The 57,823-nt window shown below is 34.2% G+C and overlaps 4 protein-coding genes across 5 annotated transcripts; all 4 read left to right on the top strand.

The window, feature by feature from the left end:
* Positions 1 to 15,786: 15,786 nt before the first annotated feature.
* Positions 15,787 to 20,848, top strand: LOC108195937 (telomere repeat-binding protein 4). 2 transcript variants are annotated; one of them, XM_064081401.1, is made up of 11 exons: positions 15,787 to 16,016; positions 16,342 to 16,400; positions 16,766 to 16,905; positions 16,987 to 17,839; positions 17,932 to 18,156; positions 18,238 to 18,300; positions 18,387 to 18,466; positions 19,005 to 19,246; positions 19,377 to 19,685; positions 19,907 to 19,970; positions 20,293 to 20,848. In XM_064081401.1, the coding sequence occupies exons 3-11, from the start codon at positions 16,825 to 16,827 to the stop codon at positions 20,476 to 20,478; spliced, it is 2,103 nt and encodes a 700-aa protein (XP_063937471.1). In that variant the 5' UTR covers positions 15,787 to 16,016; positions 16,342 to 16,400; positions 16,766 to 16,824; the 3' UTR covers positions 20,479 to 20,848. The 2 variants fall into 2 exon arrangements, with proteins under 2 accessions (XP_063937471.1, XP_017218447.1); XM_017362958.2 differs by lacking the exon at positions 16,342 to 16,400 and having other exon boundaries at positions 15,788 to 16,016.
* Positions 20,849 to 22,281: 1,433 nt separating this feature from the next.
* On the top strand, positions 22,282 to 26,852 carry LOC108195938 (uncharacterized). The gene is made up of 2 exons (XM_017362959.2): positions 22,282 to 23,270; positions 26,204 to 26,852. Exons 1-2 carry the CDS (start codon positions 22,443 to 22,445, stop codon positions 26,615 to 26,617), a joined length of 1,242 nt encoding a protein of 413 aa, XP_017218448.1. The 5' UTR covers positions 22,282 to 22,442; the 3' UTR covers positions 26,618 to 26,852.
* Positions 26,853 to 27,123: 271 nt separating this feature from the next.
* Positions 27,124 to 28,404, top strand: LOC108195939 (glucan endo-1,3-beta-glucosidase 1-like). The gene is made up of 3 exons (XM_017362960.2): positions 27,124 to 27,247; positions 27,988 to 28,055; positions 28,156 to 28,404. Exons 1-3 carry the CDS (start codon positions 27,124 to 27,126, stop codon positions 28,402 to 28,404), a joined length of 441 nt encoding a protein of 146 aa, XP_017218449.2.
* A 20,366-nt stretch (positions 28,405 to 48,770) lies between these two features.
* Positions 48,771 to 51,369, top strand: LOC108194907 (uncharacterized). Its single transcript, XM_064082054.1, has 6 exons — positions 48,771 to 48,795; positions 49,579 to 49,646; positions 49,830 to 49,921; positions 50,673 to 50,748; positions 51,025 to 51,087; positions 51,187 to 51,369. The coding sequence occupies exons 1-6, from the start codon at positions 48,771 to 48,773 to the stop codon at positions 51,367 to 51,369; spliced, it is 507 nt and encodes a 168-aa protein (XP_063938124.1).
* The last annotated feature ends 6,454 nt before the right edge of the window (positions 51,370 to 57,823 follow it).

Genomic DNA, 57,823 nt, shown 5'->3' on the forward strand with positions numbered 1-57,823 from the left:
ACTTAGCGGTATAAAACAACCGAATGATCAAAGCACAGAAAACTGTGGATTTAACGAATAGCAAGTTTAGCACAACTTGAAAGCTTTACAATACTTTGAACACTTTGAAATAAAGAAAGTGAAGGCCTATTTATAGGCAAATCACTTGGATCTAGGTATGACAAAAAAAGGAATGACTTTCTAGCTTAGATATGACATTTCAAAGCAAAGCCATGCCAAACACTAAGAAGGAATGACATTAAAACACAAAGTCATGCTAAACCAAGGGAGGGAATGACATTCTTTGATAATGTCATGCTGAGAGTGGAAGGTATGACATTATTGAGCTTGGCCTCCAAGTTAAGCATGGCATGACATTCCCTGGAAATGTCATGAAGAAACACATGGTATGACATATGGAAAAGTCATGCAGAGGCACATGGTATGACATTTTCTAAGAATGTCATGCCCACTTCAATTCGGCAGTACGCACGCTGCTTCAGTAATTCCATCCGGGGTTCCAGCTTTAAGATTATATCACTTTCCATTGTGCTGGTGATAATTCTTTTCCCTCATAGTCAGACATGACTAAGATTCGGTCTCCTGTGGGTCTAGAACCGGATCCCTTTTGCTTTGAAAATTATAAATCAATTCCAACCAGGTTTCCAGCATTAAGAATATATCACACTCAATTGCGTTGGTGATAATTCTTTTTCCCATAGCTAGACAGGTCTGAGCGGCGGTCTCCTTGTCCTTCCTTTTAGCCTTCTTTCTTTTGCTCTCTTTTTGTAAATTAATTCTAAATCAATTAACTTATTAATAAACTTAATTATCAAATTAATTCTAATTGAATTAATTTAACAACTAAATAAATTAATAGAGATTAATTATTTAACAAAGAATTAATTAAAAAGTTTATATTCCAGAAAGCAAATGTCTTGAACCTTCGTCTTGATCATCACTCGGCTTGAACGACCACCTTCCTTTGATGTTAAATATTCAATATAAATAGCTGACACACAAATGTACTGTCTGGTTCATCTGTGCCTAACTAAATTGAATATTCTCCATCAATTAAACATTTGAGCTGTGGTCGGGTCTTCGAATCTTCGTCTTCTAGTTCAACTTCATTTTAGTACACATATGGAATCTCTGATGAAATAAATACTTGAATCTTCGTACCTTCTGAACTCCTTGAACTGCTACACAATTTATTTAGCACCGAGGCTTGATCATACGAAATGAACTTCTTCCAGTGGCTTGTAGCGGATATCTTGGAATTCTTCTGACATTCTGATTCTTGTATCCACTTTACTTTCTTGATCTGATTCCAGCTAAACTATCTACTATCACAACTTATCAGAGACTAATCCAGGTTGAGTTACAAGTTGAGTTACAAGTTGTCAGGTCATCAAACACAAGTTGAGTTATCACCGGTTGTACAAATAGGCTTAGACATGTACCTTGCAATAAGGCCTTTCAATCTCCCCTATTTGTTTGTTAAACACTAACACACAAATTCAGATGAGGATAACTCAACTAACAACAACTAACAACTTTCTATGACTCAATAAACATTAATACCAACTCAACCATTTAGGAAACAATCCCAATTGATAAGAGAAACATAAAACATTAAAATGTACATAGTAGATGGTTTCTGGTAATACATATAACATTGTACCAGTCTTCATTTTTCTTCGGATATTCTCCCTTAATCTTCTCCCTCATAGATTCCTCCTTAGATGATAGATTAGGACATGAATATTCTCCACCTAAGTGAGGCATTAAACATTCTCCCCTTAAGATCATGGATCATAGAATATTTTCTCCCCCTTAGTTGAGGAATCCTCAATTGTTATCAATAATGATACCAACTGATTAGATAAGACATTGAATGACTGAATCCAATAATGAAGAAGACAGGGCTTCGTAGAAGGTGCATCCAGTAGAAAAGTAACCATAGTAAGCATCCACTTAGATAAAACATTTTAGATACCAATTTTGAATAATACGGTTTAAATGTGGTAAACAGTGGGTGTCTCACTAAAACATTCTGCAGGTGTATCACTCGACACTCAAAATATCTCTCAGTTTATGAGTAAAGGTTTCACTCACAAGTTCTGTAAGTGTTTCACTCCACACAAATCCTGAGCTTCCAAAGTGTGATGTACCTGCAATTTAAGATCACCTTTGCCTCCTCATGGAAGGTCATTGGTGGTGCAATGGGAGTTCGTAATTCCCAGTCCTCGTAGACTCGTCGGATAAATCCAAGTCATAGTCCACAAGTTGCCTACTACTTTCAGAGAGTAGTAAATCCTTTAAAGGATCCAGAGTTTGATTGTGGGAGGGTAGACAATAGGCCTTTTAATGGCATGAAACCTATGTTTCCCTCAGATACCTGTTAAGGCACTTGATCCTTAGAAGAATCCTCTACCATAGTAGATTGCCTTTCACCTTCAAGGGTGAAAGATCCCTTTGGGGATCCGGAAATGTTCCTTCCGGGAGGGTAGACAAGGACATTTTAGATGGCAACGTGTCCAAGTTTCCCTCGGATGCCTATGAAGGCACTTGGTTCAATAAAGAACCAACAATTCCAATGTCTATCCCTGATATGGACGACAAAGTTATTGCAACCGTCAATTACTTGAATATTTACCAACCACATAAATATTAGTATTCACAACATAGATACCAATAAGAAATACTTTACAAGCATGCAACAAAATTAAAATAAAAATAAAACTATTTACAAGAGCTCATGTCATGTTTAACATTCCAAGTTCACAAACCAATCTTGAGAAAGTGGATTCATCAAGTGGTTTAGTGATGATGTCAGCAATCTGATCAGCCGATAGTACAAACAGTAGCACCACAGTTTCATTCATGACATGTTCTCTAATAAAATGATACCTGATATAGATGTGCTTGGTTCTCGAATGTTGTACATGATTGATGGAAATGACTATTGCACTTGTATTACCACAAAATATAGGAATTTTGTTTAATACAAGTCCATAGTCATTAAGCTGATTCCTAATCCACAAGATCTAAGAACAACATCTACCTGCCACCATATATTCTGTTTTCGCTGTCGAGGTAGATACTAAGTGTTGTTTCTTGTTGTACTAGGAAACCAACCATCGTCCTAAGAACTGACAGCTTCCAGAAGTGCTTTTCCTGTATATCCTGCATCATGCATAATCAGAATCTGTATATCCTCACTACACCATAGATTGGCTATTGCAACCAGATTTCTAAAATTTTATCAAAAAACATTGCTATTGAGAGATGAGTTCATCTAAATTGCAAGGGTTTTTAATGGCATTGCAATATAGTTTAAAAACATTGCAACAGAAGTGAAAAAAATTGGTGGGAGTTTAAAGCATTCTATTGCAATGCAGAATATAAACATTGCAATACCTTACAGATTTTGGGCCCAAAATTAAGCGGGCTTGCTGATAAAGAAAGAAAAAAGAAGCGGGCTTTTTTACAATTGCTTTCCCCGCTATCAAATAATAATAAAAAAGCATCCAAAATAAACAAATAACAAACAAAACAGAAAACACTCAAATTCGGCTACAGACAAACTAAAAGAACACACAAAGCTGTGTTTGAAGATTAGATGTGGGGAGATAAGATTAGCTTTGTGGAGAGAAGATTGAAGCTGTAGAGATTGTTAACAAGCTGTGCGAATGGGTATGTATTTTCCCCCAAATCTTGTTTTCCCGATATGTTGGATTCTTGCTTGCTGAAATTTGTTCGATTTTTGCTTGTTTTTCTTGCAATCTTGCTTAATTTGTCTTTTTTCTTGCTTTTATGTGTATGTTTTCACTAAACTGAGTTTTATGGAATTTGTTTTTGTTAGGATTTATTTGGGTTTTCGTTTTTACATATATGCGTTAATTAGGGTTTATGTGTATGTAATGTTTTCTTATTTTTTATGTTAATTTGTGTTTATGTGTCTCTCCTTTATTTTGTGTTTGTAATTAGTCCTGGAAAAAGATGAAGATAGAGAATTTATTAATTTAAGTGCCCTGTTTTTATATGTATTTGCATTCCCTGTTTTTCAGTTTTTAGACTTTGTGTTTGGGTTTTATATTCTCTTGTACTACCTTGCTTGGTCTCGAAAATTTGACAATGCTTTAGTGGGATCCTCAGCTGTCCAGGGTATACTCTTCTCTGCTATTGCAGTACCACAATTTACCATTAATGAATTTCTATCGCAGAGATTCACAAAGTTTCTAATTATTTATGTGTTTTGCACCAATATATTGTCTTTTATTTACAAAGTAGAACATTGATTCTCTTTGAGGATGTGGATGCTGATCTCTGTGAAGACCGTGGTTTAATTAGTACAATACAACAGCTTGAGGAAACAGCAAAGTGTCCTATGATATTGACTAGCAATAGTAAGATTATTATTTATTAAAGTACTTGTATCCTTCATCGAATTTGTAATCCTACTTTACCAACATTTGATTTATCACTTATAAGCAATGATCCAGTGCTTCCAAACAATTTGGACAGGCTAGAGTGGAGCTTTAGTAAACCGTCAGTTAAGGAGCTTCTCTGCCTTGTATCTATGGTATGAGTATATGCACTTTAGTTACTTCTCAAACTTCCTCCAGTAGATCTATTCTCTAGTGTAGCTTTATGTAATTTTTTTTTTAGGTCTGCTCGGAAGAACTTACTATTCCGCCTTGCCTGGTGAAGCGGTTTATTGATTTTTGTCAAGGAGACATCCGTAAAACCATTTTGCAAATCCAGTTCTGGTGTCAGGGCCAAAGTTGCATAAGAGGCCAGTCCCAGTAACTCATCTGGCTTGTAGCTTGGCTATTTATTGTATTTGTAGAATGCTAAAGCAAAAAGGTATTTTTATGTAGTATAAATTTTCTAATTAGGCTATTTACATGGTCTCGTAATTGTTCAGATAGAAAAATATTTGACGGATATGGTCTGATGGTTTTTAATCCGGATGCTGCGCATAATATATTACCAAGGATAATCTCTAGTTCTTACACTTCTCAACTCTCTGAGATGGTGGATAAGGAGATCACCAAGTCACTATTAGAGATGGAAGAAGCCTCTCGCTTGACTGAAATAGATGAAGAAGATCTCTGAAGATTAATGATGAAGAAAGAAGCGACCAGTTAGCTTCTCACAATGCAACTCCCAAAGAATGTACTGCTCCAGTTCAATTTCTACTTTTCGAAAAAGAAAGATTAATCAGGAGCCTTCTAAGGAGATGCAATTTCTTGATCGCAAGCCCAAAAAGGTTCGAGCCTCCAAGGGAGATGCTATTACAACAATTGCACAAATACATAACTCTGGATTAGAATCTGATGGAGAAGACAAAATCTGTAGAAGTACTCATGTGCAAACTTTAGCATTATTTTGCTTGAACTTTTAGACTTAGTTATGTGCTCATGTTTGAACAATAGTTTAGGACTATAGTACTGCTTATTGACTTTTGGATTGGTGAATGTTGGTTTGTATTTTGATATACCAATTAAATTTGGTGGCTGTTAATGAAATGTGAAGGTCATGCCAATTTTTTTTTTTTAAATTAGCGTTACAGTAGAAGGTAAATGGTTGCCATATAATTCAAATTGGTTAATAAAAGTTGCTGCAATCTTAGGTATTGCAATGCTATTATATGGGTTGCTATATTATTAAATATGTTGCCATAAGCTGATTTTGCAACTACAAAACTGTGTTGCGATATGGCCCCAAATTAGTTGCCATAAGGCCCTATGGCAACCAGACCAAACATAACGCCTAATTTTTGCATATTCGTTGCCATATACCTTATTGCAATGGATTTGGGCCATATAGCAATGTATTTTTAGAGTTGCAATAACCAATCTATGGTGTAGTGTCCTGTTAGGTCAAAATCAGTATTCTTAGGGTACTTAAATTTGGTGTACCCTTAAGATATCTAAAAATCCTTTTAACAGCTATAAGATGTGACTCTTTAGGATCACTCTGGAACCTTGCACATAAATATGTTACAAACATTATATTAAGTCTACTTGCAGTGAGATAGAGTAGTGAGCCAATCATACCTCTAAAGCTTGAAATATCAACTTTCTTACCAGATTTGTCCTGGTCAAGCTTAGTGGGAGTGGCCATGGGTGTCTTTGCCGGTGAAGAGTCTTCTAGAAGAGCTTTGACATATTTTGATTGGCAAATGAAGATCCCATCATCTTTCAGACTTACTTGAAGATCATGAAAGAATGACAGTTCACCCATCATACTCATCTCGTAGTTATTCTGCATCAACTTAGCAAATTTCTTGCACAAGTTTTCATTAGTAGAACCAAATATAATATCATCAACATATACTTGAACAAATATCATATTATTTTCATGCAATTTGTAAAAGAGAGTTTTGTCTATGACACCTCTAGTGAAACCATTTTCAAGTAAAAATTCAGATAGAGTGTCATACCAGGTTCTTGGGGACTGCTTGAGGCCATAAAAAGCTTTAAACAAGAAGTATCCAAAATCAGCAAACTTCAGATTTTCAAAGCCAGGGGCTGTTCAAGTATACTTCCTCTTCAAGCTTTCCATTTAGAAATACACTTTTCACATCCATTTGATAGACTTTAAAGTTGGAGTGTGCAACAAATGCAAGAAAGATTCTGATGGCCTCAAGACGTGCAACTGGTGCGTAGGTTTCATCAGACTCAATTCCCTCTTCCGGGGAGTAACCTTTAGCAACCAGTCTGGCTTTGTTTCGTACAACAATGCCATCACCATCAAGCTTATACTGGTAGACCCATCTAGTTCCAATTATAGCAGACTTGTTCTTTGGTCTTGGAACTAGGGCCCAGACATCTTGTCTCTCGAATTGATTAAGTTCTTCTTGCATGGAAAGAACCCAATCCGGATCAGCTAGTGCATCTTCAATTTTCTTCGGTTCTTCTTGAGATAGAACACCCGAATATAGACATTCATTTTGAATTGCACTCCTAGTCCGAACACTAACATCTGGATCACCAAAAATTAGATCAAAGAGATGATCTCTACTCCAGATCCTCTCCCTTGGAAGATTTAATCTTGATGATTCGCCAGGATTATCATTGTGATGTTGACTCTGACTAGTTGATCCACCATCTCCCCCTAAGTTGCTGCCAGGTTGACTAGATGATCCACCACTGGTACTAGTAGAGGCTTCATTGTTTCCATTGTCTCCTCCACCATTACCTGGATCATAATCACCATTGTTAGTCTCATTACCTGTTGCAGCATCAGGTTATTCATCGTCATCATCCGAGTCTGAGTTCGGATAATCATCAAACTTTACTGACTCAGATGGATCTTCAATTTGGATACTTGGGAGTTTAGTGTCGTCAAAAGTAACATTGACACTTTCCTTGACTTGTAATTGATCAATGATAAACATCATATATGCTCGAAGAGAATAACCAACAAAAAAATTGCTTTAAGTGCTTTGGGTTCAGAATTGCCACGATGTTCATCTCCAACCTTAAGCACAAAGCATTTAGCTTAAATACATGAAAGTACTTGACCATTGGTTTCTTTACGTTCATACGCTCATAAGGAATTTTCATGTGTTCCTTGTTGATCAGAGTTCGATTCTGGGTGTAACAAGAAGTATTCACAGCTTCAGCCCAAAAGTAGATGGGCAACCTTGATTTTCTTAGCATTGTCCTTGCAGCTTCAATCAAGGTACGATTCTTCCTTTCTACTACTCCATTCTGTTGCGGAGTCCTTGGCGCTGAATATTGTCTTGTTATGCCATTGTCGGAGCAAAATCTGTTGAGAGTTTCATTCTTAAACTCTGTTCCATTATCGGATCTTATTGCTCTAACACGAAGTTTATCATTAGAATCCAACTCGATCTTCTTGATAAGATCAATTAACAATTGTGAAGTTTCATCCTTAGAATGTAGGAATAAAACCCATGTGAACTTAGAGAAGTCATCAACAATCACCAAGGCATATCTCTTTCTTGATAAAGACATCACAATGACTAGACCAAATAAATCCATATGTAATAGTTGCAGTGGTTCAGTAATGTTACTGGTGTCTGTGCCTTTGTATGATGCTATCTTAGCCTTCCCTTTCTGACATGCCTCACAAAGTCCTTGTTGAGTGAATTCCAAAGGAGGCAGTCCTCTCACCAAATCCCTCTTGACCAAAGAGTTTACAATTTTAAAATTAAGGCGAGACAACTTCTTATGCCATAGCCAACTATCTTCAGGTGAAGCCTTTGAATAGAAACAATTATCTTCATCATTGGATCCTGAATTGAGATCAGCTACGTATAAGTTAGCTTTTCTTACTCCACAGAGAGCAAGACGGTCATCTTTAGTGTGAGATATCAAATACTTCTTCTTGACAAAGTTTACTTGGAATCCCTTGTCACAAAAGATTGTGCTTGAGTCCTTCAACCAAAGAAACTTTTTCGATGATAACATTTCCAGCATGTAAATTGCCATATCCCGTAGTACGACCTTTGCTGTTATCTCCAAAGGTGACAATCGGACCAGCTCTCTCAATCACATTTGATAGCAGGGCTCTATCACCGATCATATGTCTAGAAGATCCACTATCGAGGATCCATACAACCTTTTCAACCTTGTTTGGCTCCCTGCACATATCAAACGAATTAAACCTTCTTCGGAACCCAAACTTGGTTGGGCCCGGCATACTTAAAGAATTGACCTTTGTCAGCTTTGACAACAGATCATGTTCGAATAACATCAGCATCCACCTTGACTGTACTTACTTTCCTACAAACAGCCTTGAACACTTTAGGTTTAGGCTTAGGAACATAAGTATCCTTCTTAATAGGAGAAGGACCAGCAGTCTTGGTTTTTGCACACTTACTATTCATGTGCTTCCTAGGTGTTGTGTTTTCTTTGTTAGCATGCATACTTTTGAAATAAGCAGACATTACATTAAACGCACACAACATGCAATTATCAACACCACAAGGTTTATGGCACATATCAACTAAAGGAACAGTAGGCATGTTATTCAGAACAACAGGGGGTTTAACAGTTTCTACATTAACATTTTCAGAAGTTCTAGTGTTATTAGTAGAAGAGCATGTATTGTTATCAATCCTGCATTTAACAAACTTATTAGGCTTGTTAAAATTATTCTTTAAGCCATTGGCACCTATGCCAGCTTTGGGCGAAGTAAATGTGCCCTCAACTTGCATTGGCTCTACAGATGCCAAAATCTCCCTCTCATTCTCAATATCCTCTAAATTCATTTCATATTGAATAATCACGGGAATATCAAGTAATGGTTCTGCGACAGGGGTTTTGAATAAAGGTTTGGGTGCATCCTTTAAAACATGTGGGATACCCCTCTCTTCAGCACTCTTAACAAAAGGAGTTATATTACTAGCCTTACCTACCGACTTGTTGTAATCGAAACCTATACCAACTTTCCTTTTAATCACTTGTTGGTCAACTAGGTTCTTAACAATATTAGTCGACTCCTTATAAGCAAGGCACCTTACCTTCTCTTCAGCTAGTTGCTCATTCAGTTTGTTCTCCCTATACTCTAACACTTCGACTTTATTAGTCTGAGTCAATAACTGACTAGTTAGTTGTTCAATTTTAGGGGTGAGCACTAGTTTTTCTTTTAACTTTAACTCATGAACCTCCTGCTTTAAAGCTTTGTGTTCTAGAGTTAAAGCTTTGAGCTTATTAAGAGCATCATCACGTTCAAGTCCTAATTGCATAAATAGTTTAGGGCAAGTAGGATCTACCAGAAATCCGCCAGTGCGATGTGGAGATGTAGAAGGTTTCATGAAAGCCATTAGAGCAACATTCCCCCGCTCTTCCTCCTCATCACTATCTGTGTCATCCCAGCTTTTTCCTTTTGCCACATAGGACTTCCCTTGGCTGCTTTGGCCTTGATGCTTCTTTAGCAGAGCCTCATACTTCTGCTTTAGCTCGTCATAAGATTCTTTCTTCTTTGCCAGCTGATTGGGCTTCTTGCACTCCGATGCAAAGTGACCAGGCTCATCACAGTTGAAACATTTAAACTTGCTTCGATCAACCATCCCAGTCTTGTAAGCCCCTTTTGATGTTGTGGACGAAGATCCCCCTTTCTGGAATTTATTACCAGAAGATTTAAATTTGTATGAGGGATTCCTTCTGAATCTCATGTTGCCAAACTTCCTGGCAAACATAGCAAGAGATTCGTCCTCAAGCTGATCCAACTCTTCCATAGAGTAGAATTCTTTATCACCTGTATTTGTTGACGTATGTCCTATTTCAGGAACCACATACTCCTGGGTGCATTTAGAAGGTACAACAATCTTCCGCTCTTTCACAACAGGTGATTCTATTACGAGGGCAGTAGAATTACTGACAGATGTAGATGCGTTGATCGTCTTTCCCCATCCATATCTCTGTTTCATCTGGACCTGTTCCAACTCATAGGTTTTCAGAACGCCATAGAGTTTTTCTAGTGAAATCTCTGACAGATCTCTGCTTTCCCTGATGGCAGTTATCCTATGCTCCAGATGCTCAGGAAGCGTCATCAAAAACTTTAGGTTCACCTCTTTGTTGTCGTAGTATTTCCCGTTCAGATTCAGATTGTTTATCAAATTGTTTAATCTGATGAATACTTCAGAAATCCCTTCTCCGGGATTAGAACCAAATTGCTCGTATTGAGCCACAAGAATTTCCTTTTTGTTTTCCCGGACTTCCTCAGATCCCTCATTGATTATTTGCAAAGTATCCCATATCTGCTTTGCACTTGTACAATTAACAACATTATTGTACATGACACGATCCAAAGAATCAATCAGAATGAGCTGTAGATTCATGTCCAGTTGAATCAGCTCATTATCCTCATCAGAAAACTCAGACGGAGTTTTTAGATAGGTTCTGTGAGGAATCGTAACTCCATCTTCAATATGTTCTAAGATAATATTCATTGGGGGCGAAAGACCCTTTGTCAAAATATTTATGTATTTTTTATTCGCCGCCCGGAGGAACAAAAGCATGTGTCTCGTCCAGAGACCAAAATTAGCCTTGTCAAAAGGTGGAATTTTAATGCTGCTAATTTTTGTGGTAGACATGGTAGAAGATTGAGTGTTTGAGTGTTTGTGAAAAGATTTGGATTTTGAAAGGAAAATAATTTTCAATCAAAAATAATTTTTGGAATAAAATTATCTCGAATTAAAAATTATTTGAAAAAAGATTTGAAAGAAAAATAATTTTTGATCACAAATAATTTTTGGAATAAAATTATTTCGAATTAAAAATTATTTGGAAAAAGATTTGAAAGAAAAATAATTTTTGATCAGAAATAATTTTTGGAATAAAATTATTTCGAACTAAAAATTATTTGGAAAAAGATTTGAAAGAAAAATAATTTTTGATCAAAAATAATTTTTTATTCGAAATAATTTTATTCCAAAAATTATTTCTGATCGAAAATTATTTTTATTTCAAATCTTTTCGCAAATAATTTTTGGAATAAAATTATTTCGAATAAAAAATTATTTGCGAAAAGATTTGAAATAAAAATAATTTTCGATCAGAAATAATTTTTGGAATAAAATTATTTCGAATAAAAAATTATTTGGGAAAAGATTGAATTTTTGAAGGAAAAATAATTTTTTGGTCAGAAATAATTTTTTAAATAAAATTATTTCGAATAAAAAATTATTTGGAATTTTTAGAATTTTTCAGAGTGAGAATAGGATCTGATAAGGTAGATTATATCAACCGCTCTGATGCCAATTGTTAGGTCCCGATACGATTGTAGAAGGGGGGGTTGAATACAATCGTCACAAAAATTCGCGCGGAATAAATCTGATTTGGATAAAACAGGATAATCAGATTTTAATTAATTAAATAAACAAGGTTCAAGTAAAAAGTTATTTAAACTTGAAAGTCGTTATTAAATTAATATGGTTCAGTTTTAAAGTCCACTAGTTCAAAGAATAAATTTGACAAGAAGTATTCTAACTTAGCGGTATAAAACAACCGAATGATCAAAGCACAGAAAACTGTGGATTTAACGAATAGCAAGTTTAGCACAACTTGAAAGCTTTACAATACTTTGAACACTTTGAAATGAAGAAAGTGAAGGCCTATTTATAGGCAAATCACTTGGATCTAGGTATGACAAAGAAAGGAATGACTTTCTAGCTTAGATATGACATTTCAAAGTAAAGCCATGCCAAACACTAAGAAGGAATGACATTAAAACACAAAGTCATGCTAAACCAAGGGAAGGAATGACATTCTTTGATAATGTCATGCTGAGAGTGGAAGGTATGACATTATTGAGCTTGGCCTCCAAGTTAAGCATGGCATGACATTCCCTGGAAATGTCACGAAGAAACACATGGTATGACATATGGAAAAGTCATGCAGAGGCACATGGTATGACATTTTCTAAGAATGTCATGCCCACTTTAATTCGGCAGTACGCACGCTGCTTCAGTAATACGAAAGTTTATAAACTTTCGTCGTTTAGCCAGCTTCTTAGAAATGCTTTTAGTCCCGCACAGCTTATAATCTTTAATTAATAAATATTTAATTTAATCCAGAAATTATAAAAATAAATATCTAATATTATTAGACATTTATAAATATAATTTTCTAATTAATTAAAATATTTATTAATATAAATAAATCCTTACGGTCCATGCTGCGGTCTCTAGGGGGTCGGGAACCGGACTCCTTTTGCCTTGCAAATAATAAATCAATTCCATCCGGGGTTCCAGCTTTAAGATTATATCACTTTCCATTGTGCTGGTGATAATTCTTTTCCCTCATAGTCAGACAGGACTAAGATTCGGTCTCTTGTGGGTCTAGAACCGGATCCCTTTTGCTTTGAAAATTATAAATCAATTCCAACCAGGTTTCCAGCATTAAGAATATATCACACTCAATTGCGTTGGTGATAATTCTTTTTCCCATAGCTAGACAGGTCTAAGCGGCGGTCTCCTTGTCCTTCCTTTTAGCCTTCTTTCTTTTGCTCTCTTTTTGTAAATTAATTCTAAATCAATTAACTTCTTAATAAACTTAATTATCAAATTAATTCTAATTGAATTAATTTAACAACTAAATAAATTAATAGAGATTAATTATTTAACAAAGAATTAATTAAAAAGTTTATATTCCAGAAAGCAAATGTCTTGAACCTTCGTCTTGATCATCACTCGGCTTGAACGACCACCTTCCTTTGATGTTAAATATTCAATATAAATAGCTGACACACAAATGTACTGTCTGGTTCATCTGTGCCTAACTAAATTGAATATTCTCCATCAATTAAACATTTGAGCTGTGGTCGGGTCTTCGAATCTTCGTCTTCTAGTTCAACTTCATTTTAGTACACATATGGAATCTCTGATGAAATAAATACTTGAATCTTCGTACCTTCTGAACTCCTTGAACTGCTACACAATTTATTTAGCACCGAGGCTTGATCATACGAAATGAACTTCTTCCAGTGGCTTGTAGCGGATATCTTGGAATTCTTCTGACATTCTGATTCTTGTATCCACTTTACTTTCTTGATCTGATTCCAGCTAAACTATCTACTATCACAACTTATCAGAGACTAATCCAGGTTGAGTTACAAGTTGAGTTACAAGTTGTCAGGTCATCAAACACAAGTTGAGTTATCACCGGTTGTACAAATAGGCTTAGACATGTACCTTGCAATAAGGCCTTTCATTATTCTTTTAAGGTTCTAATTTTTTTGCTATTAGTTTTATTAATGATTATTATCTTTACAATCCTTTATTTTCTATTCGAAATTTAAGAAAATTATAAAACTAAATCGAACATAAAAATTGTACGTATTACCTTACAAATCTTAAATATAAATTATATTTTATCTATGATTGTTAGTTTAAATAAATATAATCCTATTCCTTTTAGCATTCCTAAATAAGAAAAAATATTGTATTACTTTTAGAATCTAAAAAAAATTGTATTAACTTTTGAAATCTTTGAACTTGATTTTTTAAATTTATAATTATATTTTCTATCCGAAATTTAAGAAAATTATAAGAAAAGAATTTTATTGTTTTTAGAATCTAATTAAAAAAAAAGGAATTGCATTACCTTTAATATCCTTGAACTTGATTTTTTGAATTAAAATTTTATTTTCTATTTGATATTCAAGAAAATTAAAAGACTGTATTGAACTATTATCGAAATCGGTTGTAAGGTCATTCATGCATACTATTTGAATGAGGTTGCGAAAATCTCAAAGATGTTTTTATTCATAGAGTTGCTATCTTCTTGATCTTTATGGAACGACGTGAGTTTACAGCTACGAATATGTTTAGACAATTTGATATTCCGAAAGATGTTGGTTTTTATTTTTTAAATATATGATTTGAGAAAAACTAATAAAATAAGATTATAAATTATATAACTTTTGAAAATAAAAATTTTATTTTATTTTTTTTATCTTTACGATAATTTAACTCCGTTCGATTCTATTTTGGATAAAACGCGAGGATAATTCATTCGATTTCATCAGTTTTTTTTGCACAAGTAAAGTGAGTCGATATTTGAACTGTTTGTTCATGCAACCTTGCTTAAGGGGAAAAAAGAGAACTCTGCACACGGCTTTTGATACAAACTCCATAACAGCTCTTTAAAGTTGCTACTGACCAATTGTATTATTGTAGTGCAGGGGCCGCTGATAGATCACAACTATTCATAAATTTCGAGTTATCGTGAACAAAAATAACATGTTGATACAAATTTATGTGATATAATTGTTTATATATATATTTTATAGATTCTAGAGTATTATTAGCTTTAGAATCCGATAAGGAAAAAGAGTTATATTACCTAAACAAATATATTTTGTAGATTCTAGAGTATTATTAGTTTTAGAATCCGATAAGGAAAAAGAGTTATATTACCTTTAGAATTCTTAAACCTCATTTTTTGAATTATAATTATATTTTTCTCTCCAAAATTTAAGAAAAATCAGAAGACTGAATCGAACAAATTTAGGAAAAATCAGAAGACTGAATCGAACAATTCTAGAGACGCCCACGTTCTCCTTTATATATATATATATTGATGATTGATGGGGATACATCCAATCCGCGTGGATGTAGATAAGATATTATCAATTTCATATGACTTAAATAAATTTTAATTGGACCATGATTTAAAACTGTGATAAAACTTCTTTTAGAATATTATTATCAGTCCAGATCGAAAATACAAAATTTTAATTAAAATTTAAAATCTTTTTTTTGTCAGGATTAAAATTTAAAATCTTAATTAAATAAACTTAAATTAGAATTACTTAAATAAAACTGTCATACCCTGATGATAAAAAATAATAACATCCAGCACAGTAGATAAATTATTCCCAAGTAAGTTTCCTCCTATACAACGTAATTAATATTCTTATCCGAAGAGAATGGATTTTATATATCAATCTTTCTATCCTCACAAGATACTATCACTGTGGATGCAATAAAGAGAACTTAAAAAAGGAAAATAATAGCAAAAACAATACCAAACAAAAATAACAAGAAAAGGAAAAAAAAAAAAAAGAGGAGGGAATATGATGACGTGGCAAAAAGTTATCTATAGGGAGAGAAAGAGAGAGAGGGGAGTGGTGGAGAGAGAAAGAAGGGAGGGGGCGTGGTCCAAGCGTAAGCATGTCCTCAACTCCCAACAGATTACATCTACACACATTCCACCTTTTAACTCTTATCTTCATCCACATTCAACTCCCCATTTTTACCGCGGTTATTTCTACCCCCTCTCTCTCTTACCAGCACACGTGTAGACATCATTCTAAGCATTTCTTACACACACACAGACAATCATTTTTGTGAGGGGTTTAAGCACTTGAATTATATGTTCATGTTTTAAATCCAAAACTCTCTCTTCTTGTCCACAACTACCATTCTCTCTCTCTCTCTCTCTCTCTCTCAACTTCAGATTACACATTTCAACTACAAATTTACCAGCTCTGCATCAAATCACTTGTTCAGGCCAAGGAATAATTCAGATCATCTTCGTGTTCTTTTGGTACGGATCAATTGGCTAGTTGTTTTTTATTATTTTATTTTGGTTGCATAATTTGAATTTTTGGTTTGATCTTGTTGTGTGAATTCATTTCGTGTTGCTGAATTATGCTTGATCGGATCAGATTTCGTGTGATCGCGGTGTGTGTGTTTGTGTTGAAAATTTGTGGTTAAATTTGTTGTGATCTGCCATGTTAAATTCGAAACTGATCGGTGTGTGTTTAATTTAGTACTTGCTGTACGTGTTGAATTTAATGAATAAGATTTGATCATTCTGTCATTGTGGTCAAAGTGGAAACAATTTAAAGCCTAAGCATTGAATTATGCAGGATCACACTGTTTCGTTAATGTTCCGATGACTTTACAATTACCTTGTTGAAGACTACTCGTGAGTCTAGTTTTGTTATTTGTTATTATCTTTGCATGATTTAAATGTAGAATCTCAGTTTTTTGTTGAGATCTATGGCCTCTGAAGAAGAGTGATTAGTCTTATTGTGTAGATACAGAAAGTAAATTGGCTGATGCTTTAAATTGTTTCGATTTCATAAGAACGGAAATCGTAAGGATGAAGAATCTGTGTTGTTGTTCTAAAGTCATCAGATGTATTGAGCTGTTGAGTATTTTTAAAATCATACCTCCTTGTAAAGAATCATGTTCCTGGATATGTATTTTTAAGTGATTTCTATGTTAGACAGAATGCAACTTTTTCAATTTTGTTGTATGTTACTGATTGGTGGATTGATATTTTTGTAGTTTGGGATACTGCAACACTGTCTACATTTGAATATCTTATTAGCATGCGGGCTTAAGATATGGTTTTGAAGAAGAGGCAAGAATATGGGTTTCATGGAAACCAAATTCCAGTTGTGCCCACAGGTCCAAGATCTTTAAGGGTGAGTATATACCTTCGTAAAACCACTGGATTATCAAGTAATTGTAATTGTCCATTGACCTATTCTATGTGTTGTTTGTAGAGGAGGAGGAGTTTTAAAAAGGAATCACTGGACGATGACCAACTTTGTGCATTTGAATTGCTGGCAGCTGTAGCTGGCAAGTTGTTGCGGGAGAGTGAAAGCTCTGCTTCTAGTAATGTTGCAGAAGGAAAAGTGCAACTTGGTATGCACAAGGATGGTATAAAAAAGGAACAAGTTGAAGAAACAGTTGCAAGACCAGAGTGCCTTGATCAGGAAAGCTGTATAGAGAGTGTAATAGTCCCTAAATCAGCAGTTCTAGAGCGCAGTACTAAATCTACTACAAAGGAACTTCCGCTTGTTGGGAACATTTCTGTTTCTGAACATATATCTGTTGTCACAAATTCTAATTTCTTGGACAAAGTTGGTGGTGATGCGAAACATAAGAAATGTACAAGTAAAGCTGCAGCTAGAAGCTTCCTCAGTAAATCAGAAGAGAGCTTCCTTGGTATTGGAAAATTATGTGATGTCAATATAGGTGATAATGCTCAAAGAATGCAGGAGGGTGTAGGGAAACAGAACGGACACTTTAATATGGTCAACTGCGGTGGTTTGGAGGATCCACAGGACTATTATGTGCATAGTACTCATAAACCGATAAATTTCGAGGGTAGCATAAAGTTTCCTTTGTACAGGGATAATGTTCCAGTTGCTTCTTTTCACAAGCATGGGAACAATGTCAAAATAGCTGATAAAGATGATGATGAAAATTACTTTAGGAGTTCTTACCTTAACACCAGGATAAAGGCCTCAAGGCCACAATCACGCTTCGGATATCGAAGAATGAAGAAGTTGATGACATCTAGAAATTGGAGAACAGCACCAAAGTTGATTGATTACGAATTTAATAGCACTGGTAAGTATAGGCTATATTGAGTCGAGATGTATGTTTTATTTAGGAAAATTCGACTGCCTATAGCTGTTAATTTGCAATTTTTTTTATTCAAGGTAGGGGAGATAGGCCTATCTATCACAAAAGAAAAACTGGAAATGCATATGGAGGATATCAACGTGAGCTACATTCTAAACGGAGGCGGTTGCATGACCGTCGGAAAATGTGTCATTATAGATCAGCAACTGCATATGATCAGCAGGCAAGTAGTGAAAGTATTTCAAACTTTCCTGAGAAAGCCATGAAGGGAGACAATAGTGGGACACCTGCTTTGCATAGAGGTATGTAGTCAAGTTTCTTTTAATTAGATTCGGGGTATGTGATTAGTAAATTTTTTAACTAAATATGTGTAATTTGTGCAGAAAATGTAGTCTCGTCTTCAGATATTGGTCATAAAGCATCTTTCCATGCCAAAGATACTCGTGGTAGTTATATATCTCCATCAAACCACTCTTAAGTTTTTATGTTTTACTATGAATGGATTCTTATGCTGATTGTTTTTCTATCACAGTGAAGTTTAGCATCAAATCCTTTAAAGTACCGGAGCTTTATATTGAAGTTCCGGAAACTGCTACTGTAGGTTCACTGAAGGTAAGTCTTATATTCTTCTCTAGTTTTTTTTTTTTGAATTCTCAGCATGAGCATATGCATTGATGTTCTTGTACGAAAAATCCTTGCAGATTGTTGTTTTAACTACTGACTATTAGTTTTGATCTGATTGATCTTGAAATTGCCTTACAGTTTATTCGTTAGCTTGTTTTGTTTCTTTTGTACTTGAAGAGTATTATAATATTCACAAGCACTCCTTTTCGTCAATTGCTGAGCCAGAAATACTGTGAAGTAGTTTTTATCTGGATATATCAACCTTCAGAGTAATATTTCTTACTATTATATTATATTATAATATTATAATTGTGGCCATCTGCTTTTTTTTCTTTATAGTGCATCATCAAAACAGATAAATTTGTTTGTTTGAGTTGTTGCTGAAGACCATGATATGAATAATTTACACCTTTTAAGGACTGGCATAACATGTGGGAGGTGTATTCCGGATTTTATCTAGGAGAAAGGTCTGAAAAGTTTTGCAAGGATGAAGCTTAATGGAGTCTTATGTACTTTTTTTTTGCAGATGACTGTCATGAAGGCTGTCAATGCTATACTTGAAGGTGGTTTACACGTCGGAGTAGTTCTTCAAGGGCAGAGAGTTGAAAATGACAACATAACCCTTCGGCAGATTGGTATCTCTCATGATGAGGACCTTGACACTCTAGGTTTCACATTGGAGCCTAATTTGTTACAAGCTACTTCACCTATATCTCGTAAAGATCCCCCAGTTCTGCTACCATGCAACAAACAACAAGATTTATCCAGGTTAGGCAGGTTTGCTGTAGCCAAACTCGTTTTTGCTTCTTTATATTTTTTTTGGGAGTTGCTAGCTTTGGGAACTTGCAACAATGCAGCAGTTGAATTGGCAGCACTAATGATTACTCTCCACTTCCAGGTTGCCAGTTCCTGCTCTGGATTCAGGATTCCTTAAGTCCTCGTATGACCCAGTTCCGGTCACTAAATTGGATAATCATGTAGAAAATAATCAGGAAATTGTTCCATATTTTACTGATGTTTTAACAGATGTATCAGTGTCTAAAGCACTGGTTCCTGTTCCCCCAATGAATGTGAACACACTGGCAATTGTCCCGCTAAACCAGAAAGCTAAGAGAACAGACCTTTCGCAGCGCAGAACTAGGAGACCTTTCTCTGTTTCAGAAGTAGAAGCACTAGTTGAAGCAGTTGAGAAACTTGGCACTGGAAGGTGTGCAGTTTTAGTCTTTTCATTGTTCTTAATCATGATGTTCTAGGAGTTGTTGAAATTTTCTGTGATACAATATGCCCAAAACGCTCCACGATATTGAACAATGGTTCTTAAAGTCAAGTGGACCTGTGAGAAGCATTTTTAATAAAAATTCTCAGTAGTTCATCAGTTGTGCAACTTGCTTCAGGGAATTTATATATCTTATTTGTCTGATTATGCAGGTGGCGTGATGTTAAAATGCGTTCCTTTGATGATGTAAATCATCGAACTTATGTGGATTTGAAGGTACATAGCATCGATTTATATTTAACTTTTTGTACATAAAGATTTAAATGCAGTTTTCATGTCAATGCTAGTGACTCTCAAATGTTACTACCATATGGGCAGAAATGTGATTGAGAAACATGTTTTGGTATTATGGAAAGCTTGAGTGTGTTCGTAAATTTTCACTTGCCAGGAAATAACTGATTTGTAAGATGGATAATTGAATCTTAAATTATTTCTAGAATATTATGTAAAATATTATAGATTCGCTAGAGAGCTTTAACTTCATTTCGTCTGGATATAACATAGATGAGGTGTAAATGATGAAGTTTGATTAATACAGGATAAATGGAAGACGCTAGTCCATACAGCAAGTATCGCCCCCCAGCAGCGTCGGGGACAGCCTGTACCCCAGGAGCTTTTGGACAGGGTCTTAGCTGCGCATGCTTACTGGTCTCAGCATCAATCCAAGCAACACGGTAAACATCAAATTCAGCCTCTTAAATTTGCTGGAGAGGTTGGAGTCTGAAAAGTCGATTGCTAACATTATGGTTGTACAAAAATTCGTGGTTTAGGAATGGAGATAGACCGAAAACTGTGCAAATATTATTCAGTTCCATTGTACTATTAACATCTGGTTCCGATTCATTGCCAGGCTTCTCCCTATCGGGAGAGGGTGGCACTTGTAAATGAATTGATTGAATAAGCAGCACTCGACATTCGATTGTAATTGAGGATTAGCTGATTTAATTGTTGCAAGTAGTTTAAAACTGTAAAGTTAGTTCCTTTGTTTTCGCAGGTGTACTATGTAATTTACTTGGACCTTCTCGGTGAATAGTAATGAGAACATTTGGTCTACAGATTTAATAAGACTCGTGTTGTGATAGAAATTTGTGGAATTTGCTGAGTATTGTTACCTGCCGTGCATAATTTGAAATCACTGCTACTTTTGTACTCTAGTAGTTCATCTTTCTTGCCGTGACCAAATTGCAATGTCAACCAAACCACCTTATAGAATGCTCTTACTTGAAAAGGTCAAATGGTGGGAAATTCAGTACTTGATGTTTCATTAAAAATATTGTATTGAGCTTGTTAATGTTATATATAACCCACCTCAAAATCATTAATCCTTTTAATTGGTTTTTAATTAAATTGTTATTATTACTGTTATAATTATAATTATCCATTAGCCAAAAAAAGACAAATATTCAAATATTGATGCATTTAACTAGTTTTTGCGTGCGTGTACATTACAACTTAATGTGCTTGTACATCCAACTCGAAGACACGAGATTAAGTGAACTTATGCACGGCAAATAAACTTACCTTCTTATGAAGTCTATTTGACATCAAGTCTAACTCGAAGATACAGGATCAACTACCAAGTGAACTCATACAGAGGGATGCACTGACTTTTGTAGAAAAAAAATAATTACAGACTCGTTTGGTTGCATGTAACCTAGCGCCTACATATATTCTTGACTTTAGAGCAACTCCAAGGCATTAGACCTCTTAGCTAAAAGTGTTTATGTGGCACCTACATGGCATCTATGTGGCACATTTTAGATAATAGGTAAAAATTTTACACTCCAACCATGACCCCTTAGCAAAAAAATATAGATAACTAAAATTGGGGTTGCTACATTTGTAAAACATCTAAAGTTATTATGTATAATTTTAGATAATATAATTATACATAATACCATTGGAGTGAAACTAGAACCTTTTAGCTATAATTTTAGATGATTATTTATATATCATATTATAGCTAACAAATATAAATAAGACCCTTGGAGATGCTCTTAAGAGTTTTAGAGGTAAATTTTATAAGTTTATATATTTTTATTTTATATAAAATCAGTTCAATTTATATCGAATAATTTCCACCAATTCTTTGATTTTAGTTAGTTCCAAATTAATTTTCTAGATCAGTATTAGTTATCGGAGTTGTTTAGGTTCTTTGAGAATAAATATGTATACTTATCATTTTCATTAACTTTTACCCTATTACATCCATTAAACGCATGATACTTTCTTTGTATTAAAATAATAAATATTTTAATTATTTTGCATACAATTTGAGGCTAAAAATAATATATTCTCTACATATTTTTCAGTTATGCTTTGAATAAATCATAATTTTATTACAAATATTTGAAGATATTATATAAATATATATAAATATATATTTCTTTCATTTTCGAATTTTGTAACATACATTTCAAAAAAATATTAATGTAATATTTTAATTCAGAAAAATAATTTTTTAAAACAATATTTACAACTATATACTCTACGTCTCTACCTGAAAAAGTCAAAATCATAATTATTTTTTGGACATGAAATCACAAACGAGATTTGGAAAAAACAGCAGAGAAATCACAGAAAGGAGTCGTTGATATAGGATTTTAACAGTGAATCTATAAAAGTGCGAAACCCTAGAGAGATAGGGAGGAGAGAGACTCGGAGAGGGGGAGAGAGAGATCAGAATCAATGGACATCTTAAAGGAAGAGTTACAAAGGCAGAGAAAGGCCTTAGCGGAGCAGACCGGAGGCAGACGGATCTTCAAACGCTCCGAACTCGAACAAAAAAAGATCCAACAGCTCCGTCAAGAAGAACGTCGCGACGCTGAGCAAAAACAACTCCGTCAGAACCCCCTAAATCCTAATTCCAACCCTAATTCGTCTTCCTCTAACCCTAATTCCCTTTCCGACCCGCCCAAAACCCGACCCGACTCCTCCTCCTCTTCCAAGCCACTAACCGATGAGGAAAAAATCGACATTCTTAATTTACCGAAGCAGGAGGTGATTCGTCGATTACGCTTTCTAAAACAGCCGATCACGTTGTTTGGAGAAGACGATGAGGCGAGGCTGAGCCGGATGAAGTATGTGTTGAAGGCGGGGTTGTTTGAGGTGGATGATGATATGACGGAGGGGCAGACGAATGATTTTTTACGAGATATTGTTGAGTTGAAGAAGCGGCAGAAGATGGGGAATATGGGGGATAGGAAGAGGAAAGTGTCGAGGGAGGAGCGGAGTGAGGATAATGACGGTGGAGGCGGGGATGATGAGGAGGATTTGAGTGGTGGTGATGATGAGGAGAATGATCGGGATTTGAAGAGGATGAGGAGTGATTTTGAGGAGCTGTGTGATGAGGATAAGATTCTTGTGTTTTTTAAGAGGTTGTTGATTGAGTGGAAACAGGAGTTGCAGGCAATGACGGATATGGAGAAGAGGACGGCTAAAGGGAAGAGTACGGTTGCTACGTTTCAGCAGTGTGCGCGGTATTTGAATCCGTTGTTTAAGTTCTGTAGGAAGAAGGTGAGTTTGTTTTTTAACTGTATATATGAAATGTTAATTTTTGTCATGCTATATGATTTTTGTTTTATGTGTGAATGACTTGCTAAAGGTGTACTGTAATGCTACTGAATAATGTCATAAGGATCATAGTTCTAAAATATTAGCAAGGAAAACTTGGATAACAGCTAGTTTGGGTAGCTATAAGTATAGGAGGAAGGGTCTGTACTTTGACTAGATTAAGCTAAGCTAAATGTGCTTTGTTATATAGTTTGTTTGTCCTTTATTCATATCACATTCTACTGTATGGAGTCATCTTGTAAAGAGGAAGTGAGGCTATAATGTATAAGTGAGGCTATAATGTAGTCCTATCCTATATGTTATAACAAAAGCTAGTTTGAATTAATTATCTCACCAAATAGAAGCAAAAGTTATTTTAGCTTGAAGTATCAAGTTTAAAAGATCAATGCAAATCAGGTAATGATGTCTATTAGTAGATTATAGAAGAGGCAGATCTGTGCAGGGCTTACCTTTTGGAGGGTGGGGGGTGTTTCAAATTTGGCTCGACAATAGTCTAGCCAAGCTCAAGCAAAAAGTTGAGAGGTCACGTGCCTAATCGTTCTTTTTTAAATGTATATATATAGAATTACAATTGTATATTCATATTCTAAATGAACATATAAGCAGAGTTCGTTTAAGCTTTCAAGCCAAGTTTGGAAGTTATACTTTAGTCGAGCACAGGGTCTGAACTTGTCAGTAGTATCTGTAGAATTGAGTTTTGCATTTTAAGTTGGTATGAAAAATTTAAAATATGTGGATGTATATATACTTGAGAATTATATATATTTATATCTATATTTAGAAGTGATTTTTGATTTGCACTCTTTTTATTCTTTACTATCACCTAGATCCAATTTCTAAAGCTGATACTGAAACATCATCTTGTTCTATACTGAGATATGACAGCCAATATTCTTTTAATTGTCAGTATTTAATGCTTTGAGACTTGTACAGCATTTCATGGACTTGTATCAAGAGTCAAGACTAGTGCTGATGGGGAAAGGAACTTCTGTAATTGTGGTATTTTATATAAAAAGCAATAGATCCCATGAATTAGCATACTTGGCTAAATAATTACTACTGCAGTTGGCTAGTGAAGACTCTTCTCTCAATTTCCCCTTTGGACGAGTATTATGAAATAAGAAGATTTAGTGCTTATTCACTTATTCTAGATTGCTTCTTTAGTTCTATAAAACTAGCTATTTAAGAGAAGTCACCATTGGCTTCCACTAGATTACTCTATTGATATAAGGCACTTTTATGAAGAAATGGATCATCTTTTATTTCAAAATGCAAGAACGATATCTGTAGAAGTGTTGACAGCTGACGACATGGATTATCACTATTACTTATACGGTTGCTCCTAGTTAACAGGTTGTGTCAGGAAACTGCACTGCAACTGCAGTAGCATTAGTAGAATATATAGTAGTAGTAATAGAAGTAAGGGTACTATAGTCATTCTGTGCTGTATGAGTATGCAAGTCTGTTATGTTAGTAGCTATAAGTACTGGTGTAATGTTCATTTGCAGATATGATATGAAAATTGGCTTTTGCCTCCAAAACCTCTCTCTCTCTGCTTCTCTCTCTATAACTGCTTTCTCTCTCTAGAATTCTCTTCTCTTCTCATCTAAACTCTGCTTCTCACCTCTATTTCTCTCTATTCTCCTCTCAATTCTCTGCTGTTACTCTATTTCTGCATTTATATACACAGAAAACACCAAACAAAGTCTCAAACTAGGTCAGGAAAGTACCAGATCCTGACAGGTTGTTAAAAATTAAACATACAAGATTCAGTCAAAAGCTCTAATATATAATTATCTGTACGCGGTTGTATATACCAGATGTGAGCTTCATTTTGAGGTGCCCCGCAGCGTGAGCCTTGGTTTTGCGAGGCATTGAAGTCTAAGAGTTCCAGTTTTGTATATTTCACAGTTAAATTTGCTATTTCAAAGACATTATTTATTTATGCATCTATGTAGTATATAAGTACACATCACAGTAATTATTGAATATACTTTTTTTATGGTTGGGATCCTTAAAGTTAAAATATGAAATGAAGCACTGTGGGAATACATCAGTCAAAAAGCTATAATAAATTATTAGAATAAGGGTAAATGTAATCCAAAGTTTAAAAAATAGCTTTTATAATGTGTGAAAAAGTCAAAACCAGCTTAAAAAGAGATTTGAGATGGAGAAAAAAGGATTTCAAATCTGCAGTGGTGTAATTGATGAGGAGTGGGTATGGAGGTATAGGAGAGGAAGCTGATATTCTGAGGGACATTCAGGATTAGGATGAAGATTAATTTTGGTTGGACCTTAGGTGCTCTAGAATCTATGGATGTTAAAGAACAATGTATATGTTCTGCCTCCTGTTATTTTTTAGTGTTTACCTATCGGTGCTGTTAAAATCATTTTTTATATATGTGAAGCCATATGTACTTTATTTAAAAGCATTTAATGTGAATAATCAAAAGCATTTTATGCTGAACTTTATATAAAACATCTTGACAGGTTTGCTAGCTTTCAATTCATTGCTTCAGGCCCTGGCTTTTAGTAGCTCCAATAACTCATCACCTCCTCATGCCTTCTAGACTAAGAGTTGTATAATTGAATAAGCTTAAGTAGGCTCTTGTTACTTTAAAAAAAATTCTCCTCTATTAAGTATGGCATCCTCCATTTCAATTCAGGATGGGTAAATATAATATATATATTATATCAAGGTCTGCAGGTGATTTTAGTCAACTACACTAACAAATAAGACACCTAGGTCACGACCTCTAGGACTGTGCCCATACACTTGTATTCCACTACTTGTTATTTGTTCTGGTGCTTCCTAAATTCGCGTCTAGGAATCAGTTGTTCAATACGTGACAATCTTTGTTTTTTGGCTTTTGTAGATTCTTCAGGATGATATTCGGCAAGCATTGATGTTGATGGTTAACTGCTGCAAAAAGCGGGACTACCTAGCTGCAATGGATCATTATATCAGAATGGCCATTGGTAATGCACCTTGGCCTATTGGTGTTACTATGGTTGGTATTCACGAGCGTTCAGCTCGTGAGAAGATTCACACCAACAGTGTAGCACACATTATGAACGATGAGACAACACGAAAATATCTGCAGTCGGTAAAAAGATTGATGACATTCTGTCAGAGGCGATATCCTACAATGCCTTCTAAAGCAGTTGAGTTTAACAGCTTGGCAAATGGCAGTGATCTGCAATCGCTGTTGGCTGAGGAGAGAGGCGACATGGGCAGTGAACCTGATGAGGAAAGGCTTCGGCTGATGGCTCCTCCAAGTGAAAAATAAATAACTTCAGGCCGTGCTTTGTTGCTCATTTGATTTTGAGTCATTGTAATGCAATTTTATGATATAATTGCACAACTCTATAACTGGACACAGGAAGAATGCGGATATCTTATGTATTATGTACATTTAAAGTGCATGTATTTACCTGTCCGTTCTTGTTCTATGGTTTGTGTTGTATTCTAGAAATGGCTCGATTGACAAATGAATCAGCATATTTATACATTTTTTTTTTTCATTTGATAGGCAAGACAATAATATGATAAGACTCGTGCTTGTTTTATCTTTTTTCCAAATATTACATATTTTCCGTTTTATGCAAGAACCTGGCGTCGACTTAATTTTGTATATGTGAATCAGGTAACCAACTCTAGAAAATAGTTGTAGAACATGTGTATTAATAACTGCAAGACGAAAATGAAATGGAACACATTACAATCAGAAAAGCTAGAAACTCTAACAACACAGCAGAGTATAATACACAACATATCCTAGAGTCCACCTCAGGCATGGAAATTTTGGTAAATTCTTTTGGCCAGGAACACAACATATTCAGCTCCGCAGTGCATAATAACTTGTTTTTCATGGTGGAGTGCTCAAAGATTTCCGAGTACTTGAGCATAATGAGATCAAGTTAGCATACATGCGCGGATCAACCTCATGGCCCTGCCATAACCCCAAATCTCTGAACCCCTCGGTAGAGTTCACCCTATCATTGCCTGTCCCTTCAACCGGGAGAATCGATTTTATTGACACTATTGGCATTTACTGCAGAATTCTTGACCACATGCTGTTCATGAACCCCCATGTCCACAGTCTGAATGCTCAGAGTTCTGTTCATATATTGAAAACCAACCAACTCCTCAACACCCGAGGCTCCTGTAGCACCGCCATTTGAGCCGTCGCAGAAACGGCTGTTGTTTGAGAAATCATGTTGTTCTGAAAGGAACCGAAAACTTCAGTTATATATCTGTCACTGACATAAAAGTTGGGGATCTTCATATGATAAATCTAGTTTTATTGTTTTAACAAAAAAGAAGAAGCTTGGACTAACTATTAGTGCATATCACATTTCACAGTAACCATATTGTAAAATCAATTTAATTTTGTAAAACAAAAAACTTAAATCAACCATTAGTGCATTTCACATTTCACATTAACCATATGGTATTATGTTACTGAAATTAATGACCACAACTAATTAATTCTGTACTGTAACCAATATATTAATTGTTCAGTTAAATGCAGAGTATTACAGTAGTATTTAAGCTCAATGAGACAAAGCGAACTTGCATATCTGAATACTCATCAAAGTAATTCACTACTTGGGAACAACTCTCCAGTCATGGCTAACTCTTCCTTTTATTTTCTAGGTTTCCTCGTGTGCCTGTTTGTTTGCTCTTCCTGTCAGGCCTCTGTTTCCAATGGGCGGAAACTACAGGCAAGTTCATTAGTCCTTGATTTCATCCTGGTGTTTAAGTTAATTTGTTATAATGCTATAAATACACAATGTTTGACACACTGGTTTATGCATGATGCAGGGGAAGACATGGTGCGTGGCTCAGACAGCAGCCCCGGATGATAAACTTCAAGCATTTTTGATAGCGACTTGTGAAAGGTACAATTGTAAGGCTATAATGCCAGGAGGCCCCTGCTATCAACCCGCGAATATACATAACCATGCTTCTTATGCTCTTGACATCGCTTATAGAGGCACTGGGGTTTGCAATCCTGATGTTGGCACCCCAACCATCACCGATCCTTCTTTCGGTAGCTGCCATTACCCATGACCACTTATTCATGTATAGATCACAGCTAATTGGCCTTATCTATAAATGAAATATATTTCATTTTTTAACATTTACTACTTTGCATTTATAATGAAAAAGTGTGTTCCAATCTAGAGCTCACAACAGAACCTAATACTACTTTAATAGCCTCCCAGACACCTCTACTAAGAATGCCAACTTCTTTCTCGGAGAGACTAATGGGTCAGAGAACACATTAAGGAGAAACAATATTAGACTGAAAAGAGAATCTTACGCATCAAGTTATAGGATGATGTAAATATAAAACATGGGTTTATATTAAAAATTAGCATCCAAAAAATTAAATAATGCAATTTGACGCCACCAGTTTTAAATATCTGAAGTGTCTCTGAGAATCTTTCTCTTTGGTTTTGTGCAATTACGCCTTCTAGAGAAATTCAATGGCAATGGTTGATGGTTCCTGTAGGAAAACAGAGGCGCTGTTTTTCAACACTTGGTATCAGAGCTGATTATGTGGATGCCCATGTTTACAGCAAAGATACTGGATACAACCAAGAGAAAGGATTGAGCAAGTGCTCCATCCTTTCCCTTGTATCCATTATCTTTGTTGTAAAATCCGCTCAGGTACCAAGGGTAGAAAAACAACACCTCTGTTTATGTGTTTATATATCTAATGCTGAACACTATCTATGAGCAAAGCTAATTTTATATATTGAAACAAAGAGAAAAATGACGTTCAGAGTACTGTTAATCTAAAACGTCTTAAGATAATTTATATACTACTAGAACAATGAAGGAGATAACTAAAAACTAGGATCGTCTCCTACTTTACAGGAAACTAATTACCCAACAATCATGTACATAGAGAGATTGTAGGCAATTCTACGCTAATCAATAACTAATCATTTACAAAATATATTCTATATCTAACACTCCCCGCAGTCAAAGCAGGAGGTTTGCCGACGCTGAGACTGTTCCGAAATTCTTCAAACAAGACCCGTGGCAACCCCTTAGTAAAGATATCGGCTATTTGATACCGGGATGGAACATGTAGAACCCGAACTTGCCCACGTGCAACTAGGGATGGGCATCGGGCCCCTTCGGGTCGGGGATTGCTGTACCCGTCCCCGATCTCTGAATCCAAACTCAATCCCCATCCCCGGCCCGATCCCCATCGGGGATTATTTTTTGATCCCCATCCTCGGCCCGATTGGGATTCGGGGATACCCGCGGTGATTCGGGGATTTTTAGTTTAAGCTAAATTTTTTATTTAAATACTTAAATTCATCATTACGATTAGTTTCTAATATGTCTAATTAATACCTAATCATTTTAATAAACAGATCTTCAATGATTTAATTATGACCTTTTTAGTTTTAAGACTTATATTAATAGAAATAAATATTAAAATTTATTTCAATAAATTTAATTATATTAAAGAGGTATATAAACATGTTAATAAATGATTATAATATATATGCATATATTTATATTATATATAATATATAATATAATAATCGGGTCGGGAATCGGGGGAAATCGGGTCGGGGTTCGGGCCGGGGGAATGTGAAAAACCGTACCCGACCCGATCCCCGATTTTTTTTCAAAGTCATCCCCGTTCCCCGACCCGTACCCGAAAAAATCCCCGAATCCCCGCACCATTCGGTGCGGGGATCGGGTCGGGATCGGGCGGGTCAGGATTAATGCCCATCCCTACGTGCAACCTTTTCACGAACAAAGTGAATATCCATCTCTATATGCTTTGTACGTTGGTGTTGAACAGGATTACCCGACAAATAAACAGCACTTGCATTGTCACAATATACCAATGTTGCCTTCTGTACTGGACAATGCAACTCGAGAAGAAGATTACGCAGCCAACATGATTCTGAAACGACCTTGGCCATCCCACGGTACTCGGCCTCGGCACTAGATAAAGACAGCGTGGGCTGTCGCTTTGAGGACCAAGATAATAAGTTGTCCCCGAGAAAAACACAGTAACCAGATGTAGATCTCCTTGTATCAGGACACCCACCCCAATCCGCATCAGTGTAAGAGACCAGAGATGAGACAGATGATGGGTATAAATGCAAGCCCTGGTCTAAAGTACCTTGGACATAGCGAATAATACGTTTGAGAGCAGACATATGATCCGTCCTTGGATCATGCATGTGAAGACAAATTTGTTGGACGGCGTAAGAAATGTCCGGCCGTGTAATGGTAAGGTACTGTAAAGCCCCTGCAAGTCGCCGATAGTGAGCAGGATCATCAACTGGAGTACCAGAAGTGGCACTAACTTTGATTTTGTGTCAACTGGAGTAGCTGATGGTTTACAAGATGCCATGCCAGCACGCTCAACAATTTTCTCAGCATATTTACGTTGAGAGAGAAACAAACCACCCTTGTGGCGAGTGACTGCAATGCCCAAAAAATGATTTAAAGGACCAAGATCCTTCATAGCAAACTCAGAACTGAGACTAGCCATAATAGAATGCCGGAGAGCATGAGAAGAAGCAGTAAGTATAATGTCATCAACATATACCAAAATGTATGCCATATCTGTCCCCTGTTTGTAGATGAATAAGGAGGTGTCACATCGACTATTAGTGAAGCCGAGAGATAAGACATAGTCAATCGTAAACAATCTCAACACGGCCGAAAATTTCAGAATTGTCGTGGTGGTGGCCGAAATACCAAGGGAGGTAATGGCAGGGGCAACAAGGCTAGCCCGCCAGGACAACAACAACAGATGCCATTTTGGGGTTGGGGTCCGTATGCAAATTATGGGTGGTCTCAATGGGCTACTCCACCATGCCCTATGCCTACCCAAGGATGGGCTCGACCTCCCCCTTCTAATAACAAACCTGGTGTAGAGATGACAAACAGCTACAAAATTCAAAATATTTACCATTATATCTATAATAGATAAAAAGTACAGTGGTGGTAGTATACTAGTGCTTTATATTCACCCATGATTAATATGCAGTAGGAAAAGGAGACATATAAAAGAGTTCTAATAAAGATACCTTAGTTTTTGAAGCATATGCAGTGAAGTAATTAATATACTTTACCCATGCATGTTAGCCCTGAAAACCAACAAAATCAGAAAGTTTATCAGCTTCCAATCATTTATAAAACTAAGTCTTCTTTATTTACGGTTTAACAATAATAAAAGGCTATCCATATATAACAACTAAATCCTACTTATAATAAATTTTAATATTATACCAATAGATTATGTTGGGTGCACATCAAGGATATACTACAAGAAAACTGAACATGCTAAAAAATTACATTTTGTTCAGCAGTTTTTAAAATCCTAAATTATATCCTATATTTGAAGAAGCAGCAGTTTTTAAAATCCTAAATTATATCCTAGAGCTTATGAATCTATCAGATTAATATATGCGCGTCCAGGATGTGATTAGTTTAATATTGTGGAAATTAATTTGCTGTCCTGTAATCCTGTGAGTAGTTGAAATGAGAAAAAAACTTATGCATTAATGAAATTTAAGCTGAGTTGCATTTTTTGAGAGAACAATCTGTCCTTTGCGACTCTATATGGGTGATTTTTCATCCGTTGTTAATCAATTCATAACAGCAAAGCTCTGTTTCTATTTTGCAGCAACTGAGGTCACTTCTAGCATCCATATATGTAGCAAGATTGTATTTTTCTTTGATTTTCAGGATCCCGGGAATCACCTTGAATAAATTGTGAGATTCCACTTAGTTTCTCATTAAGATATATAAGAAATAAAATATCCCATTGATTTATGTTGGGATTCTCATTCTTTGTGTATTGTTGCATTTATATATATATATCAAGTATATCGATAGTTTTATTTACAACAATTTATAGCATATCAAACAACAGGTATCTCAAAATATTCTATAATTTTTTGAATTACTGCCTAATGGTCGAGAGAATATCACTTATGCATGTGAAAGGCAAGATAGGGACATATTTAGACTTCACATAGCCATCTCCTGTTTTTCATTTATTATAACTAAGAGGCCGTTTGGCTGAGTTTATGACTTATGGCTTAACGTCATTTATGACTTATGGCTTAACGTCATTTATGACTTAACGTGACTTATTTGATAAGCTAGAAATTTAAAATGTCTGTTTGGTAATTTTGACTTATTAATGGCTTATGGGTTATTAAAAATATAATAATAAAAAAATACCTAAAAATAAAAGTGTTTTAGGAGTAATTTATGACTTATGGGTAATTTTTATTAAAAAAAAAGTTCAAAAAATTTTAAATCACTTGAAAGAGTACCCCAAACTAACTTCTGGCTTTAAGTCAACTTCGGGATTATTTCTGACTTTAAGCCGGCTTTTGCTTAAAGGGGCCGGCTCTAACACATTTTTTCTTCCAATATAGCAATCTTAAACGACCGTTCTTTGTTCTTTGAATCCTCCATACCAGTAATCACTTATGTGGCTCTATTAGAATACACAGAATCATAAGCCGCAATAGTTTTCTTTCACATTATCAAAACTGGCAACCAAAAATTAAACCATATGAAAAGAAGATAAAGAGATAGAGAAAAAATTAATGTGAAAATAGAAGTAAGAATGTGATCCATCCATTAATTTTAATTACCGTTCTACTTCCTAGGGCAATAGTAGATTTTGATTGGATGCCATTTTTAATTTTTGCCTTAGCTTCTTGAATTTTGATTTTTGGTAGATTTTTCAATTTTTTGTGAGTTTTATTTCCCATCAATTTTGACAAGTTTTGATTCACCCTAATTTCAAATTCATTTATAGTCATTTCAAATCTTTTACTTTGGGTGGATTTTTTATATTGGTAGGTTTTGATCCGGCCACATATTTAATTTTTTCATAAATTTTTAGGAATTTTTAAAAAAATTAATCAACAAAGTCAACCAAAAAATATAATGAAATTTTTTTATTTCTTATATTTTATTAGTATCGGTTAGAAATGCCTACATGATATGTGGATTAATATATATATATATATATATATATATATATATATATATATATATATATATATATATTAACAATAAAAAAGGTAGGTGGGTCTTTGAAAACATTAGTCCCAATCATCTCTATATATTGATCATCGGAAGTAATTTTTTTTAATTCAAAATATGTAATTCCAAAATGAATAATAAATTTGATTAGCAAATCAATATCGTTTTAACATCTATATTTAAATCATATAAAAGTCCTCCTATCATAAAATCTTAAAACTTGCATGAATCATTAATAATGTAAAATGATGAATATTGACATAAATTTTAATTAATTATTAAGATACTAATTTAATATTGTGTATTTTCAGAATATTTCACAAAAATTCTAACAAAATATCTTTTATTGTTAGAATTAAAAAAAAATCAATATGAATTATTTCTTCCTATCTAATTCAACGAATCTAACTAAGAGATCATTTGTTTTGGTCAATGAGTAAAATTTTGATCTAGTGATAAATTTAAATGTCCAACAGATGATTTTGTTTGTTAAAATAATTTTTTTAAATGACACAGTTTATTGTTTTTCAAGATTAATTATTATTAGTTCAAAATATTGGGAAAAAAATATCATTACTTATTTTAACATGACACATTATTTGATTAGTTCATATGTCTTTTAGAATATCGGCGCATAATTTTTAGTTATATTAGTTCTTTTATAAATAGTAATCTCATGTTATTTTGATGTAAAATTAATAATCATTTTAATAATCATGTGTAATTTATGAAAAATGATATAGATATTATTAATAAAAAATTATTTAGTTAGTTTTAAATATAGAGTATTCTCATAATGAGGATATTCACATAAGTAAAAATGAGTATAAAAGTATGATCGTTACTACTTGTAATTCTATTACTATTCAATTCAATAATAGTAGTGTGGACAAAAAGAAGTTACCAAACACTTTTTATTCACTTCTGTGGGCTTGTTCACCATTCAACAAATGGGCCCTAAAACAATAAAAATAAAATTATATGAAAATCTCTCATCCAACTTATTCACTCCATTAGACTCGTTTACCCATAAACATATGGGCCTAAATAAAAATCAAATTATTTATAAATCCATCTTCCTGCTGTATAAATTGTCTAGTTTCTAGGGTTACACATATGGCTTTTATCACAGGTTGCGGCGCACCCATTGTTGATGAGTCTCTAGACAAGGAGTTAGAAGAGTCTGATGATAAAGAACCGGAAGACCGGAAAGGTGATATCTATAGATCTATATTCTATATATAAAATTTTGGTGTTGCTTTAAAATTTTTTTTGGGTTAATCTTTTTTTTTTGTTCCTAGAAGGCCTAGCTAAATCGCTATTATGTTTAGGATTTTCTTATCCAAATTTTTAATTAATTTTTTTAGCAAAGTCGGTATCACATTTTTCAGTATATTTATGTTTGTAACTACATGGAAAATGTAACTGTAATATGATCGTTAATTAAGTTCCATTTTTTGTTTGAAAACAATTCAACATAAATGATAGTTTTTGATTTTTGATTATAATTCATTTTACGATGAGTATTGAATTGATAATTTTCTGTTTGTGGACATTATTTCAGATTTTTGGCATGTGGGTTGTTTAGGGTGCATCAAATGGAGGCTGATTCCATCAAATGAAAGTTACGAGGATATAAATGAATACATACCGGAGCAACATATGAAATATTGTGTGTTGTGTTGTTTTTGTAAGTATAATTTAGTCTTAGTAATCTTTTTTCTAAAAAATCAATTTAATGTATTTTTAATCAATGATAAAACTTAATATTGCTACCAATTACATATTAATATAGTTGCTTGCATGATATGATTGGTTTTTGTAGTCATATATACCCCTCATTTTTGTAAATATGAAATTTTTGTGCAGTATTATTTTGAAAGTGAATAATTTAGTAGTTGTGCACCTTCATAAATGGATAGTCGATTTTGATTTCATAAATCTTCTTATTAATCCCAATTATAGTAGATGCCATGTATTTTAAGGACAAATACCATTTGATTGTAACTAGGTCACATTTCATGTACTCTTGCTTAGCTTTATTTTTTTATTGGTGGCTTGTGACTGATCTTTTTCTATTTGTGTTCGTAGGGTGGCTAGCAAGCTGGACGGAAGACGAGGATTTCGAAAAGAAAGAGGAAATCAAAATTTTAGTAATGGTAAAATCTTGAATCTACTTATTGTCATTTTCTACATATATAAAATCTAGGAAATTTTTCTTCAATGATCAGCTCACAATTTATTGTGGCACACATTGAATTTTCTCTCTAAAATTCCCACATCAAGTATATCTAATATCTTCAAATAAATTTATGATGGATATTTTTAGCATAACTCACCTATCATATTCTTTTGTGTTCAGGTAACATCTATAAATGAAATACTTGAAACAAATAATGAAGAAAATGCTCCAAAGAGGATTATTTTAAGGTAATGTTATCTTACTTTTATATAATGAAATTATTCCATGTTAATTGATATACATTGTTAGGTAAAGAACTTGAAAAATCATATAAAGAGAATTTTTTGAATATATTTTTTTACTTGCTTACATTTGATGGGGTTAGTGAGTATTAAAAAGCAAGAGGAAAATTTTATGTATGAGTAAGGCGAAAAGCTTGAAGCTAGATACCATCATATTCAGGTATTATTTGATGGTTGTTAGTGTCAAACCCAAGTACAACTAGCTAATATGATAAGTAGTCAATAAACTCTAGGAACCAATCTGAAAGATTTAAATCTCCGCCTAGACACTCTTATGACCCCAGTTTACCGAGAAAACACTCTCGAGAAGCAGAGCTGCCAAGGAAACAATCCCAAGATCCAGGGCCACGAAGGCCACCTTGCAGACCAGAGTCTGACCACGACCATCAAAAAGAACAACCCCACCATGAACCCCCCCACCATCAAGAAGACCGTGACGCCCACAAATCGGAGTCATTATCCACCACACCCCGATGCGTCAAGCTGAACCACTACTAAAACTCAGCTGTACCAGTGTCAAAGACGAGAAGAGTTGCCCTGAGCATGAGGTAGCACGCAAGAAGCTAAAAACCGTGACCTCCTCTTCTGCAGCTCTCTCAGATGATCACGAAGAAGATCATCATAAAAACCGGGCAGCAAAGGCGGCACCAAAGAATATCATTAGCAGCACCAGTGGTGATCATGTAGAAAAATGCTACCAGTACAATGCTGAGGATGATGAGTCAAGTGAAGATGAAGAAGATGATCGCCACTTCAACACGCGGCCATCAAGGTATGTCGCGGTAGAGGAGGAAAGACATTTTAGCAGACGATCAAAACGAAGAGAAAAGGGCAGTCATGGCAGCCGTAGTCACAAGAGAAGAGTTTTTATTTTGAAGTTTGAAACTCCTTGCCACGTGAAGAGTTATTACTTGCTAGAATTGATATCTTTCACTATGCGCGGGCCAAGGCCTTATTTCTAGTTGAGTGTGGAAACAACAAAGAAACACCGTAGAGTGCGCTAAAAAATGATGTGATATTGAGTATTTGAGTGTTACCTTTTCTTTTACCTTTATTACATTGCAAATTTCATCTATATTAGATTTTTAAAAAGTAGACCAAACGTAGGAGTGTTGTGGACCATGTTGTACGTTACGGGAGAATATCATATGCACAGGTACTAAGAGATTGTAATACTTCAGAATATTTTTTTCGTTTCTTTTTCTAATTGTCGGATTGGATCCTTTTTGGTATTTAATTTCAGAATGAACTATTCAAATTATTTCATTTTTGATGATGAGTAATGTTCATTTCTCTAACTTGCATCTTATTTTAGGAAATAGCTCCTACATTTATATAATTCACAGATTATATAATGTAGTGTACATTTACATAATGTAGGAGCTATTCCCTACATTTACACAGATATGAGGCGATATCAGAAGAGCACGAGAGGCTCAAAAAATATGTGTCAATATGAGAGTTTGAAACTCCTTGCCACATGAAGAGTTATTATTTGCGGGAATTAATATACTATGCAGGCCAAGGCCTTATTTCCCTAGTTGAGTGTGGAAACAACAAAGAAACACGGTAGAGTGCGCTAAAAAAAAGGTGTGATATTGAGTACTTGAGTTTTACCTTTATTACATTGCAAATTTCATCTATATTAGAGTTATGTTTCTATTGTAGCCTTACTGGTTTATTTCTTGTTGAGTCAGGAACAATGATTGGCACCGGTTACTTTGCTTGTGCATGGACTCCAAGATGGCACCAAATTGTTTTGGATGTCATACCATTAGGCAAGGGACTTTGGTCCACATTTGAAGTTCAAAGGTACTTCTTTGAACATCCATGCGAGGAATGGGAAGGAGTCGCAGAAACCAATTAGACAATTGTACAATGGTGGTTACTCATATATATGGACTTCAAGCAAGACCAAGGGAATGGTGGTTACACGTGTATGAACTTCTACAAGACCAAGGGAGAAGGACCTAGGCAAGGTTTAAAACTAGTTTATGCTTTATACCATTTGTTAGTAGTCAAGTGTGTTAGTACAACAGTTCTATCAGGCATCGCGTTGAAAAAATAAGCTAAATTTTCAGATTTGGGAACTTAAAGAATCTCATGGTTTTATCAAGAAGAGAAATTAGGGAGAATGGTGCATTCTACAATTGTAGTTGGTTTGTTGACCAGGGTAAAGAAGCTGTTGTTACTTTGGAAAAACATATTACTCAAAATGTAGGTGGACAAGTTCAATTCTAATTAAAGTATTTGTTGTTGAATAAAAAAAAAGTCTAATTATTTATCTTGGTGATATTCAGTTTGCAAGTTTTTTTCCAAATATTTTTTTACAGGTATATTCTCTTTCGGGTGCATGGTTACAAAGTCCATCTAGATTTTTACCTTTTAACTTGAAAAGGAAAACTTAGTTAGAAGATTTCATGTAATAAAACTTATAAGTTATAAAAAAAAAACGTTGTTATATTATAAACTAAAGCATAACAAGACAACGGAATTAGTCGTCTTTTTATTAATGATAAAAATCATTTACCCACTTTTGTTTTTTCTAAATTCTTCTCGAGTTCATTTGTATTTATTAAAGATCATGATATTCTTGTCCATATGACACACAAAAATAAAGAAACACACCATTTGACAAGATTATTGCATGACAATAGAGGTAGCCAAATGAAAAAAAATAATTGACTGATTATTTACTTATTTAGAAGCTAAACAATCAAAAAGTTATATGTTAAATTAGTTGTGCTATTTGTTTTGTGACACTGGAGCTTACATGTGTAAAGAAAGTAAATCAAAGTGAGAGTGTGTGGAGCAGTGTAGTAAAGTAGGAACACTCCAAGGATGGTAGCAGAAGGGTTATTGTGAGAGACGATGAAATGAAAGTAGTCGTTAGAGGCCATTCTTTAAAACATTTTGAATTTGGTTGGGCGCAGAAGTTATTAAAAATTTCACTATTCCTTATTGTTGTTGTTGAGCTATTTTTGCTTTTTTAAATATCAGTTATATATTCTTTCATGTTCAGCTAACATCTATTAGTGAAGTACTTGAAGCAAATAATGAAGAAAATGCTCCAAAAATAGACACAATATATATATATTTCAAGGTAATATTATTTTACTTTTATATAATGAAATTATTCTATATTAATTGATTATGGAATTTGTGTTAAGGGTTGATACGGTTATGTTCTTAGAAATTTGTTGGCTTATACACATTGTTAGGTACAGAACTCTCGAGAAGCAGAGCTGCCAAGGAAACAATCCCAAGATCCAGGCCACGAAGGCCACCTTGCAGACCAGAGAGTCTGACCGCGACCATAAAAAAGAACAACCCCGCCACCGCCATGAAGCCCACCACCATCAAAAAGACCGTGACGCCCACAAATCGGAGTCACTATCACGAGCAGCACCAGTGGTCCATAGTCACAAGTAGAGACGAGAGAGGAGGGTGGCGCGTGCCAAACGTAGGAGTGTCGTGGACCATGTTGTACATTACAGGAGAATATCATATGCACGGGTGCTAAGAGATCGTAATACTTCGGAATATTTTTTTTCGTTTCTTTTTCTAATTGTTGGATTGGATCCTTTTCGGCATTTAACTTCAGAATGAACTATTCAAATTATTTCATTTTTGATGATGAGTAATGTTCATTTCTCTAACTTGCATCTTATTTTATGGAATAGCTCCTACATTTATATAATTCACAAATTATATAATGTAGTGTACATTTACGAAATGTAGGAGCTATTCCCTACATTTACACAGATTTGAGGCCATATAAGAAGAGTACGAGAGGCTCAAAAAATATGTGTTAATATGAGAGTTTAAAACTCCTTGCCAGGTGAAGAGTTATTATTTGCGGGAATTGATATTTTTCCCTATGCAGGCCAAGGCCTTATTTCCTTAGTTGAGTGTGGAAACAACAAAGAAACACTGTAGGCTGCGCTAAAAAAAGGTGTGAATATTGAGTATTTGAGTGTTACCTTTTCTTTTACCTTTATTGCATTGCAAATTTCATCTATATTAGATTTTTAAAAATGTTTGTTATTAGAGTTATGTTTAGCCTTACTGGTTTATTTCTTGTTGAGTCAGGAACAATGATTGGCACCGGTTACTTTGCTTGTGCGTGGACTCCAAGATGGCACCAAATTGACTTATTGTGTTAAAGGAGAGGTTGTGTCTCATTTCAGTTACATTTTATATATGATGCTTGGATGGTTAATCATTAATTTTTGTAACTGAGTTTAGGTTGCAGGATATACTTAATGGCTACAAGCAGGGGAATGGTGTAGACTGTAGCAGCTCGCGAGTTGCGTCCTAAGCTGTCAGGTGATGTTGACCCAGATATTCGGCTGGATGGCAGCAGGTTATGGGCAATTGAAAGGCCTATCATTGCTCAAGCCCCTTTTAGGTGGGAGCCGCTTCTAAGAATTATGGGTTTTGAATGTCTGTACCATTAGGCAAGAGACTTTGGTCCATATTTGAAGTTCAAAGGTACTTCTTTGAATTAACATCCATACGAGGAGTGGGAAGGAGTGGCAGCAACCAAGTGGACAATTGTACAATGGTGGTTACTCATATATATTGACTTCTAGCAAGACAAAGGGAGAAGGACGAGCCAAGGTTTAAAACTGGTTTATGCTTTATACCATCTGTTAATAGTCAAGTGTGTTAGTACAACAGTTCTATCAGGCCTCGTGTTGAAAAACCAAGCTAATTTTTCAGATTTGTGAACTAAAAGAATCTCATGGTTTTACCAAGAAGAAAATTTAAGGAGAATGGTGCATTTTACAATTGTAGTTGGTTTGTTGACGAGGGTACAGCTGTTGTTACTTTGGAAATATATATCACTCAAAATGTAGGTGGATAAGTTCAATTCTAATTGCAGTATTTGTTGTTGAATAAGAAAAATGTCTAATTATTTATCTTTTTAGGTGGTGATATTCACTTTGCAAGTTTTTTTCCAAATATTTTTTTTACTTGTATATTCTCTTTCAGATATGTATGGTTACAAAGTCCATCTAGATTTTTACTTTTTGACTTGAAAATGAAAACTTAGTTGGAAAATTTCATGTAAGAAAACTTATAAGTTATAAAAAAATATTGTTATATAAAATAAAGCGTCTAAAAACAACGGAATTAGATGTCTTTTTATTAATGATAAAAATCATTAACCCACTTTTATTTATTCTAAATTCTTCTCATTTAATTGAGATCATTTGTATTTATTAAAAATCATGATCTTGTGGGTATGGCACAGAAAAATAGAGAAACACCCCATTTGACAAGATTATTGTATGATAATAGAGGTAGCCAAATAAAGATAAAAAAATAATCGACTGATTATTTACCTACTTAGAAGCTAAACAGTCAAAAAGTTATATGTTAAGTTGATTGTGCTATTGTTTTTGTGACACTGGTGCTTACCATGTGTAAAGAAAGTAAATCAAGTGAGACAGTGTGGAGCAGTGGAGTAGAGTGAAAACACTTCAAGGATGGTAGCAGAAGGGTTATTGTGAGAGACGATGAAAGTAGTCGCTAGAGGCCATTCTTTAAAACATTTTGAATTTTGTTGGGCAGAAGTTATTAAAAATTTCACTATTCCTGGTTGTTGTTGTTAGCTATTTTTTATTTTTTAAATATCAGTTATTGTAAAATGCCAGTGGTTGAATACTTCTCTTCATGAATAATACATAAATTTTAGTGCATTTTATTGCCATTCATGTCCACATTTAGTATTAAACAATCAATCTTTTCTACTTGAAATCTTGTTCTTTTTTATAAGATAGTTTTACTGAGGCGGGTAATTGGACTCCAAGAAAAGCAAAGAAAACGACGACTTCCATGATTTGAGGTGCATGGCTTCCATTTATTATAATCATTATATTGAATTGTGAAACACGACTAAAGCGTAACTGTGATACCACCTTCAAGGCTTACTGTGACCTACTGTAAATCAAGTAGAAGGTCTTGGTATTAGCTGAAAATTTTAAAGCTCGAACTGTCAAGGGCTTGGAAACCCTTGGACAGTCAATGCTCTCAGGGAGTGGGTGCTGGAGGGGAAGGCCAGATATAACTTCTTTGTCGAGACAATGACTAATGTATATAGATCGGAACATGTACAAATATTTGTAGTTTTGTTAAAGGGTTTGTTTAAGTAGTGCAATTTTAGTGTATTGAGATTGCATACTCTTTTTAACAACTAGTAATGTTTCAAATCCAAATCGATGAGTATCCACATAAATTTTAGTTAATTTTAAAATTTTCGTTAAATGTCATTTGATATCAAAATATTATTAAAAATCTTAACCAAATATCTTTGATTTTTAATATCCTAAAAAAATTCAATACAATCTGCACACCAAATACGATGAGTAGTCTAGCCAAGAAAAGAAAAGTATATATTTGAAAAATCTAATAGAAAAATTTGTCTACCAAATTCAATGAATCTAGCTTAGAAAACAGAAAAGACGATTAAAGATGTCATAAGACTTTACTTGAAACCCCTGAGCAAGTTCAATAAATCTATCTCAGAAAACAAAAGTATATGTTTTTAAGAAATACAATAAAACATGTTTACCAAATTTAATGGATCTTGCTAAGAAATGAAATACAAATGAAGATGCCAGTGCCACATGGTCATGATTAAAACCCCGTGGTCGCTGCTGTATATCATCCCTACATACATTCATGTATAGCTACAGCTTTATAAACATGGTGTTAGGTTGCTGCACAGCCAACGCTAATAAAAGCTCAGGACGCCGAGTTCGAAGATCACAATAAAGAACCACTAGACTGGAAAGGTGATATGTATATACATCTCTATAATATTATATCTTCTAGTTTGTTATGTAATTATTCCCTTTGACGGTTCAGTGTGCAAAATGTTTCAAATGGAGACTGATGCCGTCATAGGAAAAAATACATCCTAACTAACCATCATAAAAACTTTTCACTAAATATCATAAAAACTGGTATGTTTTATGATCGAAGGTGTACTACTACAAGTTACTGAACTTTTAACTAAATATTATTTTCTTACTTTTTTCATTTCACATTATACTAGAAATCTACTATAAAGTTCGTTAAGAAATTGAGATTGACCTTTTGGTGCCCACTTTCCAGAATATTAATTGTCCCAGCCTTGAGTGCAACAGCCAAGGTAAAAAAGTATCAAACAAGATTGTAATCAGGACTTCTCCGCTAACTAACCATCGTTTCCATAAGCACTTGAACTGTCCCATGTCGGCTGAGAATACTCTGTCACGAAATAAAGGTCTTTCGCCCCTGAAGGTGGGACTCTCAACTCCTTCACTAAAGCCTGGTTTTTCTGCTTATAAAAACAGGTATCAGTTAGACCGGGAACATGATACTGGACCCCCTCAATTCAAAACTCACACTAATTAAATTCTTGGATTACTGATCCAGGGCTGATGATCTGTAGTGCTCTGTGAAATCCATCCCCAGGTTCTGCAGAAACTGAACTCACTTCTGTTAGATGTCAAACTCTCTGGAAGGTAAATAATATCAGCAAATCTTGAAAACAGATGTAGTAGCATGAAAGGCAGAAAAATAAAAGACGCAGCAGTGAAGTCGAAGCCGGTGGACAACTCTAAAGGATTTTTATTTAGTCCATGTTATTAACTATAACAGCTTGCTTTGTGTAAACTCAAAATCAAGACTACGTGCATGCATGAACCAGCTTGGATTCCTTAAAACAAGGTAGGCTACACACGGCTTGAATAAATGGAAGGTTGAAAAATAAAGATAAGGAGAGCAGCTGCATAAATGTGTATTCAATATATATCCTAAAATTATGGTGGGCTGTAGAAATATGAAGCAGGTTTATTAATTGTAAACATACATAAGTGAATAGGTGTGCAGGTGTTAGACAGGCTTATTATGTTACTGCATGCATGCATAGTAAGATATACAAGTTTGTAAAACACAGAAGTGATGAGAAGAGCTGAAGCTCTTTGCATGCTGTAGTGTGAATTTGTTATAAATTAGAATAAGCCGTAGCTTTATCCACTAAGAAAAAGTGTGACGTTGAGTTTATTTTCTTGTTAAATCATTACTATACTATTTATATATTTAGTGGGTGAAGCTTATCACATTTCCAACAACTTCTAGCTCATGTAGCAGATTGTATTTTTCCTTTATTTTCAGGACCCAGGAATCACCTTGAATAAATTGTGAGATTCTACTTAGTTTCTCATCAAACTAACAAATAAAATATCCCATTAATTTAAAGCATATTAGACAACAGGTATCTCAAAATATTCTATAATTTGTGAGAATTGATGCCTAATGGTCCAGAGAATAACTTATGCATGTGAAAGGCAAGATAGGGACATATTTAGACTTCATATAGCCATCTCTTGTTTTTCATTTATTCCAACTAACACATTTTTTCTTTCAGTATAGTAATCTTCAATGACTGTTCTTTGTTCTTTGAAGCAATATTTTTCTTTCACCTTATGAAACGGGAAACCAAAAACTGAACCCTATGAAAAGAAGATAAAGATATAGAGAAAAAATAATGTGAAAATAGAAGTAAGAATGTGACCCATTTATAAATTTTAATTACGGTCCTATTCCTAGGGCATGACGCCTATTTTAATTTTCAGTGTAGCAGTCATTTTTGAATTTTGAATTTTTAGTGGATTTTTCAATTTTTTATGAGTTTTATTTCCTAACAATTTCGGCAAGATTTGATTCACCCTAATATTGGACTAATTTATAATCATTTCAAATCTTTTACTTTGGACGGATATTTGATATTGGTAAGTTTTGATCGGGCCACATATTTAATTTTTTCATATAATTTTAAGGAATATGTAAACAAAATATAGTCAACATAGTCAACCAAAAAATATAATGAAATTATTTGATTTCTTATATTTTATTAATATCGGTAAACTAACAATAAAAAAAAGTAGGTGGGTCTATAGAAACATTAGTCCTAATCACCTCTATATATGCTTAGATCATGAGAAATAATTTTTTTAATTCAAAATATGTAAACTCAAAATGATAATAAATTTGAGTAGCAAATCAAAATGAATTTAACACTTATATTTAAAATCATATAAAAGTTCTCGTATCGTAAAATCTTAACTTGCAAGAATTTTTAATAATGTAAAATGATGAATATTGACATAAATTTTTATTAATTATTAAGATACTAATCTGATATTGTATAATTTCGGAATATTTGATAAAAATCCCAATAAAATATCTTTTTTTTTAGAATTTTAAAAAATTCAATATGATTTATATGCTTCATATCTAATTTAATGAATTTCACTATGCAGAAGCAGACCCTGTGTTGGGCCATCTGGAGGGCTCGCAAGGATCTAGTTTGGAATCAGAAATTCTCATCTGTTAACAAGATAGTAGCAGCAGCGAAACACAGGCTTACACAATTTACAATCGCCCTGAGCAGGTCTTCTAGCATTCTTCTTGAACCACAGGCTAATAGAGATGGAGTTACTAGCTTCCTGGGTAAAGCCCCAACCAAACACAGTTAAGGTGTCCGTTGATGCAACTATTTTTGAAGATAGGTCTGAAGTTGGTTTCGGAATGGACGCTAGAGATTCAGATGGAAGATTGATAGAAACAAAAGTCTTAACGAAGTCGGAGTGCATTATGAAGAAACCAGAACAGGCTCTATATTGTATGCAGACGTGAAAGACAAAGAACAAACAAGAAGAAATGGTTAGGAGTTACCCTCGAGTCTGATTGCTTGGTTGTGGTTCAAACCATCAGGTCAGCAACTCCAATGCGGTCTCATTTTGGAGTGATTAATTAGGAATGTCGAAGTTTTATGCAGTGTCATGTTCAATTGTTATTTGTCAAGTGTTCTACAAAATATGGTTGCTCATCAGCTTGCTTAGGGAATTGTATTTATACCTAGTCGTAGTTTTGATAGGTCGTCTGTTACTATCAATATTCAAGCTTGTATTGAGATGGAGTTGAGTTAAATAAAATCTCTAGCTTTTCGTCAAAAAAAACAACAACTAAGAAGTCGTTTGTTTTGGTGAGTAAAATTTTGATGGAGTGATAAATCTAAATATTCAACCGATGATTTTGTTTGTTAAAATAATTTTTTTTAATGACACAATTTATTGTTTTTCAAGATTAATTATTATAAATTCAAAATTTTGGAAAAAAATATCATTACTTATTCTAATAACACACATTATTTGATTAGTTTATATGTATTTTGCATAATTTTTTGTTATATTAGTTCATTTTTAAATAATAATCTCATGTTATTTTGATGTAAAATTCACAATCATTTTAATTTTAATAACATGTAAATTATGAAAAATGATATAGATATTATTAACAAAAATTATCTAGTTAATCATAAATATAAATAATTCTCATAATGAGGATATTCATTTATGTAAAAAAGTGTATAAAAATATGATTGTTACTGCTTGTAATTCTATTACCATTCACTTCAAGAAAAGTAGCGTGGACAAAAAAAAATGTTACCAAACACTTTTTTATTCACCTCGCTGGGCTTGTTCACTCTTAAACATATGGGCCCTAAAAATATAAAAAACAAACTATCTCTCTTCCAACTTGTTCTTCAATGGGCTCATTTACCCTTGAACAAATGGGCCTAAATAAAAAGCAAACTATATATAAATCCCTCTTCCTGTCGTCTAGGGTTATATATATACTTATGGCTTTTATCAGAGGTTTCGGCTGCGGCGTCTCCATTATTGATGAATCTCTGGACAACGAGTTGGGAGAGTCTCAGAATAAAGAACCAGAGGACCGCAAAGGTGATACCTATATACATTTCTATAAAATTTTCTCATTGCTTTTGATTATTATTTTTTTGGTGAATCTTTTTTTGGGCTGGAAGACCTGGATTTAGTGTTACTGTTATGTTTAGGATTTCTTATGTTGATTCCAAACACTTAATTAATTTTTTAGCAAAGTTTATATTCCATTTTTCTGTATATGTTTGTATCTGAAAATGTAATTGTAATATGATTGTTAAGTTGCATTTGTGATTTGTAAATATTCACCATGAAGGACAGTAGTTTTTTGATTTTTAAGTAATTTACTTTATGATGAGTATTGAATTGATAATTTTCTCTCTGTAGACGTTATTTCAGATTTTTGGGGCGGGGGTTGTTCTTCGTGTATCAAATAGAGGCTGATTCCATCAAATAAAAATTACAAGAATATAAGTGAAAACATACCATAGCAATATATGAAATATTGTGTGTTGTGTTAGTGTTGTAAGTATAATTTAGTCTTATTCATCTTTTTCAAAAAAAGTTAGATTTATATTTTGCTAATTCAGAACTAAAAGCTTAATATGGCCTACTATGTTGGGATTTAATCTAAAACTTGTTTTTAGGTGATAATATTTGTAATATGTTTTATTTATTTGTGTTACTGCTGAATCACGTAACCCACGCTAATAGCAGGTAAAATAGGTTATTTGTTTGTTTGAGTAATATTTGGAGGAGTTTTGGATAAGTGGGAGTGTTAGAGTATTTGTAGGGAGTAGTTGCATGATTTTAGCTGACTTACTAGTTGGCTTATCCTTTAAATATTTGTATGTACTCAGTTGTAATGTACAGGAGTACGAAGAAATAATAGTACGCTTAGGCTTTGTTTTCTCTGTTTAAAAACAGACTTGTTCTTGGCTTTAAGAATATGAGTTTTTATTGTTTACACTTAGTTTGATAATCTACACTTGGTATCAGAGCTAGGTTCATCTGGTGGTGATGTAAGCTCACATGAAGGTCGTGAGGGTAACGGGTTCATGCAGCCTCAGTACGGTGGTGCCAATCATCGGTATGGCGGTCCTGCTCGGCTGGTGCTTATGGAAGTGGTCTAGCAGGTGCGTCAAGGAATGCATATGGTTCACACACATCTTCTGGTCATAAGTGATCCTGATGGGGCACCTGTTTCAGTGCCTAGAGGTCAATCTGCTAGTGGAGTTGTTGCCTGTGGGAATCAAGGTTATTACTATGGTGCACAGAGCAGAATTATACAATGTGCCAGACGGGCAAAACAAAATAGCCATACGGGCGGAAAAGATTAATTATGGGGACAAAACGTTGGTTTTGATAGAGTGTGCCAACTGTTCCATGAAATACAGGAGAGATCATCATGTGCAGTATGGGATGCATATGGAGTTCTTTCTTTAGTGTAAGTGTCATATGGGCGTGCCAGACGGGCACAGAAGTAATAGCCATACGGGCTCAGAAGAATAGCCATACGGGCTCAGTATAAAAGCCATACGGTCTTGTGAAGAATAGCCATACGGGCTCAGAAGAATAGCCATACGGGATCAGTATAAAAGCCATACGGGCTTGTGAAGAATAGTCATACGGCCTCAGAAGAATAGCCATACGGGCTCGGTTTAAAAGCCATGCGGGCGGATGAAGGAGTTGCCAGAAGGGCAAGGTAATGTTATTGATCGAGTGGGATAGTGACCACACAAGTTTCAGATTAAGGGAGAGATTGTTGGGATTTAATCTAAAACTTGTTTTTAGGTGATAATATTTGTAATATGTTTTATTTATTTGTGTTACTGCTGAATCACGTAACCCACGCTAATAGCAGGTAAAATAGGTTATTTGTTTGTTTGAGTAATATTTGGAGGAGTTTTGGATAAGTGGGAGTGTTAGAGTATGGGCGTGCCAGACGGGCACAGAAGTAATAGCCATACGGGCTCAGAAGAATAGCCATACGGGCTCAGTATAAAAGCCATACGGTCTTGTGAAGAATAGCCATACGGGCTCAGAAGAATAGCCATACGGGATCAGTATAAAAGCCATACGGGCTTGTGAAGAATAGTCATACGGCCTCAGAAGAATAGCCATACGGGCTCGGTTTAAAAGCCATGCGGGCGGATGAAGGAGTTGCCAGAAGGGCAAGGTAATGTTATTGATCGAGTGGGATAGTGACCACACAAGTTTCAGATTAAGGGAGAGATTGTTGGGATTTAATCTAAAACTTGTTTTTAGGTGATAATATTTGTAATATGTTTTATTTATTTGTGTTACTGCTGAATCACGTAACCCACGCTAATAGCAGGTAAAATAGGTTATTTGTTTGTTTGAGTAATATTTGGAGGAGTTTTGGATAAGTGGGAGTGTTAGAGTATTTGTAGGGAGTAGTTGCATGATTTTAGCTGACTTACTAGTTGGCTTATCCTTTAAATATTTGTATGTACTCAGTTGTAATGTACAGGAGTACGAAGAAATAATAGTACGCTTAGGCTTTGTTTTCTCTGTTTAAAAACAGACTTGTTCTTGGCTTTAAGAATATGAGTTTTTATTGTTTACACTTAGTTTGATAATCTACATACTAACTATATGTTAATATATATAGTTGCTTACATGATATGATTGATTTTTGTTGCCATGTCTACTCTCCTTTTGTAAAATATAAATTTTGTGTGCAGTTTTATTTTGCGAGTATAATTAATTGTCTTTTTGTGTATGTACCCTTCAAAGCATAAATGGATAGTCGATTATTTAATAAGTTCGATTTCATAGACTTTCTTATTAGTCCCAATTATAATAGATACTATATATTTTACGGGCAAGTACTATTATTTGCTTTGGATTGTAACTAGGTCACATTTCATGTACTTGCTCAGCTTTATTTTATTTTATTTGTGACTTGTGAATGATTTTTTCTATTTATATTGGCTAGGGTGGATAACAAGTGGCAGGGAAGACGAGGATTTCACAAAGAAAGAGGAAATGAAAATGTTGCTAATGGTAAAATCTTGAATCTACGTAGAATCTTGGAAACATATCTCCAATGATGAGCTTACAATTTTATTGTGACAAACATTGAATTTTCTCTCTATAATTCCCATATTGAATATATCTAATATCTTCAAAATGATTTATGATAGATTTTTTTAATGTAACTCCCCTATCATATTCTTTCATGTTCAGCTAACACCTATCAATGAAGTACTTCAAGCAAATAATGAAGAAAATGCTCCAAAAAAGATTGAGAATCAGATGTCCACGATATATATTTTAAGGTAATATTATTTTACTTTTATATAATGAAATTATTTCATGTTAATTGATTATTGAATTTATGTTAAGGGTTGATATGGTTATGTCCTTAAAAATTTGTTGGCTTGTACCTATTGCAAGGTACAGAACTTGCAAATCATGTAAAGAAATTTTTTTGATTATATCTTTTTTTCCTCGCTTACATTTGATGGGATCAGGGAGTATATATTAAAAAGAAAGAAGAAAATTTAATGTATGAGTAAGGCGAAAACCTTGAAGCTAGACATCATCATATTCTGGTGTTATTTGATTGTTTGTGGTGTCAAATCCAAGTATCAAAACTAAATAATATAATAAATAGTCAATAAACTCCATTAGGCCTTTTAGGTGGCTTAAATATAAGTTCTGGCTGTTGACAACTCATGAACATGAAGTATTACTATCGATAGTTGGGTAGGAATTAATGTATGTTAAAAGGAATTGGTAATACCAACGAAAATTTAAATTTGAACATTCGAGCAATAATGCAAATTAAAACCTCCTGTAGTTTACATTAATTTGGATTGCACTTAAGTTGAGTTATAATGCATGCGCGACCTATAGTTTCTCTTTCTTTGTTTGTCTATAATCAACACATGGATAGTTGGGTAGTTTCTTGTAGTTTACTATAGATACTTGGGTAAAAGTGCATGTCTTCTTTCTTTGTTTTCTCCTGTAGTTTTTGCAACATGTTCATTCACTATATGCTGCAATTGACCGCCCTTCTCTGTGCAGGCCAGGGTCTTTGGTAGTCTACAATCCTCCTCCTCCGCCACCGCCTCCACCATTCAGATCTGGTCGTATTGACAAGGTCCTCTTTCCATTTCCCTACTCATTTAACTTCTCTAATCATGTTTTCAATATTCCGGCTCAATCGAAGTTCAGTCTGAGTTAGGCTCTTATTGGTTCGGCCACTTGTGTTTATGTGCACCTGCGTCACAATTTAGCTTACTATCTCTTATGATTGGTTTGATTTGGATTGTGAGTGGGGTTATATCTGTGTGTGTATGTTTTAACTAGAAAACTTCATGCGAAAAATGATAAGAAGGCCTTTTGAGATTCAAAAGTCTATACCTAATAAAATTAGGTACATGGTCCTGGAGCTGACTTAGACACCTTGTGTGTTGGGCCTTATAATGTGAGACTAGAGGTACGTGAAATATAAATTTCTTTAAGTAGTGTATAAATATGGAAAGTACCTGAACATCGTGTTAAATTAATTTGGTTGTTTGCGTTCTTTTCTCTACAGGAATGTTTTTCCTCCTTGCATAAAATTTTGGCTAAAATGGATGAAGTTACAAATCTGCAAACTATTATGGATTCTTATGTCCCTGTAATGAAATTCAAGTTGCAAGGAATATTGATTGATCTCGTTTATGCTCCTATATATCTTCGGGTTTTTCCAAATGTAAGTGTCAGGACAACCTTTTAATCTAAACTTATTTTCGTAGTTTATTGGTGTATCTAGTGACAAAAAATAATATAATCTATCATTTAAATCATTAACTCTTATTCTAATGAAGACTATGTGATTTGCCCTTCATTTGGTGTCTCAAGAGTAGCACTGAACAATGAGCCTTGTAATAAGTCAAGTCGATCTATCTTTAGTACTCATGCAAAAGGCCTTCTTAATTACACTTTAGTGCTAGAAAAGAGTTTGCATCTTTGTAAGCAAGTGATCCCAATTAATGTCATATATATATACTGTTGATTCAGCTAACATGTTTGTATAGATGACGAATAGATAATCAAATTGTTATGCCACATATGATTAGCTTACTCACTCCATCTTCTAAAGGATGTTGTCAGTGAAAATGCGCAATTATCACAAAAATTATTGTAATTAAACAATAGAAATAGATAAGAGTTGAAATATACTCTTAATATACTATGTTGCACCATATTTGTGTATGCCATTGTATGCCTTTTCTCACAATCAATGAAATCTTATTAGGAATATGCTTAATCCTAACTAGAATATATATGGTGGCCATTGATGTCCAGGAAACTTTTACCCTCCCTTACCAGCTAAAAAGTATAGCTAGATATAGAAGTGCCTTTCAGCCAAAAATTATAGGTGGAAGTGGAAGTACCTTCAGGCTATAATTTTGTGCCAACCAGGAAATGATGGCCGGTTAAATGGTCCTGGACATTGATGGACAGGGACCGAGAACCTTAAAGTATTAGTCCAAGCCGCTACTGCTTCTCCAAATAGAACCCTTGGTTTGTTTAGTAGCCCTTTAATTTGAAATAAAGTGATAAACATGATGTAAATTAGAGTTGCCTGAAAAACTCAAGTGTTAGATTGTACATAGCCTCAAATAAGATATATTGAAAGCTGTCGACTTTACTAAATCTGTATATATATTGACTGTCGCTGGCTTGTTGCCAGATGCTGAAACTTGCAGATGAGAAGGCCCAAATAAGTACAAAATGGCGATTGTTCCCGCTAGAAAGACCCCAATTAGCTCCCCTTACAAGCTACCTGAAGGTTGGGTTGTGGAGGAGGTACCTCGTAACACCCATGAGGGCTATGTTGATAAGGTATGTTCTTTCCCCAAAATATTGCCACTTCATTTTAGCCTTATAAAGCTGGTGTTTCTTCAGAACTATAGTTCTTGTAGTTACAATTTTCATCTCTGTTGCCAGCAATTTAAAGGGTTTTGCAATTTTCTCAAGATAACTATTTGGATGAGTACAACTCAGCATGCTAAATCCAATTAATTAGGTCTTGAGTATTTTAGGGTGCACTAAGAAAAGGTGTGGTATCAAGTATTTAGGTGTATGGCTTTTTTTCCTTTAAAAACTTCATTACATTCCAGATTTTCATCAATATTAGCTTTTTCAAAGTGTTTGTTATTTGGGTTCTGGTTCCATTGTTGATTTGTTGCTTTTTAAGTTTCTATTATAGCCTTGCTAGTTCATTAGATTATTCTTTCTATCATTTTCTGAATTTGATGGTGTAGTTCATATGCGAATGCTGTTAGGAAAAGGAACTGCATATGCTTTAACCACTTTTTTGTCTTTTTTTGATACACTCCTTAAAACTTTTTATCGAGTAATTGTGTTCATTTCTGTAACTTGCATCTTATTTTAGAGAGTAGCTCCTACATTTATATAATGCACATGTTTGCATAATATGTGTTAGTATGAGAGTTTTTACTTAAGTTTTCATTCTGAATTTTGAAACTTCTTACCACGTGAACAGTATAAGGAATTGATATTCTTTCGCATTGCAGGCCAAGGTCTTATTTCCCTAGTTGAGTGTGGAAACAACAAAGAAACACTGTAGAGTGCGCTAAAAAAGGAATGATATTGAGTATCTGAGTGGCTTTGCCTCATGAGGCGGAATGAGTGGCCTTGCCTCAATTTTTTTGACTCGAAGGCCTTTTCAAGAAAACTACGTGAAAAGCCGAACACCTCATATTGCTTTTCCCGATGGGGTACTATGAGGACTCCCAGATCTTCTGATCAAGAGAGGCCCTTTTCATGGGCACATCCAGAAGCAACTACAGACTTGTAGCTCGGAATGCTAGACTATAGTTCTCTCTATCAGACCCTGAACCTGTAGAACCAAGTTGACAGATGTACAATGTTGGTTACACATATGAACCTCCAGCAAGACGAAAGGAGAAGAATCTAGGCATACGGGAAAATGGTTCATCATACGGATTTAGTTGGTTTGTTGACATGTGTAGAGAAGATGATGTTTAAGAAAATATTCTATTTACCATGTTTGTGTGTTCATAAAAAAAAAAGTTGTCTAATTTTTTTTGTTTGTACTTGTATTACTGGTTAGCTGTTTTTTATTTTAAATATGGTTATTGTAAAAGATATACAATTAATATAGAAATGCTAGTGACTAGATATACTTGTCTTCATGAATGGTACATGAATTTTATAAAGTGCATTTTAGCTGTGACTTGTTATGATAATCGCCATGAGAAGCCTCGTGCTTTTAATTATCACCAAGCTTTTACTTCCTCAACAACAAGAGTACTGTTATCTGCTTCTTGCTTCTGATTTCATCTAGGAGCTCTCCCCTCAGTCATCCTAAAACTCTTGATCAGCATCAGTTTCTGTTGTTATCATCCTCAAACTCTTAATCAGCATCAGTTCTTATTATCCCACAACGCTTGTCACCTTGTAGATGATCATCATGGTAACAACTGCTTAGGTGTCTGAGTGTGACAATATTAAAAAATAGTTGTATTAAGTCAAAATACTTGTCTTTTGATTAGATGAAATTTTTTCATATATAAAAGAAGTTCTTTGATACTTTCAGTATTTCGGTACAATTCACAGCTAGGGATCGTTTGGTTCGTGGGTATCTCTCAGTTATGGGGATTGCCCATTCCAAACTCATACCTACTGTTTGGTTAAAAAAAACAAAATACCAAACTCATATCTTAAACCCTCAACGTATGGTTTTTTGATACCCAAGTGGGGAGGTGGTTATGAGATGGAGGTATGAGATGCATTCATTTTTTATTTTTTTGATCTCTATTTAAGTATGAAATATTAATATTTTATACAAAATTAAATCAATGATGCAAAATATATAATATTGTATATACTGATTCCAGCACTCAACCAAAACATATGATATAGATATGATACTCAAACTCATACTAGTTTAACCTATTCTTCGTTCCAACTCCGTACCACTCCTCAAATCAAACGACCCGAAAAGACAATTAGAAACCGATACAGTATTTGACCTGTAAGGATATTCTTTTATTTACATATAATTAATTGCCCCAATATTTGAAGTAATTGGTATGTGTAAAACAAACTTAAAAATAGATATAATAATTCATCACAATAAGAAATTTATGAAATGGGCTATGTCAAAATTTAAATTTAAAAAAAAACATCTTTCCAAATTTACTTTACATAAAATAAGGTACTAGGTGTTATTTACTCTTTATGTTATACTACCTCCGTCCCCGTGGTTGTTTACGTTCACTGTTTGCACGCATTTTTGAGGGTCCTATAAAGTATAGTTTTATAACTTTTTTTCAAAAAATTCTTTTTTTGAATAAAAGTTTAGACATCAAACTTTTATTCAGAGAAAAAAAATTTAAAAAATATATTGTGAAACTATACTTTAAATGAGTGTGAAAAAACGTGCCAAAAAGTAACGTAAAGAAATGAGAGGAACAGAGGGAACAAAGTTTTTGAGAGGCTTAGTATTAAAAACTTATTTGACATGTTCACTAGCCGTATATGAACCGAAACACTTTTATTTCTTAATCAATACTCGCTCTGTCTCATGATAAGAGTCGCTTTGACTTTTTACATGTAATTTGAAATGAAAAAAAACATAATTTTATATATTATTTTTAATTTTTTTTTTTGAATAAAAATATAAATGTTAAACTTTTATTTGAAAAAAGAATTTTCAAAAAATAATATGAAAAGGTATGTTTTTTGTACACCTCAAATTACGTGTAAAAAATCAAAGCTATTCTTGTTATGGGACAGAGGGAGTATTGATTAAGAAATACTTCATATGACCCTCTCATTTCTTTACTTACTTTTGGGCACGTTTTTCCACACTCATTTAAAGTATAGTTACATAATTTTTTTTAAAAAGTTTTTCTGAATAAAAGTTTGATGTTTAAACTTTTATTCAAAAAGAAATTAGAAAAAAAATTATAAAACTATACTTTATATGAGTCTCAAAATGGGTGCAAACAGTGATCGTAAGGACGGAGGTAGTATATATTACTCCCACATAAATATATTTTCGAAATTAAATTATATGTTTTTAAACACATAAAAAATGAATATTGCATGTTCGGATTTCTCACTTGAAAGAGAATCATTATATATTTATTTTAGTTTTGAGAATGGTGGATATAAACAAGGCAGCCCACTTCCTATACATACATGTATTATTTCATTCCGCTCTAAATCAACCAAAAAATTAGGACGAAGAGTCACGTTGTATCCGATAATACTCTTTGGTTTCAGGTTGAAATTAATTAACCAAGCGAAAGACCTTTATTTCTGTCACGAAATAAAGGTCTTTCGACCCTGAAGGTGGGACTCTAAACTCCTTCACTAAAGCCTAGTTTTTCTGCTTATAAAAACAGGAATCAATTAGACGGGGAACATGATACTAGACCCCCTTAATCCGGGAACATGATACTAGACCCCCTTAATCCACAACTCACACTAATTAAATTCTTGGCTTGGTGATGCAGGGCTGATGATCTGTAGTGCTCTGCGAAATCCATCCCCAGTCGCCGTTCTGCAGCAACTGAGGTCACTTCTAGCATCCATATATGTAGCAAGATTGTATTTTTCTTTGATTTTCAGGACCCCGGGAATCACCTTGAATAAATTGTGAGATTCCACTTAGTTTCTCATTAAGATATATAAGAAATAAAATATCCCATTGATTTATGTTGGGATTCTCATTCTTTGTGTATTGTTGCATTTATATATATATATATATATCAAGTATATCGATAGTTTTATTTACAACAATTTATAGCATATCAAACAAGAGGTATCTCAAAATATTCTATAATTTTTTGAATTACTGCCTAATGGTCGAGAGAATATCACTTATGCATGTGAAAGGCAAGATAGGGACATATTTAGACTTCACATAGCCATCTCCTGTTTTTCATTTATTATAACTAAGAGGCCGTTTGGCTGAGTTTATGACTTATGGCTTAACGTCATTTATGACTTAACGTGACTTATTTGATAAGCTAGAAGTTTAAAATGTCTGTTTGGTAATTTTGACTTATTAACGGCTTATGGGTTATTAAAAATATAATAATAAAAATACCTAAAAATAAAAGTGTTTTAGGAGTAACTTATGACTAATGGGTAATTTTTGAAATTACACACCTAGAGGGGGGGTGAATAGGTGTTATGGCTAATATACCCGATTTTTATAAGTTACCGAATAATTAATCTGTCAATGACAGCCTGCTGTTAATTTTCAGAGTAAACTGTTAGCCTGCTAATAAGATAAATGCAATGCAGATAATGTAAAGCAGTATGCTAGCAACACCAAGAATTTTAGCCAGGTTCGACCCCTAACCCTAATGGTCTACGTCCTGGTCCCCTACCAACTGGTAAGAGATTATATTATTAATCAATAATGTCAACGATTACAAGATTCAATAATATAACTCCCTTTCTCCCTTGTTCCTGTTATCAGCCTGCTGAAACCCCTGAACCACGAACCAAAAGCCTACCAAGACCTATACTTCCCAAGTATATTCTCCAAGCTAACTAGTTCCCTTGTTCCCTTGTTTCACAAGCTGGATACACAGCAACAAAACATTACACCTTGAACAATACAATGAATAAGTGTAATACAACCGAAACTATGAACTCTCAATATAGATATATATGCAAATATAAGTACTAGAGCTCAATAAAAGATTTAGCAATGTAAAGAGTTGTATTTCAGAAAGCTTGGTGTGTTCTCCTTGTTCTCTACTGAAAATGAAAGCACACACAAATTTATATACATCATACCAACGGTCATACTCCAACAAATTTCCCAACGATCTTGGTAACAACCTCACGTTTAAATTTGAATTGAATGATGAACGTTTGAATGAAGTAAGATTACTGAGTAAAGGATAAAATCGTTTGAAATCATCTCAGTAATACATTTAAATAAAATCCGTTTGAAACTAAATAGGAGTTTGTTAAAAGATAAGATTCTTTGAGATAAAATCTCCTATTTGTTAGGAAAACGTTTTTGAATGAAAACTCTTTATAAAACCGAGCTCTAATATTTATATAAGATATATACAAATATTAGAATCCTTACAAAGTCGTTTCCTATTAAATCTCCTTGAAAATAGACTTTGATCTTTATCCGATTGTTTCTCTGTTCACGCTGTAAG

This window comes from Daucus carota, chromosome 7 (assembly GCF_001625215.2).
Source record: "Daucus carota subsp. sativus chromosome 7, DH1 v3.0, whole genome shotgun sequence".
Taxonomy (NCBI): domain Eukaryota; kingdom Viridiplantae; phylum Streptophyta; class Magnoliopsida; order Apiales; family Apiaceae; genus Daucus; species Daucus carota.

Coding starts and splice junctions, on each gene's coding strand:
- LOC108194907 (XM_064082054.1), top strand. CDS start 48,771: ATGAAGGAGTTGCCAGAAGGGCAAG. Junction 49,647..49,829: donor AAATGAAAATGTTGCTAATG/GTAAAATCTTGA, acceptor TTTCATGTTCAG/CTAACACCTATCAATGAAGT. Junction 49,922..50,672: donor TCCACGATATATATTTTAAG/GTAATATTATTT, acceptor TTCTCTGTGCAG/GCCAGGGTCTTTGGTAGTCT.
- LOC108195937 (XM_064081401.1), top strand. CDS start 16,825: ATGGTTTTGAAGAAGAGGCAAGAATATGGGTTTCATGGAAACCAAATT. Junction 16,906..16,986: donor CAGGTCCAAGATCTTTAAGG/GTGAGTATATAC, acceptor TGTTGTTTGTAG/AGGAGGAGGAGTTTTAAAAA. Junction 19,971..20,292: donor GAACTTATGTGGATTTGAAG/GTACATAGCATC, acceptor TGATTAATACAG/GATAAATGGAAGACGCTAGT.
- LOC108195939 (XM_017362960.2), top strand. CDS start 27,124: ATGGAAATTTTGGTAAATTCTTTTGGCCAGGAACACAACATATTCAGC. Junction 27,248..27,987: donor CTTGAGCATAATGAGATCAA/GTTAGCATACAT, acceptor TTTATTTTCTAG/GTTTCCTCGTGTGCCTGTTT. Junction 28,056..28,155: donor CCAATGGGCGGAAACTACAG/GCAAGTTCATTA, acceptor TGCATGATGCAG/GGGAAGACATGGTGCGTGGC.
- LOC108195938 (XM_017362959.2), top strand. CDS start 22,443: ATGGACATCTTAAAGGAAGAGTTACAAAGGCAGAGAAAGGCCTTAGCG. Junction 23,271..26,203: donor TTAAGTTCTGTAGGAAGAAG/GTGAGTTTGTTT, acceptor TGGCTTTTGTAG/ATTCTTCAGGATGATATTCG.